The 58,994-nt window shown below is 39.5% G+C and overlaps 2 protein-coding genes across 3 annotated transcripts; both read left to right on the forward strand.

The window, feature by feature from the left end:
- Window positions 1–1,448: 1,448 nt before the first annotated feature.
- On the forward strand, window positions 1,449–7,439 carry cox11 (cytochrome c oxidase assembly homolog 11 (yeast)). 2 transcript variants are annotated; one of them, XM_079845403.1, is made up of 6 exons: window positions 1,471–1,554; window positions 2,873–3,009; window positions 3,653–4,011; window positions 4,091–4,246; window positions 6,183–6,308; window positions 6,464–6,849. In XM_079845403.1, exons 3-6 carry the CDS (start codon window positions 3,700–3,702, stop codon window positions 6,644–6,646), a joined length of 777 nt encoding a protein of 258 aa, XP_079701529.1. In that variant the 5' UTR covers window positions 1,471–1,554; window positions 2,873–3,009; window positions 3,653–3,699; the 3' UTR covers window positions 6,647–6,849. The 2 variants fall into 2 exon arrangements, with proteins under 2 accessions (XP_079701528.1, XP_079701529.1); XM_079845402.1 differs by lacking the exon at window positions 2,873–3,009 and having other exon boundaries at window positions 1,449–1,554; window positions 6,464–7,439.
- A 467-nt stretch (window positions 7,440–7,906) lies between these two features.
- rab40b (RAB40B, member RAS oncogene family) lies at window positions 7,907–25,973 on the forward strand. The gene is made up of 6 exons (XM_079801440.1): window positions 7,907–8,481; window positions 18,537–18,597; window positions 19,280–19,340; window positions 21,930–22,007; window positions 22,418–22,640; window positions 24,915–25,973. Exons 1-6 carry the CDS (start codon window positions 8,316–8,318, stop codon window positions 25,184–25,186), a joined length of 861 nt encoding a protein of 286 aa, XP_079657566.1. The 5' UTR covers window positions 7,907–8,315; the 3' UTR covers window positions 25,187–25,973.
- Window positions 25,974–58,994: the final 33,021 nt, after the last annotated feature.

Genomic DNA, 58,994 nt, shown 5'->3' on the forward strand with positions numbered 1-58,994 from the left:
TGGCAAAAATGCATCACGGACAAATGGTTTAATATTCTCTCTCATATAGAAACGGCTGGTAAAGATAGAATTTGCCAGACATAACGTCTATCAATTATAATTAGTAAGTGTATTTTCTTAATTTCTCCAGTACCGACAGCAGGCAAATTTACTGGTCGCACATGTGCGACTGGATGTAAAATTCAGTCACACACTCTCAAATTTTAGTCGCAAAATGCGACCATTTAGTCGCACTCTGGAGCCCTGCCTTAAGCCTTAAAGCCCCCTCTGTGGTGAAAATCAAGTTTTAAATGTCATTTATATGTCTGCGTGGCGTTTTTAATACGCTTTAAGACAAACGTGCAAATTCAGTTGATCGAGTAGTCCGATAGTCCGAGATGGTATGATTGAGTGGACTAATTTGCATATTCATGGTTCATCGTATACTAAATGAAGCACGGGTGAAGTAGAGTTATATGCAAGGCATTTTGAGGCATGAAGAAATTATTTTTACGGGATTTTTTTTTTAAATGTATGTCATTGTGCTTACCAAAGATTAGTTTTAAGGGATACAAAAGCCCTGTAGGTCCTTGAATGCCATCAAAGGCTAGCCATTCAGCTAGTGACCAGGAGAAGGCGCTTTGTCACAGTCACACTCACAGTGAGACATTGCTGGCAATACTACTAGACCAATTAGACCAATACTACCAAAACTACTAGACCAATCTAAATTTTCTAAGCCGAAAATTTAGAAATTTTACACCAAACAATTTCACAAATGTCAGTGTTACATTCATATTCATCAATATATGTTTTCTACATATGCATACCAGTCAATACAATACACAACATCCTCAAACACTATTCAAAGAATATTTGAAAATGTTAATATACATATATTATGTTTTAATTTATTTTTTATTATTATTAATTCAAATGAAACATTCTAATTGCATCACGATCTAAGCAATATAGTTTACAACCCACATTTAGTGATTTTTGATCCTGTAAGTTAAATTTACACACTAAACATTACCCTCTCATCAAGACACTGCTGGCTGTTATTATTGCCCCAAGGAACTAAGAATTTCTCTACCGGTTCTCTATTGCCCCAAGAAACACATCATTTCTGCTCATTAACGATAAAAAACTTAACTTTTAAATATATGTATTTAGCACTGATCTATATAAATGACATCTATATACTGAGAATATATATAAGTTATCTATATAGAGCACAGTGGTATTTAGTCCATTGTGAGGATAGGATTGCACCTAACCACACCGCTAACAAGACACTTTTTGATAAGACGCTTTTTGAAAATTTACCACAATTAACTGGGGCACTTAAATTGTTATTATAATATGTTTAATGTGATAATCACATTTTCTCTTAGCAACAAGCAAGTACTCCTACCTCAATCAACAGTCTTTCTGCAGAACCCACCGGAACTTTAGCAGACGCGGTCTGTACCCGGGGAACTTGAATCTGTTGCACCAATAGGTTATGTGTTGAATGTTTTGTAACATGCTTTTGAAGGGTGTACATGCACATACCTTCATCATTTGAGTCAGGTAAGGCTTCAGCATCTTCTGTATGAAATACATTTTTATTTAGATATTGTTTTAATTAGATATTTAGTCACGGGGTCATCATATATATACACAGAAATGGAAATGTCTTGATAGCCGGTTTAACAGAATGGATGAGCATGTTAGCATGCTCTATTCGGCATGATTTTAAGTTGTACTGTAACAGTACTTTCTATTCTGAGTTATTGGTTAGCAGTCGGTTTAAATTGGCTTATAATTTAAGAAAATATTTGTGTTGTTTAGATCAATACAGCGTTATGTTTGTCAGTTAATGTAGTAGCAAATACAATGATTATACTGGAATTGTAATTAATATTAATTAATATAATTAATGATATAAATTATTATATTATATTACAACTAATTAATGTAATATAACTAATTAATATAAAATATATTTTATTGTATTTTAAAATGTAATGTATTCATGTGATGAGAGCTGAATTTTCAGCATCATTACTCCAGTCTTCAGTCATTTGTCACATGATCCTTCAGAAATCATTCTAATATGCTGATTTGGTGCTCAGGAAACATTCATTATGATTATCAGTGTTGAAAACAGTTATGCTGCTGCTGCGTTAAACTTCTGTGGAAACTGTGATGTTTTTCAGGATACTTCGATTTAACGAAAAACAAATATACAAGTCTTCACTGTCAGCTTTGTTAAATGTAATGCTTTCTTGTTGTCTGGCTATCACCAGACCAAGCTCAATCTTTTAAGATTGAACATTGGTCTGGGGAGTCTGCTCTGTATTTTCTACTGCACAAGGGGCGTGATCAATGGGCATAGTTCAAATTACTCTGTACACAATTGGATAGTCCTACAACCAATCAAACCAACGGTCCAATCGCTATCGGTCATTGTGTTAAAGGGTTAGTTCACCCAAAAATGAAAATAATGTCATTTATGACTCACCCTCATGCCGTTCCACACCCGTAAGACCTCCGTCCATCTTCGGAACACAAATTAAGATATTTTGGTTGAAATCCGATGGCTCATTGACGAGTATTTTTGGTGCGCCAAAAAAACCAAATTCACGATTTATATAGTGATAACCGATTTCAAAACACTGCTTCGTGAAGCTTCGGAGTGTTATGAATCATCGTGTCGAATCGGATTGCATGTCAAACCGCCCAACTGCTGATTCGATACAGTGATTCATAACGGTTTGAAGCTTCATGAAGCAGTGTTTTGAGTCGTCATTTAGGTTTTTTTGGCGCACCAAAAATATTCTTGTCGCTTTATAATATTAATATTGAACCACTGTACTCACATGAACTGATTTAAATATGTTTTTAGTACATTAATGGATCTTGAGAGAGGAAATATCATTGCTGGCTATGCAGGCCTCGCTGAGCCATCGGATTTCATCAAAAATATCTTAATTTGTGTTCCGAAGATGAACGGAGTTCTTACGGGTGTGGAACGGCATGAGGGTGAGTAATAAATTACATTATTTAAATTTTTGGGTGAACTAACCCTTTAAACCTGCCAGGTGGAAAAGCCGGTTTGTGATTGGTCCCTGCAAATTTGTAACACAAGCTGGTTTACCCAGTTTAGCTTTCTTGCTGAATTAATATTATATATATATATATATTTTTTTTTTATCATTATTTTTTTTATTAAATCTTACAGATTCCAAACTTTGAATGGTAGATGGATTTGCTTTACTTGAAACTAAAGCTAAAGACCATGGGGGAAAGAGCCTTTTCATACAAAGCCCCAAAGCTATGATAGATAGATGGTGCATTAGATATGCACCAACGTTGGGTCATTTTAAAAAGTCGATTAAGACACATTTATTTAAGACTGTTTTTCTCTAATTAATTGTTGTATTGCTTTTGTTGTTTCTGTTCTATTTTTACTGTAGCGTTTTGGGTTTGAGAAAAGCGCATTATAAATAAAATGTATTATTATTAATTGTTAAATACTTAATGTGTCTTATCATTTTCATTAATAGACCATCTAGTCACATCTAGGTACAAGGCCTTCTTTATTTGAGTTATGGACTGACACACATGGTCTGTGTAATGTAATCCATCATTTAGTGATCATATCTGTCCTTGTTTTGTGTTTCAGGTGAAACACACCTGTCTTGAGGGGTTTTCACCTGCAATTCTAGGATTATGCTGTTCCCGTTTCTTCGTGGGTGCACTGCAAAGCACTATATACAGCGAGTGCTTTCTAGCAGGTTATGCATTGATTGCAGCAACATCAGAGGTCTAGCCACATCCAGCGACCAGCTCTTCCTCAGGAGATCCCCACAGCGATTCCTCAACCAGTCACGAGGAGCTAAAACTCACAAGAGGAAACATCAGAGCCAGGAAGATGACTGGAAGAAAAGGAACAAAACCGTCCTGACATACATTGCGGCCGCTGGAGTGGGAATGATTGGCATATCATATGCTGCTGTTCCGCTCTACAGACTGTACTGTCAGGTCAGTATTAGATTGGTAATCTCTAAGCCATTTTGGTGGATTTATAGTATTACAATAACATGTTCCTCTCTAACTTCAGGCAACAGGGCTGGGAGGCGCAGCAGTAGCTGGACATGACACAGAGCAAGTGGAGACCATGAAGCCAGTTAGGGAGCGTATTATTAAAATTACCTTCAATGCGGACACGCACGCCAGCATGCAATGGAACTTCCGCCCACAGCAGTCAGAGATTTACGTAAGATTGTATTTTTTTGTGACCAACTTTTTGCATAAGTATTCATAGCCTGGGAATTCATGTTCTGGGACACTTGAAATTTAGCTCAGGAGCATTCCAGTTTCACTTGTAGATGTTACTACACTCGAGTGGAGTTAACCTGTGCTTATTCAATTGAATGGGCATGGTTTCGAAAGGCACACACCTCTCAATAAAAGGTCAGCTGAAAATACATATCAGAGCAAAAATCAAGCCAGGAGGTCAAAGGAACTGCCTGTAGACCTCAGAGACAGGATTGGATCAAGACACAGATCTAGGGAAGATTGCAAACATATTCTGCTGTATTGAAGGTTCACAGAAGCATGCCATGTAGCCTCCATAATTCTTAATGGAAGAAGTTTGGAACAACCAGAACTAGAGCTGGCCTCCTCCTGGCCAAACTGAGAAATTGATGGAGAAGGGCCTTGGTTAGAGTGGTGATCAAAAAGCTGATGGTCACTCTGGTTGAGCTCCATGATCATATATGGAGATGGGAGTCATTTATAGAAGGACAAACATCACTGTGACACACCACCAATCTGGGCTTTATGGCAGAGTGGCCAGACTCAAACCTCTTCTGAGGTGAAGACGCATGAAAACCCACTTAGAATTAGCAAAAAAAAGCACCTAAAGGGCTCTCAGACTGTAAGAAACAATATTTTCTGTTTTGATGAACCTCAGTTCCAAGAATCATTTATGGAGGAAACTAGGCATTGTGGGGGACTCGTCAGGGTAGAAGGAAAGCTCAACGCAGCATAATATAGAGTTAGCCTTAATGAAAACCTAGTCCAGATCATTCAGAAACTCGGACTGGGTTCACCTTCCAACAGGACAATGGCCCTAAGCACACAGCTAAGACAATGCAAGAGTGGCTTATGAACAACTCTATAGCTGTGTCTCATTTCGAAAGGCTGCATCCTCCGGAGGTCGCATTTGAAGGCTGCATGCGTCTGAAGGCTGTCTCATTTCAAAAAAGTAAGTAGGATACTCCGAATGCGCCCTTCTTTTCAGGAATTCGGAGTGTGCATGAGATGTATCCTTCGTTGCTGCAGATAACCCACAATTCTTTGCGTCGCCATTAACAACCGTCATGTTTTTAAAATATTATTTGAAAAAATGGCGCCGCCGGCAGATATACATGCAAGCGAAGATGTGGTGTTTAAACTTAAGTAGTTTAAAGCGTGTTTTTGTTTTTAAGCTGTATATATACCTCAAATAGATAGTTGTGGTAAACAGGATTACAAGTGTTGTGATTTTTTTTTAAACGTTTAGAACAGTACTTTGCTGTCAAGGCAAAACATTTCATAGTCATTTTCAAGTTATAAATAATTTTCATTCATATAACTGGTGTGAGAGCGCAACTCCACGGTGAACGTGTTGGCATAGCAACGTGATACTTCCTGCCTGTGTGTCCTACGGAGGACGTCTCGTTTAATTCTGATTAAGGACTCTCCGTATACCGCATCCTTCATAGGATGTGTCCTCCAGAGGATGCAGCCTTCAAAATTAAATTAAATGAGACACAGCTTATGAATGTCCTCGAGTAGCCCAGCCAGAGCCTGGGCTTCAACCCACTCGAACATCTCTGGAGAAACCTGACAATGTCTGTCCACCGACGGTCCCCATCCAACCTGACAGAGCTTGAGAGGATCTGAGGAGAAGAATGGCAGAAAATCGGCAAATTCATATGTGCAATGCTTGTCCATCAAACCCAAAAAGTCTTGAGGCTGTAAAGGTGCTTTAACCAAGTAATGAGTTAAGGGTGTGAATACTTATGCAATGTACTTATTTCAGTTTTTACTTTATATTACATTTGCAAAGTTGTCCCAGATCTGTTTTTCGCTTTGTCATTGTGGTGTATGGAATGTGGATTGGTGTGAAAAAGGGGTTTGAATGCATTGTTTGATCGTTTTCCCAGGTCGTACCGGGGGAAACTGCGCTGGCTTTTTATAGGGCACGGAATCCCACAGACAAACCAGTGATAGGCATTTCAACCTACAATGTTGTACCTTTTGATGCTGGACAATATTTTAATAAGATTCAGGTAAATATGTGATGCATTTAAATGAATCGATACTAAAATGACTATAATAATCTGTGCATTTAAAAGTTGACATCTGTATGCAGAAATGTATGGCTATCCATGTATTAACTGAATAGTGTGCTAAATTCTAAAACACTGCTTTGTTTTTCCACCAGTGTTTCTGTTTCGAGGAACAGAGGCTAAACCCACACGAGGAGGTAGACATGCCTGTATTCTTCTACATTGATCCAGAGTTTGATGAAGACCCCAGGATGGCAAGAGTAGACAATATTATACTCTCGTATACCTTTTTTGAAGCCAAGGAAGGACAGCGGATACCAATCCCTGGTTATAGCTAATTATGCATCATTCAGAGACTTTTAATCAGAATTATCTTCAGGAGATTGTATTCTGTTATCATCTTGAGAATGATTACTGCATATGATAATGTCTGAATAGACTGAATCAAATGATTATAACAAAAACGTAACAGTGATCAAGGCTGATCATCTGTCTGTGAATTTTATGGTTAAGACAATAAAATATAAGTTCTTATTTTTATAAACCTTCAGTTACAAGCTATTAACCATTTTGATATGAATCAACTAAACTGTATATGCAACATTTGTGTCAATATAGGACACTAGAGGGCAGCATCTGTGCATGTTTATTTTAGTTTGTGCACAAGACTTTGGAGTGAAAACAATAACGAGTTTTGGTTATGGTGAAATAATTAATATTACAGGACAGGTAATGTTGCAGCATAAAAACGTTAATCTGTGCTAGATATCATACAGCTGTAACAGATACATGGTTTATATAATGCATGTGTTCTCAGTGGAGCTCCAGTGAACAATATTGCGCAAGAACACTATGATGAAACTTTTATTTTTGCAGTATGGATTATACATTATCAAGCAGATACAAGTCATAAAATAAGATCATAGTTGATGCAGGGGGCCATAGAGAGGATATATGAAACATAAAAAAAATACATTTTCTATTTTTCTAAATATTGATCTGTAAAGTATTATATAATATAGTCAAGATAGTGACATAATAGTGTGCTCTGGGGTGTTTGTAAAGGTTGAAAACCTAATAGATCAAAGAAAAAACATAAAGGACAGTGGTGGTGCAAAATAAAATCATGGTAAAAATATACAAAAGAACTAACACGCATTAATGGATTTGCTTTATTCTCAAACTTAAATATAACTTTAGTTATAAAGTACTGCGATTTTAAAAGGAGAAGAGATAAACTACAATAACCTTTTTAGAAACTAGAATAATAATATTACGTCATTAAAACACTACGTAATTATTCGTGCTCCGGAAAACAACAAACCCGAGCACGCGCTTGAAGCGCGCTGGAGCGCAGACGCAGGATCAGCTGAGCCACCGTCCGCGCGACAATTCCTAAATGGGTGAGTTTACAGGGGCTGATCTGAAATCAGTGCGCATGGGATCAAAATAGCAGATTGGCCACACCCTCTCCAACACAAAATGGGCGTGTACGGGATTTAATGGACGCGCTTATTGTCCAATGAAAGAATAGAGTTGCCCTAGCAACTCCACACAGGAACCAATCAAGGAAAATCTAAGGATGAACTTACATTTTTCTGTTCAGGGAGGCTGATAGAAGAGAGGGATCGTGCCAGAGAGCTCAATGGACCAGGTTTGCTCGAAATACAAAGATAAAAAAAAACATTAGGAGTGCTTTATGAAGATTAACATTTATTTTACAAGTATAAACAGCTAATTTTAAGTGTCACTTGCCTTATGTTACAATACTGTAAACATATGAGGGTCTTTATTTACCTACTAATGTGACGCACCAGCATCAGTGGATCCACAACCAGAATCTTTGAACAATAGGACAGCTTTAGTGATGTACTGGTCATGACATTTTAAAAGACTAGTAAAGAATACGCAGGGTTTTTTTTAACGGCTATATTGTTCAGTTCTGGACCTGGTGGTTTGAGATATTTAACACAAGCCCATCAAGGGACAGTTACATGATGTACCAGAATGGGTCATCGGGCTGATGTGAAGATGAACCACAGGAGTAGCCCAGCAAAAGCTTATGATTTCCTCCTAAAATTCCTGCTTGTTGGAGACAGTGATGTGGGGAAAGGGGAAATACTGGCCAGTCTACAGGATGGGTCCAGTGAATCACCCTATGGATACAACATGGGTAAGTTATGATCACTCTACTGTACAAATGAGACTAAAGTTGGACAGTCTGTGCATTTTCAGATGAATCTATTATCATGGACACATTGGATTGTAGGTTTGTTAACATATCATATATCATGATGTTCAGACTACTTATTACATTGTCAAAATAGCTAATTTAAGCAAAACATCATTGTCCACTAAAGTACATCTGTTCTACATTAATTTAAAATGTTTCATTTATTAATACAGTAAATACGCCACATATTTTAAACATTAAAATCACATTGCTCATCTAGCCCCGGCTTGCCCAGCTCTTATCTGCAGCTCAGTAGTGTTGTAGTTATGAGTTACTCCCTGTTTTGGAAAACTCTTCCCAGGGGACAAAATCAACTGTAGTGAACTCCCTTTGGGCTTTCACAGCTAAATAACAAATATTAATGCGTCTTGTTTAAAAGACCAACAACATTTTTTTTATGTGACACAAGCAAGTTGCTGGTATCACATAACTAACAAATCTTTAAACGTATGTAATGACTTGCATATCACTTACTAACTAAATAGCAATCTGCTCTCAGTGTGACAGTCCTTTAGGTTTATTGATTCTTAGTCATTTCCATATCTTCTCCACAATGCTATCACAGGCCCACCCGAAATGGTTTTATTGTTATTTCACCATGCATGCTTGAATAGGAGGAACAATATGCTTCATGTACACAATTTTCATTGTCACAGCAAGCATTTGGTCAAAGTGCTAGGTCTGATGAACAATGACTCTCATTTTAACAGCTTGGGTTACACTGGAGCGATTTAGCGAGTAAATTGACAGCCAACCTCAGGGTTGTCAGGTCAGAGCAACAGATTGCTAATCAAAACTATCCCAATTGCACACCCCAGTATGAACCGTGTTCCTGGGGTTAAAAAGGACGTTACGGGGGGTCGCTCCAACCTGCAGACTACAAAAACAGTGTAAAAGTAGCCCGATTCTGCGGGGGGAAACCGTGGACTTGGCAACACTGGCCAACCTGTTCATTTAGGGTCAGAGGCTGACTGAGATCTGGGTGGCTTGCACAGTTGTGTACTCATTTATCCAAGCAGCTGAGGAAGGAATGCCAGCCACTTTTAGAAGAGGGGCAACAGGTTACAGGAACAAAAAAATACTAAAATCATTAGAACAAGAGCCTTTAAATAATCTTTTAATCACTTGGACAGGAGGACCATTGCTACATGTTCTTTAAGTCAACGTGAATTGCCATTCGCAACCCATTTTACCTCTGTAATGTCACATTTCCAGGCATGCGTAACTTTTGCGGATTGTGAAAAGCTGACTTTCTAAACCTGAATGAACAGCCTAATTGATGTCAACAAATAAGCATTTTCATAAATCATTACAAAAATAAGGTGCATTGATTGCTAATTCACATTAGGGAAATAGTTTTTATGTTGACGTTAAACTCTTTTCTAGTTGCTCATTTCTAGCTCAACAGTGATGAAAATTTAATACCCCACCGCAGGCCTGTGAAAGTGATTTCATACGACATTCATTTACATACTCTCGAGAAAAAATATTACCCCCGTAGGGCCAGTAAACAGCCCGGCCAGGATGCTAATACTTAGAAAACAGATTCCAGGACATTGGGTATGCAAGCAATTAATAGACCAGTGCTGGAGCTTTTTGCTCTTTAGGTTGCGAACCAGATTCAGAACATTTTCTACATCCTATTCTGTCATATTCTATAACTTTTGTGTTTATTTAGTATCATAACCTTGGGAGCAACTCACGAAATTCCTTATAAGTGCATACATGTACACGGTCAATAAACTGCATTATGATTCGACAGGGAGAGCTCTGTTGGAAGTCTCTGTTGGAATTTCTGTTTATAGAGATTATTACTACTAGCCAAAGCTCTTACGTAACTCTGCTCTCTGACTGCTAAGCGAAATGCGGCTGAGGGGAAGGAGGATGCAGCCAGGCTTTGCTGGCGATAAAGGAGTGGAACATTCTGATGTTTATCTAAACACTTGCATGAACCTCTCAAGCCATTTGTTTGTTTGAACGATGAAAGGGGATCGTTGACTCTTGGTTTTAAAGGAACAGTGACAATTGAAGCCTTGCAGCTGTTCTTCACCAGGAGAGAAATCAGTTCTGTGCCACTGAAACATTTATCCCATGTCTTATAAATATGTCTTATAAATAACGTACAGGCTGATGTCTTGCTCAATGTGTTTTAGGTTATGTAACGCCTGCGGAGTTTAATCAGGGTTGACGACATATTTAATTTTGCAGAAATTAAAAACGGGCTGTGAGGGGAAGAAGAACAGTCGATTCTATGTGTTGTATTGTCTTAGATCACATCTAATTTTAAAGCCACAATATGTAATTTTTCACCGCTAGAGGTCGCTTATTCAAAACATAGGCGTAGCTTTATGCGTGGATTTCGCAGAGCTTTTATTATTCCGCAGACGACCGCTTCCGCTTTTTATGGTCATTAAATTATATCTCTGGAACACTTTACAGCTGTTCTTACTGCTTGCTTCTCCCATTTGCAGTTATTAGATTATAAGTGGTGTTTGTTGGGGCAAAGATACATTATTTTAGTGTGTTGAAAGTTATATTATAAAGCTACTCTGTGCATTCGCTCGGCGGCTACTATGAGACACTTGTTGCACACTGCAGTAAGTTAGATCGATATTAGGCATGGTAAAACACGGTACTCGCGGTAAATCATGAAAACGAGATTTAAACAATAAGACTAGCTGTTTTGAGATATATAACAATGATTAGTTTTCTGTCGATGAATGTATCCAAACAGTTGCTCACCTGTCTAATAAAACACATAATATATTAAAGAGTCTTTATCGAGGGTAACATGGGTATGATGTCATTGATAGGCGATGCACGGACACGGTCCGTGTCCTGGTTAAAATTGCTTATTTCTCCTGATTTAAACATTCTTGGAAACATTTATGATAATCTAAGTACACAAGTTAACAAAATATATAACATTGTTCTAGTGGTTTTTGGATATTTTAATGAAAAAATCTTACATATTGTGCCTTTAAATGATCACCAAAGATGTTTTTATGTAGTTTATGTTGCATTACCTTTTTGGATTTATACTGACACAGTGTGCAGTGCAGCATCACACAAGAGCGACTGTTTTCAGATACCAATAGGGATTTATGGGTACCATATTGTTCAGCATCAGTTTTTTGTAATTTATTGGTATTGGTCAATATTTTGGAAATTAGTGTTTATTGTTGCGTGCTCATTTGGCCTATTTTTACATTTGGATTATGTTTGCCGTCACCTAACACTCGATTTCATATTTCAAAACACTGTTAACTGTTATCTTTAGCAAATCTGAAAGGTACATTGATTTTTTTCATACGGTATGTTATACTGTTGTGATGCATATATTCACTTTATAGCATTTACAATGACTGAGTTTTTAGTATTTTATTTTTTAACATTTTAATATCAACCAATTATTGGTACTGGTATGACATTACCTCATGCGGATCTATTTTGTAAATATAGATTGTTGAAATGTACAGTTTTTTTTAGTGCACCTTTAAATGTGATGTCTACCCTGACAGGTCTATAAGAGTTTAATTATGCTTTTAAATTCTGGCCGATCTGTTTGATGTTATTTTCAGGTCAGCCACAACGTTTCGCTCCACACTCCACAGGCCACAAAGCAGCTCACAGTATTTCTGGTTTGTGTATAATTTCATGACTTTAGATTTCATGGGGATGGATCAGTAAGTCTTAGCATAACTGTTTCTTCCTGAGCTCTAGATTTTGAACACCATTATCCACGGAGGCCTCATCCTCATCCTCTTACTCCCCGTTGATCGGGCGTATGTGTCATCCTGTCAGAAAAGGTCTGTGGCACGCTGCTGGTTGTTGTGAGGGAGGTGAGGAGAGGTGCAGAGCAGGGTAATTGCGCGGGGAGACAGAAAGAGTTAGTGTGAAAAAATCTGTCAGGATGAATCAGAGCTTGCCCACACAAACAGGAAGACTGCATCCTACAGGCAGACATTTTTATAAAGAAAAAAAAATAGTACTAGCTGGTGTTATACAATATTTGTCTAACTGTATCACATTGAATTAAATAATTCACAATATGCCTTTTTTATCAAAAGCTTGATAAAAGATTTATTTAGTGGTGGAAAATATGATGAAAGCGCTGATCATGTTTATTCGATGGTATTTTTGTACTTTAGTTGAAGTAAGAATCAGCTAACTAATACTTTTATTCAGCAAGGACACATTAAATTAAAGGAACACTCCACTCCACCTAGAGTTAAACAGTTGAGTTTTACCGTTTTCGAATCCATTCAGCAATCTCTGGATTTGGCTGTAGAACTTAAATCATTGATCATTTAATCTAATTAGACCGTTAGCTTCTTGTTTAAGGGGTGAAGAATTGAGAAATCAACTTTCCTTTGAGCCTTTGATGTATAAAAGTTCATCGTGATATAAGAATATCCTGTAAGTTTCAGAGCTGAAAACGTCCTTGTTAGTCAAAGAAAAGCTTTTATTGACACCAGGCCCAGAAAACGAGAGATCTCAGAATATGTCGACCACTGACATCATAGAATGCAGAAGCGCCGCCTCAAGCCCGCCCACCGACTTGTGGAGCTAAACGGGTTGCGTTACCGAGCAATAAACATGCCGGTTCCAGCTCGCGTGCGTAAGACATTGCGCGTTTGTTCGCTTCATTTCACCGCAGAATCGTTTCTAAACAAGATACAGGTTGAGACTGGATTTGTAGACATATTGACATTAATACACAATGTTGTGCCTTCTATATTGGATCCGACAGGAACGGTGCAACACACTTATGTGAGTAAAACATGTTTTTTAATATGTGTTAGTATTGCATTGTTACAGATCGTTTGATATCTATTGATTACATACCTTAGCACGCTGTCACAGGCTGGAGAAGGTGTTATTGGTTCATTCGTGATCAGACTCGGACTTGTAACGCCAGTGCTCGCAAAGCCAACATCCCGGGGCTATGTGTTTTTCAGACAGGGTATCACCGGCCTGCCGACGGGATATAGTGAAATAACATTCCTTTCTTGCGCGCGTGTGTATGTGTACGGTTCGCGGTTATATTCACTGATGATCGGGGGGGCCAAGTAATACAGAAATAACATTCCAATCAATCGCGGGTGGATGAGAGATGAATCATTGTGTTTGTTTGATAAAGACATTTTTCGAGCCCTGTGAGCGTTTCTCCAGACGCTTTCAAAACAAACTACTCTTCTGTAGTTACATCGTGACCAACGGAAAATTAAAAGTTGCGATTTTCTTGGCCAATATGGCTAGGAACTATGATATAACGTAACGCCAGAAAATAGGTTAACTTCCGTCAACATAACCGACTTGACAACCTTCTTGCAAAGGGAGCGTGCTGGGGACTATTTTCAGGCGCTGCGTAGTATCATTGCACCTCTGCACCCATGGTACGGCAGCAAAGTTCCTTGATTATTACGCCGGAATGAGAGTATAGTTCCTAGCCATATCCTATAGCCAACTTTTCATTTTCCGTCGGTCTTAGTACACAATGTAACTACAGAAGAGTCAAGTTTTATATAGGAAAAATATCGAAACTCTTTGGTCAAATTTTTTCTTTTTGCGAGATGCTAACGGTCTAATCAGATTCAATTATCTATGCTAAGCTATGCTAAAAGTGCTACCGCCAGACCGAGAGATCAGCTAAATGGATTAGAAAACGGTAAAACTCAACTCTTTAAATGAGCCTATTTTCAACAATAGTGGTGTGTTCCTTCAACAGTTAATGGGTTTCCCCGTGCCCTGATACTGACAGCACTAGAGTTGTTCCGATTCCGAGTATCGGAAATATCACCGATACCACAACAAATTCTGGCATCAGTATCGGCGAGTACTTGAACCCATGTACCGATCCGATACCATTTTCTTAAACAAGACCTAGTTATGACCGCAAGCTTTGCCTAACCACTGCGCGGTTCTTCTTCGCTGCTCAGAAGGCATTGCAAACACAGGAAGTTGTGCTGTGTTTCCACAAGCAACCCCTGTTTAGAGCAGCGAAGAAGAAATGAAAACGCGTTAGCAGTATGTCTGCTGTTTGGCAGTATTTCGTCTGTGTGGATTGCGGGCGCCCGTGCGCACACACGCTCGCTGTCTTTGTAATCTCTGCCTTGTGTCACTATCAAGCGGCAACCTCCCCCAGTTTCTCTACGTTCATATATTTATTTTTTTCAGTCTATGGTCACTATATGAGGACATAAACTGTTACTTCATGAGAATTTACCGTTTCATTTGAGAAAACTGTCATATAAGGAACACAGACACTAAATATCTTCACGGCAACCCGTCAAAATAAAAGTTTGGTTTAAAAAAAAATGTAATTGACAGAATATATTAGGCTACTGTTGTACAGTAGATTTAGCTATGTCTCTACTAATAATAATAATGCCTAGATGGTTGCTTATTTTTCACTTGTTTTGTTGTAAAGACATTTTTTTCTGATTAATATATAATTTTTTATATTCCTACATTTATTTGTTGCACAGTTTTTTATACAGTTATATTGTAAAACTAAAATACCTTTTTCAGTTTGCAGTGTTAGATTTGTGCCTAGTATTATACAGATACACACCCAGGTATCGGATCAGTACTCGGTATCGGCCGATACCCTGAGCCCAGGTATCGGGAAGGGAAATAGGGTATCGGAACATCTCTAGACAGCACTAGTCAAGGCATTTGTCAGTTGTGTCTTGCTCCGTGTTGACAACAAATTTTAGTCCTTTCAATATAAAAGTAAAGAAAGACCATCTTTGCTGCCATTTAATAGCATAATAAGGTAACTTCTGTTGCTGGTCGCGGTCAAGGACAATTTTTTGCACAGTCTCTCGTACCTTATTGGTTACGTAAAGCGAAAGAAATTATCAGTTTTTGCGTTTCCCCTTTGCTTGATCTGAGTTGGCGACAACAGTGATCTGTCACGGCGCATTAAAGAGCGAACGGTATTATTTGAATTTCTTAATTAAATTGACATAACTTTTAATCTGAAACTTTGTTTCATATCAAAAGTAACAAAGCAAAAAGCATATAGCTTTTTATTGGATGGGATGTGCGCTACAATGTTCTGTTTATTCATCAACAACTGAAAACGGGACTCAGACAGCAACGTCGGCCCAGATCCAGGCCACATCTGGTACATATGGATAGACTAAAAGATTGATTCTCGGTTCATAACAATAGCCTTTGAACAATGTAGTCCCTTTGACTCCAAACAGAACTAATGCATCAGTTTTCATGGAGGACCTGACACTTTATTTTTAATGTACAGAACATGAGGGTTATACCTCACCATTTTGATATGCTCTAATTCCCTAAGAGTGACCTCACAGTTCACAGGGTGACTTGGAATTGTGTTTGGTTCATTTGATTCCATTCTTTAGTGACAGTCATGGTGCTTTTAAATCCTCTTTCTGTCACCTTAATGGAATCTCCCAGTTGTTCCGTGTATATTTTCACAGTGTTGGATTTCATTCTCATCGCAGTGGAATGTGTGATAGGCTTTGAAATTCCCTTGGAGAAAGAGCATTCCGAATGCCAGTGTGTATGTGTGTAGAACCTGGAACCCCTGTGGAGGTGACACTAAAGCTTTCCATTCTCAGCCCAGACATCCTCCTCAAGTGTTATGTTCATAACAACAGACATCATTTAATCATAGTTGCTGTCACCCAAATTCATGATCAGAAGAGGGGCATAGTAACTGAAATATTGCCGAAGACTAAAAGAATGCAGTCTTTATTTGAACATAAAATGCAAACTCTCTCTGGAACACTCTATAGCTGTTCTCACCGCTTGCTTTTCCCATTTGCAGCTATTAGATTGTTAGTGGTGTTTGCTAGTATTACTATTGCTCATACTTTTACTCATACTAGGAATTTGAATAAACCCCTACTTTGTTTTATAACCCGCCCTGCTTTGTTTATGTTATCAACCTGAAGGATACATCAAATTGCATGGCTTGTTTAAGAGAGATGGTTTTAAACTTTACTATCAGGCTTAGTATGTAGGCACCAACATTTTATTTAGATGGGATCTTTGTGGGATCTTTGTGGGATCTTTTAGCTTCGACAACTAAGTAACTGCCCAGAACTCTTTAAAGGAACACGCTGACTTTTTGGGACTTTATCTTATTCACCGTATCCCCCAGAGTTAGATAAGTCCATACATACCATTCTCATCTCCGTGCCATGACTCTAGCTTAGCACAAAGACTGGAGGTAAACGGCTCCAGCAAGCCTACTGCTCAATAAGTGACAAAATAAAGCCAACATTTTCCTATTTACATGTTGTGATGTGTATAGTTACATCGTTTACTAAGAAAATGAAAAGAACATTTTCTAGGCCGATATGGCTAGGAACTATACTCTCATTCCTGCAGAATAATCATCGAACTTTGCTGCCGTACCATGGGTGCAGCGGCGCAATGATATTACGCAGTGCCTGAAAATAGTCCCCAGCACACTCTGTGCAAGCAGGTTGTCACTTTGGTTATGTTGACGGAAGTTAGCCTATTTCCAGGTGCTGTGTAATTTCAATGTGCCGCTGCAGTCTTGGTACACAATGTAATTATACACATCACAGCATGTAAATAGGAAAATGTTGGTGTTATTTTGTCACTAATTGAGCAGTAGGCTAGCTGGAGCCGTTTTCCTCCAGTCTTTGTGCTAAGCTAGGCTAGCGGTGGATGCGTCAGACAGAGTTATGGCCCGCACGGAGATGAGAATGGTATGTATGACTTATCTAACTCTGGGGGATATGGTGAATAAGATAAAGTCCCAAAAAGTTGGCGTGTTCCTTTAACTACCACATAACAACATGCTAAAAACCAATCATAAGACACTAGTTGTTATTTAGCAACACCCTGGCAACCAGTCACAACGAATTGGCATCTTGACAGTAGGTACTACACTTGTTTTGATAGTGAAGTGTCCATCGAATATGCACTTCAAAAATCTTGGCAGAAGTAGTAGGTTTTCTGTACTTTACACCTATTGTTTTTCATATAGGCCTACATACAATGTATTCTGACATACTCTGTTGGCAATGGCATACTGTTTTTCACACACTATATTGCAGGGAAGTATTTGATTTCAGACGCAGCAAATGAGCTTTTGCATGGACTGAAAATGTCATCATCATTGTTTTTTTTTTTTCTTCAGAAAATGTCACTATTTGTTTTTTATTATAACTATAAATACTGGTAGCTAATTAACTTGGTGTTACTTTCGTTTCATTTTTGCAGTTGAGTGTACACTACCGTTCAAAAGTTTGCAGCTGGTTAGATTTTGTTGTTTTGTTTTTGAAGGAAGACTTTTATGCACAAAGCCATATTTACAATATGTTGTTGTTTTGTTTTTGAAGGAAGACTCTATGCACAAAGCCATATTTACAATAATATAGCCTACAGTAAAAACAGTACTGAACAGTACAGAAATATTATTTTATATTAATTTAAAATAGCTGTTTTCAATTGTAATATATTTTAAAATATAATTGTATTCTTGTAAATGTATTCCTTTTCAGTAGCCAGTCTTCAGTTTGCAAACCATTTGAAACCTGTTGAAACCACTCTAATTTGCTGATTTCACAACATTTATTATTATCAATATCAATGTTGAAAACAGTTGTGCTGCTTAATATTTTCTGAAAACCTTTTATCAGGATTCTTTGATAAATAGAATATTGATATTAACATTATTAATGTCTTTCCTGTCACTTTTGATAATTGTTTCCTGTCTTATTAAAAGTATTAATTTCTTTTAAAAACAAAATAACTCTTGGCTTTTGAATGGTAGTGTAAAATGAATAATTGAATATGAATTCATCTGAAAGTTTAAGGTGAAATCTGAGTTTTTTTTTTCTAGAATTCTTGTTTAATGTTTAGCTCTTTTTGGGAAGGAAGAAAACAGTCATTTTTGCAATTACACTTGGTGACGCTAGTGCTGCATAAATGACACACTTCACCTTTAAGTAATTGTATTTCTTTTTCACATGTAGGCATTGACTACAAGACAACCACCATACTTCTCGATGGACGCAGAGTCAAGCTCCAGCTTTGGTAAGTAGCTTTACGTCACAGTTATTTTTCCTGGTAAACTGGAAACCCATGACTGCAGCACCTGACGCCTCCTAGAAATACATGAACTTTTAGGTTTCAGCGTGATTTCTTCCTGTTATCTTCTTCCTGAACTCAAACAGAGCATGTAGAGAGATTAAAGTTTTCCCTTTCCATTCCATAATGCCTGTGTACTCTCAATAAGGTCCTTTTGGTTTCCAAAATATGAAGTGAACATGCCAAATGTCTGGCTATGTTAATTACAGTGCTCCTCAATAAACTTCCAGTGAAAAATTCAGCCAAGTCAATCCCACTAGCCATGCCTAAAAGTTGTTTATAAATTCATTTCAAGACAACTGAGCTTTTTGCAAGAGTCTGGAATCAATTATTGATAATCTGGCCTTGACAGACGAAGCATTTTAGAGCGGAGTGTTTGTGATACACCATTCCTACCCACTGCAACATGACTGGCACATCTTGGTGCTGCGCTCAGCCCTGGATGGTGCATGGTGAATGATTCATTCACTGCTCCTACTCAAAGTCTGCTGCCCTGGCACCAACCACAGAAAGCTCCTCATGTCACCAGGCGAAGGGAAAGACAATAGCTACAGACGTATTGATGAACAGAAGTAAGATGAATGCGTTCTTTGTGATGCAGACGCTCTGTGTTGTGTTGTTTTTGCAGGGACACCTCAGGACAAGGCAGATTCTGCACCATATTCCGCTCATATTCCAGAGGAGCACAGGTATAACAGCAAAACAAATTGTTAAAAAACACTTTGGAAAATGTGTAAATAAAAAAATCCTTTTTTAATTATTCATAATTATTCATTTTAAAATAAAATATAAAAAATAATATTTTAAATAGTTTATCGATAATTTGAAATATGTACCATATATTATTTTTTTTGTCACCATTTTATCAGACACCATTCGCAAGGTTATATGTGAGCCCATTGTATATAATGGACAAATATACTTATTTATTGAACCATCGGAAAAAAATATTTATCCTTTATTTTTCCAGGAAGGTCCCATTGAGATTAAAAGAAATCTCCAAGATGGCCGTAACCAAATTTAACATAAACATATAACACTCATGATGAATTCTAAACAGTCAAAGCTAAAACATTCATCATAAATCAACAAATTAATTAAAACGGCAATATGATTCATTAATTTTAAACTTCAATACATTTTTGAACATATTCAAAGGAGGAATTGTTTCTAGTGGAGTAGTAGCTTGAAATCCATTCCACAGACATGTAGCATAATAAGAGAAAGATGATTTCCATGCTCTGAATGTACCTTAAGAACTACTAATTTAATCCCATTTGATGATCTGGTGCTATAGTTCTTTCGACATAAGCATAAAAGACTAGTAATGTAATTTGGAAGCATACCTAACAATGTCTACACAAAATATATTAACATATGTGATTTCCTTCTTTGATATAAAGAGGACCAACCTACATAGTTGTACAGCAAACAGTGATGAGTACGTGAACAAGCATTTGTTATAAAACGCAGTGCAGCATGATAAACACCATCCAGCCTTTTCAATAAATATGTAGAAGCATGCATATAAATAACATCACAAAGGAAATGGGCTTTTGAACATCTCTGAGATCCCAGTGTACACAGACAGTTGTTAAACACCACACCCAAAGATCAGCAGTTCCTGTTGAAAGTGTGGTATGCTATAAATTGGAGTGGACTTGTATTGTTGACATGACATTTCCTTTTTCTGGCAAACACAGATATCCTAATAACAACAACTCTTGTTGGAACTATGCCATACTCTTTATTGACATTACATAATACACTTATTTGCCAACACAGGGCTCCAGACTGCGACTAAATGGTCGCATTTTGCAACCTTTTTTCCTGCTGCGACTAAATTTGGTTGGAGCGGTGCCCAACTGATAAGAGCTGCCATTTCTGTTACATATGAGAAACTTCGGACTGCAAACGAAACAAAAGCGGAACGGAACCGCGCTACTCGTTTGAGCTGTGCTAAGCCGAGTCCGTGGACCCTTTATCAGCTCGGAGCAATAATAGACATCGCAGGGAGAGCTCATACATGGGCCGATCTCGATCATGCGACACCGTTACTAAACAACGCTGGGAGATCCAGTGAGAACGCATTTCAATTCACCTCAGTATTAATAACATCACTACTGCGAGGCCTAGTGGGAAGCATTTGCTGCAGAATTCTCTGTTATAAACCACAGATATCAGAGCAAACAGAGCTGATGTGGAGACCAGGAGAAACATTTTGAAACATTCAGGGGTTTCAGTCCACATATCATAAACATTCACCATGGATTTAATGTAGTAACACCCCATGGTATTGTGGAAGAAATAGTCACATGTTTTTTTATTTATTTTTGTATTACATTATTTATCTCAGGGTTCGTACAACCTTTTGAGATTGAAATTCAAGCACTTTTCAAGTCCCCCCCCCCAAATATAACCAGTAGGTGGTGGCATAGGAGCCCTTATTTGATTTATTAGACATTTCCACTCCTAGGAAGAAAAAAAGTAGGAAGTCACAAAGTCTCATGAAAAACTAAAGCTTTTCTTCAAATTGTGACTGGATTACACAGAAAACAAGTAAAGTGTTCCTTTTAGTTCAGTATGATACTATAGAAGAAGAATAGTACATTTAATAAGAGTGGAATATTAAAATTGCCTTATAAAAATGAGTTTTTTGCACATTACTGTTGTTAATAAAAGTGATTTTTTTTCTGCATAACAATTCAAGCTCAGCGCTTCACTGTTAAATTCCCAATAAACAAACATGAACTATTATTAGTTACTGCACTTATTAACAAAACAATGCAAAAAAATTAAGTTTATGATTAAATTAACCTTATGATACATTTTCCTCCAGCGCCATCCATCTGTAGAACTTAGTGGCGCTGGTGCCACTGCTCTCAAATTTTAGTCTGGAGCCCTGTTATTATCAAAGTATTTATTTGTAATTAAATGGAAATTAGTAGATTTGGTTAGCATGTTGATTTACGTTGTGCGCCCCTAAATTTTCTGGTTGTGCCCCTAACATTTTCATTTGGGGGGCCACTGTGCTCCTAGTGAAAAAAGTTTGTCTGGAGCCCTGCAACAATTTTAGTCACATACAATATCAGTTGGTAATTAATACTACTTCCAGTACCATATTGTCTTTGAAAAACGTTTTTTCTTATCATCTGAGATGAGGATGTTTATTTAATTCAAACTCAAAAGTCTAGTTTTTCTTACATTTTGAATTGAGAGTGCATTTAAGTTTAATTAACTGTATGTTGTATATAACTAATACATTTTGTTTCTCACAGGGTGTTATCCTTGTATATGACATCTCAAACCGGTGGTCTTTTGATGGCATCGACAGATGGATTAAAGAGATTGATGAGGTAAAATCTGATCAATCAAATCTGAAAACTACTATAGTAATAAGCATGCTAAACCTGAAGTGCAGTATGGGTATAAACAGACGTGAGGTCATACTAGTGGTTTTTGAGTTACATTGACGATCTGAATAAAACATAAGCTAATCATCTTGAGAAGGTGCTAAGATATTTCAGGAAATGTGCTGTTTTATGCAACTTAGTTATGATTATAATTGGTTGTGCAATTATAACTGATAATAACAGAGGCTTTGTAACTAATCTGTGTTGATAGCAGGGGGCTGATGATGTGCACTGCCTACTGTTTCAAAATTGCTTTATTATAAATATACATAAATATAAAACGCATCAGGAAACCAGTAATGTCCTGAAGAGATCGTTTATAACCATTGATGTACTGTTTTATTTTTACCCAGCATGCACCAGGTGTTCCCAAGATCCTGGTGGGAAACAGACTTCACCTGGCCTATAAGCGGCAGGTGACCACTGAGCACGCCCAGGCCTTTGCAGAGCGACTTGGCGTCACATTCTTCGAGGTCAGCCCTCTCTGTAACTTCAACATTACTGAGTCCTTCACTGAGCTGGCCCGAATTGTGCTCATGAGGCATGGTATGGAGCGCCTTTGGAAACCCAATAAAGGTAACAAGCCTCTATTGTCAGGCTTCATACAAACAAAATAGATCCTCTGTTTATAATAGGGCTTTCATTTACATTCAGACATATATGAAATCACTTTTGTCATTGTATGACATTTGTTTTATGTGAAATTCTCACCGTTAAGTCCTGGTGCATGCTCAAAGGGATATCCCAGGATTTATATATATATTATATATATACACACCGATCAGGACATTATGACAGGTGAAGTGAATAACACTGATAATCTCTTCATCACGGCACCTTTTAGTGGGTGGGATATATTAAGCAGCAAGTGAACATTTTGTCCAAATTGATGTGTGAAAAATGAGCAAGCGTGAGGATTTGAGCGAGTTTGACAAGGGCCAAATTGTAACGACTACTAGACAAAGGCAGACAGAGTACACAGCTTCATTACTTGAGTAAAAGTACAGATACCCCTTGCTAAATTTTACTCAAGTACAAGTAAAAGTACTACAGTCAGATGTCTACTTAAGTAAAAGCACTGAAGTGCTTGTTTTTAAAAGTACTTGAGTATCAAGAGTACAAGAGTAAATTTTCTAATTATCGCAGCTAGCCAATCATTTAACGCACTTTTCTTTAGCTAGAATCTAGCTTAGAAGAAATGTAAGGAAGTTTATTTCAATGTAAGTACCATGACATGCTTCCGCAAGTTGGAGGATGAATTTTTGTAGGCGGTGATGAAGTTCTGTTTGGGTAAACACAGCAAACACTTGAAGCGAAAACTATCATTAACTTGTTCAGAAAATTGAAATAGTCTGGCGAGGTGGGGCCACGGGTTGGCACATACCCAGGATGGACCTGCTGCATCTTCATCCATTGTTTCGTCCATGGTTTCGTCTCTTATCTAAATCTGACCATGGAGTTGACTTTGGCGGAAAGCTGATAGACTGTCCCAATCAGTGGCGCCTGCACAATCCAATCACGTTTGAGAGGGAAACAACAAATTGAGGGTTTCGGAGATTTTTCTTTTTTCCTTTTTTTTAGAAGAAGTAACGGGTACTTCCGGTTATGGATAGAAATGTAGTGAAGTAAAGAGTACAATATTTGCCTCTCAAATGTACTTGGGTAAAGTCATGAGTACTCCCCAAAAATTATACTTGAGTAAAGTACAGATCCCTCAAAATTGTACTTAAGTACTGTACTCAAGTCAATTTACTCCGTTACTTTTCGGCTCTGCGACTAGACGACTGGGTCAGAGCATCTCCAAAACTGCGGCTCTTGTGGGATGTTCCCGATCTGCAGTGGTCAGTATCTATCAGAAGTGGTCCAAGAAAGGAACAGTGGTGAACCGGTGACAGGGTCATGGGCGGCCGAGGCTCATTGATGCACAGGGGGAGCGAAGGCTGGCCCGTGTGGTCTGATCAAACAGACAAACTGCTGAAGCTCAAATTGCTCAAGAAGTTAATGCAGGTTCTGACAGAAATGTGTCAGAATACACACTGCATCGCAGTTTGTTGCGTATGGGGCTGCATAGCTGCCGACCAGCTAGGGTGCCCATGCTGACCCTTGTCCACCGCCAAAAGCACCAACAGCGCACGTAACAATACCATCGTTTCTTCACTGCACTTCCATCAACATTTCCCTCCTCATTATGTTGCTGAGGTTGGAAATGTTCTCTTTGGGAATTCCTTCACCATAAATACTTTTGACATGAGATGATGCATTAAGGAACGCTGTCTTAGAGTAACGCAGACCTTTTAGTAGAGCCTTTTCTGAGAATGACCACATAAGAAACAGCCATATATGTTGGGTTTTTCTCCTCAGACCAATGCTGCAATTATGTATAGGCCAAATGAACGCTTAAGAAACCTGAAGTATGCAAAGCTTTGAGACTTTATACAGCTCACAGCAGAGACACTCAATGTTCAAATATCAGTGTAACGGCCTGCCGCCCCCACAGCACATTTCTTTTTAATAATCATAGCTTTGGTCTATGCTAGAAAAATGCTTGTAGGAACAAGGTCAAGTGATATGAAAACATTTACTGAATAAAAGCATCATATGTTTATTTTGACTGGAGATGATTTAAAGGCCAAGGAATATGATAAAACAGTTTCTTGTTTCTATTACATTACTTCATCCTTGTAAGACAAACAGACTGTTTTAAACCATATGATGATAGATTGCTTGCTAATCTAAATACACATTTTTAAATTGAGCAGTATTTTATTCATCCTTCAGCCTTGCATTTTTCTATGCCTGTAAACTGGGGATGTTTTACGGCTCTTAATATGTTGCTTTTGTTCTGTCCAGTGTTGAGTCTGCAGGACCTGTGCTGTCGTTCTATTGTTTCCTGCACTCCAGTGCACCTTGTGGACAAACTTCCACTTCCTGTTGCCTTAAAGAGCCATCTGAAGTCCTTCTCCATGGCCAACGGCCTCAACGCCAGGATGATGCATGGACGTTCCTACTCGGTCATAGCAAGCAGCGCTAAAAAAAGGACCGGAACCAAAAAATCCAAAATCATCTATCCGCCACTGAGCCCATCCCAGAACTGCGCGCGGACGAGCTGCAAGATTTCATAGATCAATGCAGTTACTGTACTTACAACACACACTCACAATGCAATGTAAACAAGGAGCTAGTGTTCAAAGCCACCACAGTCTTAAAATAAACTAGAACAAGCTAGAGAACTGTGGCTCATGAAGTCTTTGATATATTATGTGTTTGACCAAACTTGTTCACCATGTTGGTTTGTTTAAAACACATCCTCCTGTCCTGGCCATATCTAATTGTGATTGCTGGACAGAAGTACTAGAGAGGTTTCTAAGTGTTGCCAAGCCTTTATAATGCTCTGCATTGTTTAAATATATGTACAAGTTCTTCTGTCTTGTAAATGTATTGATGGTACTGCATTTTCCCGTGGAGGACTCTTTTTGCTACTGAACTTGGACCAAGCCAGCAGGAGAAACAGACAGCTTTCCTGTTTTCTGATCAATTTCAAAATGAACTTTACTGATAAGTAATACCAGCTTAATTTTCTTTAATACTTTTATTCAGACACTTTTCAGGGGGCTAAGAGAGAAAAGTCAAGGTTGAGACACACAGCTCTTTGTATTGTGTATATAATTTGTTTAGTTTGATACTACATTGTTCGAATTCTTAATTATTGTGATACACTTGATCTGTGACCAATATTGTTATTAAACTACGTTTATATGGGAAAAACACCAAAGACATGGGAGATTAAAATGTGGCTTCATTTGTCACATTGAAAATAATGCTACTATTTCAGATTTACACTGCAAGCAAACAGAAATTTCTAACATGCTGTCACATCAGGTTTTAAATAAAGATCAATGAGAAAATCAAGAGGTTATGTTTTCTTTTATCAACCATAATGTCCACTAGAGGGCAATGTTTGTTTTCTTTTAGGTCTCTCAAACTGAGGTTTGCTATGATTTGTGGACGAGATAGCAGGCTGTAAAGAAAATTATTTTCTTTTTTCCAAAATAAGGAAAAATAAAAAGTTTAAAGTTTAAATAAATCAGGTTTGTGACATACATCAGTAAAATAGTGTTATGCAATACAAGGGGCAAGTCTAGCAGAATATTTTAAAGTAGGCCTGTTAAAACAGAGAAGCTCTTATTTTTTGTGTTATAATATCAACTCTTCCATAGAAATGTGTGTTATTTGAGCGATAGTTGTCTAAACCGTAGCTTTGTGGAACTACTACAACTTAGGAGGTTGAAATTCTGGCGTGTCTTTTTGTAAAATGGTCCCTCCGATATCCTTCCGCGTATTTCGCGAAAGTTGTCGCGTTAACGCCGTCCCGTGAAGACACATTTGATGTAACTTTGCAAGGACAAGGTAAGTAACACATTTTATGACACTTTTGTCAACATGTATAAGTTTTAGGTTTTGTGACAATAATCTGGGAACCGTGTGTATTTAATTTTTCCCGCCTTAAAATATCACCTGTCAAAACATGCGACAGTGTAGTGTAAAAATTTGCGTGTATTGGGCAGAGAAAAAAAAAAGAAAAAAAAAATTATTTACCCCTCCACTCGAAATTTTAATCTTGAGCAGAAGGAAATTGAAATTATTTGTTGCTGTCCAAGATGAGTTAATTCATTTTAATTTTGTTCTGGTTTTTCAAAATTGGATTGGATCACCTGATCCAAACTTTTCCAGAATAAACTAAATCTGGGTTATAATTTATCTAATGGGACTTCATATCACAATGCAGGCTATACTAGCTATGTAAAGAACAAGTAGGCCTACAGTCGCATTTGGGTCACCTTAAATGTTTTTAAATAAAACAATATAAACACATCTTCCATTTACAACAGCCAGAGCCCTCATTTGACCACAAACAATAAAGATATACAGTAGGGATACAGTTGTTAGTTTGACTGGTTCATCTTTGATGATTCTGTCTTGTAATTATTATACAGTGATATATATATTGACAGCTGTTTAGGGGGATTCTTTTATTGGGATTTTTTTACTGTACTGAAAGGCTTAATAGAAGCCTACTTTTAGGAATTCCAATCCTCCTAAAATGTTTTGAACAACACATACCGAACCAAGACTGGATTACGTGATCTAATTTGATTTCAGAATTTTTTTATTTATTTTTGAACATGTAATTTTTAAGATTTGGTCCAATCCAATATCTGAAATCTGCTAAAATGTATTTTGAACTGGGCCCTGTACTTGATTTGGAAAGAAGCCAAACTTTGATGATACACTCAGTATTTTTATTTTGAGCCTTCCAGCATCCGAGAAAAACAAGAAAAAGATAAATTAAAATGTAAAAAAAAAAAAATGTAATTAGTAAAAAAAATGACTCACTAATAACAAATATAAACATTTAACTATTTGTAAGTGTACACTTTATTTATTTTTTTTAAATGTCATTTTTTTGTGGTACATCTTTTCCTTTAATGTTAATCAATAATCTTGGCTTAAAATTAGTGTGTGGGAAGACACTAAAAATTATTTCAAATGTCTGATTTACAATTTAATTTCCAAAGAATGCAACTGAACATGAACTGCAGAGGGCATACTTCACACATCTATGTGCTTGGAACAATATAAAATAACAGCTTTTCAAACCTGCTGGATACCTGGTATCAGTTCCATATAGTATACATATCCAGTTTTATCCACTATGTTAAGACTGTGTCTTAAGATTAGTTTGACCAACTAGCAGCTAACCAAAGGGTAATCATTCTTATGCTTAATGATTAAAGGGGCTATATGCAACTTTTCCCCCAAAATAAACGTAACAATAGCCTTTTTATTTTACCATTTATGACTCAAACATCTCCCGATGAGCATACTGACACCTTGTCCGCTCACAGTGGGTGCACCTATAAGCCTGTATCCTATTTTTCCTATTTTCTGGCGGGTAGGTTTTTCCCACGCTGTCTGCGGATGTGACGTCACCACCGCTGCGAGAGCGAGCAGAAAATAAGAGCAGTTTTTTTGGCCACAGGTGTCAGTCGCGAGTTTAAATTTCAGAAAAACGCATATAGCCCCTTTAAATGTAAATGTAGTCTGCAGTTTATGCAACTGGCCACTGGATCCTGCATGCAACCTGCCAGCAATATTTGACAATTCTGTAAAAATGTGGACAGTCTGTCCATTTCCGGTCTTGCCTTGCGGTTATTTTACATTCAGTGTCGCCTATTTCAAATGAATTATTAACTTAAAGTACATTTTGGCCATCGTCACATAGATGCAATGTAATATTCTTCCATTTTTCTTATCCATTTGTCAAAATGTTGTCATACAATATGGTGGGGGATGGATATGGTGTCTTCTGGTGACACTGTCAGACCTGCACATGTATTCAGGGTTTTTCCTACATTGAAAATTTTTTGGCGGCCGCCAAAACAAATTTTTGTCCCGCCAAAGCTTTATTTGATGAGTTATTGTGATTTATGAATGATGTAGAATAGATGCTGCGCATAACCGACTGTCAGAGAGAACGATCAGAGAGCTCCTCCCCCGCTCGCACGCTCTCTGTATTCAAAATAAGCATTCTTAGCTTTCTAATATTTCACATATTACGTTAATCAAAATCAAAAGGTCGGAAGACCGAATCCATGTTGCACGTGGCGCTATCAGACAATATGTTTTCCTTTAATAACCGCTGGGTGTGAAATGCGCTCAAAAAACATTGACTGATTCTCTGACCAGCTGACATAAACCATACTTTCAATAAACGGGAAACAAATCCTATCCGGTTATGAAGTGTTTTCTGTGTGTTTACAAATCTTTCGCGATGTTCTAACAGACGGGATTCACACACAACGCGTCTGCTAATGTCCGATTCGCCACCTAATGACTCATTTGAACCGAATCATTTCAACGACTGGTTAGAACAACTGATCTGTCCAACACTGAACTCACAAATCAGTTTATTAATTTACTCAGAACAATCTGAAATGAGAACACAAGTGTGCTTACCCAATTTAGCAAGAGTGTAAGAGTTAGTTTTAATTATCCACAGTCTTACAGCTTATTTATGTTCATAATGTGTAGTAAAATAAATAGCCTATAAATCACTTAGTTTAGACTGGAGTGAGGTGAACCCAGAACAAAGTTGTTGTTAGCTAGCTGATAATTTTATGAAATTGTATATGGCAGAAAATTAGGCTATTTGTTCATTTTTTAAATACTACTTTTTAATATTGATATGATTATATACCAAAACAATTATCAGTAAATAGTGTAAAAATGAGGAACAAAAACAAACATCAAGGTATCCCACATGGAAAAATACTATAGTAAAATTACTATAGTGTTTTTGAACCATACTATAGTAAAGATACTACAGTAAATTGTAGTATATTATAGTATTTACTACACTTTGTTAATTTACTGTAGTATATTTACTATAGTACGGTTCAAAAACACTATAGTATTTACTAGAGTAATTTTACTATAATATACTCTAGTATTTTTTCATGTGGGATCAAAATAAGATAAGCAAAAGTTACAAACTTTCTTTGAATTTATATAAAATGTATTGTCAGTATTGTGCTTGCAGATCACGTGGGTAGGGTACTTTTTTACTGTGTGTGCGTGCGTGTGTGTGTATGGATGACCATGTCTGTCAGCCACCACCGAAGACCATTTTTGACCCAGGAAAAACCCTGGTATTGGTCATATAACATCATTCTGATATGGAATGATAAGGACACACCTTTCTTCAAGGCACAGGGTGAATGACCCTGTCACTGTAAGACAAATGGCTGACCCTTGCAGCTAATAGAAGGTCGAGAACAGGCTTGTGCACATGCATATGCTCTTATATAGTGACACGTTGGATTAGTGGACCTGTCAGACAAGAGTTATGTTATGAGTTATTATTATAAATTATTATTTTTTTTGATGCCTGAATCAGATGCAACCTTCTGATGCAACCCTCTGGACTGGTCAGTTGGCCTTCAGTTGTGTTCTGCCTCATAGGCTTAATCTGCCTCAATAAGCTTAAACAGTGTCAGCTGTCAAAAAGGTAAAACATTTATTAAAGTGCCCCTATATGTTTTTTGTTTTGTTTTGAATATTCCCTTTCATGCTGTGTATATGTGTAATATAGGCTAGATAGTTTTTGAATGTAAATGTTCTGCAAAGTTGTAAAGTTATTGTCTCCCAAAAGAAAGAATCGACTAAACAAGTCGCCTGTATTTCGAATCTCACTGCGTGACGGTTTTATGTCTCTAGAAATGACATTTGCGTAATGCCCGCCTGTGTTGTACGTGGTCCGCCCACAAACACGTCATTTTACTGACGAATGCATCTCAAAATCTCTGACTTCAACACGGAATTCTCCTCAGAATCACATCCTCTAAGTATGATTATTTATTGATGTATATATTTTCTACTGGGTGTTCAAAATACGTAGTTTTGTGTTTTATATTGTGTAAGTTTCCGGCTAACTCACTAACACATGTTATTACTGTCTTACTGAAATACTACCGCAAATCAGCTGTGGGCCCACTATAACCTAAAACTGTGTCTATTAATACAGATTGTCTGTCATTCTTACTACTTTGAGTAAAGATAAAGGATGGAGCAAGATTTGTTTTACAAATGTTTATGTTACATTAGTCCGTCATGTTAGTGCCTGGCTAACGTGTGCAGATGCACTGTTATTGATCCAGTTCCTGCATGTGCACCGCAATAAATTAGAAATATACACATCGGTTTGTTGATGGAAATACACTTGTTAATGCTGATGGTGAGGAATTACAGCTGCAACATCTCATAATGTACCTCAAAATGAGTAGTGTATCACTGAGAAATGTCAAGCTCAAGTCATCCTTGCAGGAGGTTCGGGTTGAATAACTAGTTCTGCCAGAAAGACTCGGGAGAATAAATACTGTGACAATTATCCATTTATTAACAACCCAGCAAGCAATAAAGTATATTGGCATAGGCCCCGTCCGTAGCTCGCAATCTGAGGGTCCGGACTCTGCATATCCTGCCTGAAGACGAAGGCAGAGGCGCAGCCGACCCCCCCCGTGAGGTATGGAAGGGACCATCCTGGTGGTGGTGGGGTGGATGTAGGGAAGGATTTGACTTGGAGGTGGTGGGGAGGATGGCGGTGAATTGGAGCGTCAGCATCTGCGAACTCAGACGAGCGTAAGTACCGATCTTTTATACCCAGTATTAGAATGTGATTGGATAGATACATTTAAAGTGACATGACAATTAAGTCTTCCCGGCAGAACTTATGCTAAAGCTTCCATTTCTGCCAGAAAGACTCGGGAGAATAAATACTGTGACAATTATCCATTTATTAACAACCCAGCAAGCAATAAAGTATATTGGCATAGGCCCCGTCCGTAGCTCGCAATCTGAGGGTCCGGACTCTGCATATCCTGCCTGAAGACGAAGGCAGAGGCGCAGCCGACCCCCAAAAATGAGGTGGAAGAATTCTTCCACCTGGACGGAGCCTATCCTATCCCCCAAAAATGGTAAACAAAATAGACCCACCGGTCTTGTATCCTGGAGTTCCTACAAAGAAGAAGAGCAAGAGTTAACATGTTAAGCGTGAACATGGAATGCCGCCTGCTGATGGCTAAAAAGGCCACTTCATGATTAACAGAACTTGAAGTTATCATTTGTAGAGAGTACTACGCATGAGCAAATCATATCTGCTGCATAAATGTAAACATTTGGCTGTTGTTGTTTTTTTTTGTTTGTTTTTTTTTTTTTGTTTTTTTTTTGTTTTTTATATATAAACGCATGTATAAACCATCGAGACAGCCGCAGGGCCACACGGTCTGCTAAACCACGGAGACAAGGCCGCAGGGCCGCACGGACTGCTAAACCACGGAGACAAGGCCGCAGGGCCGCACGGACTGCTAAACCACGGAGACAAGGCCGCAGGGCCACAAAGATAAGGCCGCAGGGCCACACGGTCTGCTAGACCACAGAGACAAGGCCGCAGGGCCGCGCGGTCTGCTAGACCACGGAGACAAGGCCGCAGGGCCGCACGGACTGCTAAACCACGGAGACAAGGCCGCAGGGCCACATAGACGAGGCCGCAGGGCCACACGGTCTGCTAGACCACGGAGACAAGGCCGCAGGGCCACATAGACGAGGCCGCAGGGCCACACGGTCTGCTAGACCACGGAGACAAGGCCGCAGGGCCGCACGGACTGCTAAACCACGGAGACAAGGCCGCAGGGCCACAAAGACGAGGCCGCAGGGCCGCGCGGTCTGCTAGACCACGGAGACAAGGCCGCAGGGCCGCACGGACTGCTAAACCACGGAGACAAGGCCGCAGGGCCACAAAGATAAGGCCGCAGGGCCACACGGTCTGCTAGACCACAGAAACAAGGCCGCAGGGCCGCACGGACTGCTAGACCACAGAAACAAGGCCGCAGGGCCGCGCGGTCTGCTAGACCACAGAGACAAGACAAGGCCGCAGGGCCACACGGTCTGCTAGACCACAGAAACAAGGCCGCAGGGCCGCGCGGTCTGCTAGTCCACAGAGACAAGACAAGGCCGCAGGGCCACAAGGTCTGCTAGACCACATAGACAAGGCCGCAGGGCCACACGGTCTGTTAGACCACATAGACAAGGCCGCAGGGCCACACGGTCTGTTAGACCACATAGACAAGGCCGCAGGGCCACACGGTCTGTTAGACCACATAGACAAGGCCGCATGGCCACACGGTCTGTTAGACCACATAGACAAGGCCGCAGGGCCACATACACCACCACCAGTAGTTGCATAGGGATTTACTTAGATTTTAGACCATGTACGATTTGGGTTAAGATGCGAACCCACCGGCCATCGTAGTTCCTGACGCGAGATTCACAGCTACCATGACGTACAGATATATGGGCCACAGCCATCTTTTGATATAGTAGAAAGACCATGCAATCATAACGTACCGAGCCGAATTGGCCGGAACACCACCACCAGTAGTTGCATAGGGATTTACCTGAACCATTACTGGAGAGCTTGCTGAGCTTCAAGTTGATTTTAGAATCGGTCTTGTATAAGACTTGAATGCAGAAAAACACCATCTCCCCAGTAGCTAAATGCTGGCCTGGAATTTCCGCGGTCGTAGCTGTAGGAAAGTCTGATACGAAGAGAAGGAGGTAAACTGCAGCTTTTAATGTCAGTATAAAAGTGGGTCGGAAACCAGGCCTTAGAGAGAGGTGCTCCATTAGATAAAATATCGGTGTAAGTGGAAGAGCGACTTTTACGATTTAAGTGTTAGGAGTTAAATTAAAAGCTTTGAACTTTCCAGATGTTTGTTAAGACAAGTAGGTAATCTTAGTTTTACCTTTGGAATTATGGGAGAGTTTACTGAACATGCCTGATGGTTTGAGCATTGCTGAAGAAAACCATCTTGACCATCATGGAATCCCGCATTCAGATGCTTCTTGATAGGGGAGACCTTGGCAAAGGATGCCAACTCCGCGGGTTGAGCTATGTTCGTAGCAACTCCAATCTGAAAGAATGGCCCATGCACAGGTGAGTTGGAGTTCGCATTTCTTTCCATCTGCAGTTAGGAGGATTCTAAACCCCTGGGCGTAGCTCCTGCTCACATCTTGATAGAACACCATCTAACCGTCAACCTGCTGAGAGAACCCCCAAAAGAAAATTAACCAGAACAGCATGACAAATACATAACATGCGCATGTGGTTGAGAACACCGGACGATGCCCTTGCAAAAAGAAAATAAGTGTTATATGGTTTAGCTTTACTAGCTAATAAAACCATAACTAGCTATATAGGACCCGACACAGCTACCGAACCTATGAAAGGGATCAAAGCGAGATTCATAATTTGATAACCCAAGCCAGGATAATACTGTGATTTTTGCCACGTTTGGCAGTATGACAATATCGCAATCCTAAAAATTCCTTTGACCCTAGAATAAAATCTGATTTCTTTAGTAGTTAGTTGACATGTTCACCCACACCATGATAAAAGTTTTGGCCTGAATGATTTCGCTAAGTGAATGGGTTGATGTAAAACTCCAGACAAGTCCTCGTGCATCTGATTAACATACAGCCTGCCGTAAATGCCCTGAGATCCCACAGGGTGGCATCGGGATCGCAGTCTGAAAAGCAACAAATCACAATGTCTAAGCGCACCGTGTGTGCCAGCTTTAGTGAAGAGAAAAAAAAATAACTTACTGCGAGAGACCTATCAGTTTGCGGTGCAGCCAGGCATCAATACGCATATGCAGACTGTGTCAACAGTCAAAGTTATATTTATCCCCCTGTATATTGTGTTAGTCACGATAGAATTCAATGCGAGTGTAACCGGTCACAGACATGCATTTTCTGTAGCTCAAACAGTAGAGCGTGGCACCAGCAACGCCAAGCCACAGGCTCGATTCCCAGGGAAAGCAAGACCCGAAAAATGTGCACCCCGAATGCAACTCAAGGTGCCCTAGACAAAAGCGTCTACTGCCAAAAGCGTTACTGCCAATTCTGCCTTCTAGTGCATACTATGGTGTACTATGGTGCAGACCAACGAATAGTAGAATATGCAATCGATCATGATCCGGTGCAGTCAGATTGACCACAGCAGTTTCCACTGGAGTTTATCTGAAATGAAGCATTGACAGTTTCATGCGTTTATAAAGGAGTGCACTCTGTTCACTGTATTCATAAAAGATTTGAATAATTGTATTCCCGTGCTGCGATTTAGATGCTGAACGATCCAATCTTTATGTATACGGGTCGGATTGAGTACGGAATTAAATTATTGCTGCTATCGAATATCAAGTCAAACCTTGTTTTGTATGCAAACCTTACCCGACATATGGTGCTGAGAGTACAAGCGAGATACAAATGTGTTTTATTCATAAATGTAGCCATGGCGTCCTAGCACAGAAGGACCAAGTGAGACATAACACCAAATTCTAAGTTTCTAGAAATATAAGGGTGATTCTTCAATTGGGGGCTATTTTGCCATCTTACATTTTGATGTATGAAATTTGGTTGAATTTTGTTAAAATTATGTCAAGACAATGTTTACATGCTTTGATGTAAAGATATAATAATGGCCACGACTGAGCTTAAATGTAATTTGAGCATTTTATATCTATTTGCCAACTGGCACTGCAAAACGTTATTACCATTACAACATCAAAAAGTATCATAATGCAAAGAATGTATCAAGGAGATAATTTAAACTCATTTATCTTGCAAACATTGTTAACCTTCAACAATACGTATAAAAAACTAAATGTTTCCATTCAGCGAATTACATATATTTTCTTGTTCTCACCATCAAAATGTGTTTTCTGTGTTCATCAAAGCACACTTTTGTTTAATTTCTGGAAAATTAATTTTAGATGTTTTTCTTTGAATAGGTGGATGAGTATTTCATTAGGCTTTCCATGTAGCACCTGAAGATTGAACATAAAACAGCACCTTTATATGAGCACAGAACGCTACAGATCTTCCTCATAGGGAAGGAAGCCATATCGAATCATTAAAAGGAAGCCAGTCCAACGCTTGGTGCCCCGTATGTTTGAGCAAAATATGTACTCTGCTGAATGACAGCCAGCACTTCAAGCTTGAAACTTTGTTGTGACAGTTAAATTGCATATGTGACGAACTCACAACACTTGGAAGATGAATCTAACGCCATTGAATCAGACCGGATCAAAGCAATGATGTCGGTGCTGTACCTAAATATGCTTATTTGCTCAGCATAGTTTTTAAATTCAATTTTAGTGATCTGATAACACTGAACCCAATCGCGATTTCAGCTTAACTTCAGTTCAACATGAAGCCCCGATTAAATGGGTGCATGTTGCTTTAAAACCCGTGTTAATTTTCCTTGCATTCGTAGGGAGAATGATAGAGTCAAAATATGCTGTGCATATCTGTTCTGTTTCAGTTTTATAGCAAAATACTATCTATAGCGGTAACCGGTGTCATGCGAATCATTTACGAGCACTATGGCCACAAACGAGTCACAACGAGAGATCACGTTGCACGAGCAGACCGGCAAACACCTGTGCGCGTCTCACACGATGCATGTGTGTGCGCTATAAAGACATGCTTGCGACAAAGTTGAAAAACAGTAATATACTACACCCAATCGGCATCGGAATGCATAACCATATGCATATCACTGTGATAAATGCTGATGTAGTGATGTCGCCAGAATGGTGATGAAAACCACAGCCGTGTCTTTGATAACATGCCCAGATAGTCCTCCATGAAGCGATTGATCTGAGTCTGCCGTGAGACTTGCTCTTGTTAGTGAAGCACTCGCGTCTGTTACTGCGGTAACCCATTGAACAGAATGAAAGGCTGACATGGACTTAGAACGCCACTGTAAACACATTGTTAGTTATCGTAGGACCAGCGATCGACCACTACGGAACGCCCGGATCGTCAAGTGAATTGGAGCGTCAGCATCTGCGAACTCAGACGAGCGTAAGTACCGATCTTTTATACCCAGTATTAGAATGTGATTGGATAGATACATTTAAAGTGACATGACAATTAAGTCTTCCCGGCAGAACTTATGCTAAAGCTTCCATTTCTTCCAATGTTTCAATGTTTCGACGTCATCGTTACTGTCTTTACAGTGTGTACAATCGCTGAGCTTTAGGAAGCCTCCTGAGCTGAAGTACAGTTATTGTAATGGGAGTTTAGCTTCCGAAAAGCGCTGTAATTGGTAGACCAATCACAACAGACTGGGCCATCTGACCAATCAGAGCAGGCTTGCGGAAAGGAGGGATTACAAGTTCACACTTGTAGTTTGGTTCGTTTGGTCTGGACCAAAAAACAAAAACAAAACATATTGTCCTGGTCCGCTTAGCGTTCACACTGGCATTTTTAACAGCAAACCTAAAGTTACCGAACCAAAGGCATAGGGATACGGTCACAACCTGATTGGTCTGCTTTTGTGACGTATATTTCGCGATGGTGCTTGCTTACGAACATTCAAAACAATGCTGTGTGCTGGATTAAACGCGATCATTTTATGCGTGTACATATGGTTTTATTTTTACCAGCTGAGAACTCACGAAGAGCTCATAACATGTTCAAAACATTCAAAACAGCACCAGGATTTCCTCCGTTGAATGCACAAACGAAGATCTGCATATTGATCAGGCACTTTACCTTCTCGTTGCTCCACATTTGCCCTCTACTCATTTTGGATACACCGATCTTTCCGCGTCTTCAAATCAGCTGGCTTGTAGCGGCACGTCCTGTTTTTGGTTTGTTTACATGTTTTTGGTCCGTGTTGCATTCATATATCAATCGAACCGTACCAGAGTTCGTTTGGTAGCGGACCGAGACCCATCTTTTTAGCGGTCTCGGTCCGCTTGTTTGGTGCGCACCAGGGTTCGTATGGCAGCGTTTACATATGTTCAAATGAACCGCACTAACCGAGCAATCGCACCAGGGTTCGTTTTAATCGAATCAAACATGACAAGTGTGAACGCACCCTAAGAGAGACTGGTTCACCTGACGAGTCGTTTGAGAAACCTTGAAAAATGTGGTGATGTGCAATGTATATATTATGAGAAAAATTTAGTTTTTTTGACCTTTTGTTGCAGGAGACATTATTTTGTAAGAGACCTCCAAAACAAAATTAGGAAACTTTGAAATACGATAATAGGGGTACGTTAAATGTATTTGCTCTCACACACATTAGGGATGGGTAATGATGGTTGACTAGACATCCAACATCCGAGTACAGTGCTGACAGTGTGCTGTGCTTTAGCTATAAAACAGTTTCCACAGTAAAACCCTATTAGAGAAGATGTCTCTTTATATTCTTCTTTTTAAAAGCACAGCCGTTTTACAGCACCATTGAGGCGTATTTACAAGTGGCATCATGACCTTTGCAGATTTTAAATGGGTAGTTCACCCAAAAATGAAACTTCTGTCATTAATTACTCACCCTCATGTAGTTTGTTAGAGTAGTAAGTCCTTCGTTCATCTTTGGAACACAAATTAAGATCTTTTTTTATGAAATCCGAGAGCTCTCTGAGCCCTCCATAGACAGCAATGTAATTAACACTTTAAGGCCCAGAAAGGTAGTAAAGACATTGTTAAAATAGTCCATGTGACTCCAGTGGTTCAAACTTAATTTTATGAAGCGACGAGAATACTTTTTGTGCGCAAAAACTAAAATAATGACTTTATTCAACAATTTTGTTCTAGCCTGTGTCAGTCTCCTATGCAGTTTCCATTGTAAGCAATGCAGCAATTTCGAGTTCTACGGTAGCCGGTGCTGTTCACATGTTACAACGTAAACTGCGTAGGAGACTGACACAGGCTAGAATGAAATTGTTGAATAAAATCTTTATTTTTGTTTTTGCGCACAAAAAGTATTCTCATAGCTTCATAAAATTCGTCACATGGACTATAGTAACAATGTCTTTACTACCTTTCTGGGCCTTGAAAGTGTTAATTAAATAGCTGTCTATGGAGGGGTCAGAGAGCTCTCAAATTTCATCAAAAATATCCTAATTTTGTGATCTAATCTGATTTCAGAATCCTTTTTTTTCTTCTTTTGAGTAACCCATTTTCAAGATATGATCCAATCTGTTAGCCGAAATCCATTCAGATTTTGAACAACTGGCCCTAAAAGTGACTTTTGGGATTTTATGAAATAATTGAGAAAATCTATATTTTTACCCAGTCCTAAGACAAGAATGAGTAGAATATATAAAAATATAATCATAAAAATATATATTACTTTATTTTTAATGTTTATTTTTCAGAGACCATTTTTTTTGGAAAATGTTTAAGTGTAAGCACATTTACATGTTTTGTTACATGTATTTACATGTAATGTTTTTATAGCAAAATTGGCTCAACCAATGGCATAAGTCTTGGGCGGGACTATTTATTTGTTCAACCAATGGCAGATGAGGAGCAGTGATTGGGAAACTTGTTTAAAACATGATAATGCTGCAGAAATAACATTTAGTTTAAGGTTTGTCAAATATAGTCATTCAGGCTACCTTCTGACAATTTAATTTTGTGAATGTATAGTTTTACACACAATATTGGCAAGGGCAACAACAAAAAAGGCCAAGACAAGTTAACTTTTATTCATGGACTGCAGTGTTCCATGCATCCATGTATTTCTGCTTATCTCGTAACTGCCATGAAAGCTGGAAATGGCCATTATTTTTTTAGCTGTATTCTCATGTTTATTTTCATAGATAATATTTACACCCCAATGAAATATTCATGATGAGTCTCTCTCTTTACTTTAAATAGTGCTACAGTATAGCTCATGTCAAAAACATAAATTGCCTCCTTTGATAAATATTAAACCTATCAGACAAATTTGCATATCCCTTCACATCAAGCTACATTGTCCCAACGGTTCGATAAGACATGTCACACCAAGCCATGGTGTTTGGATACTATATCTCTGGCTGAGAGTGTGGTGAGCCAAAAAACAGACAGATAGTCCACAGGTGTGGCTGCGCATATGGAGTCAAACTCATCCCACCTTGCAGACAGCCATCTGGCCAGCACAGAAAGATCTACTTCAAACGTTATGGTCATTAAGCTTATTCAGTTGTCCATCCCTCTGTCTTTCCAATCCCTGTGAAAACCTCTGTCTATGTTAAAGTCAGAGTATCAACTCTGTTACAGTTGGCTGTTAATAATTAATTGGCAATTAATTCAGCTGTGTTTTAATGGACTTGTCAAACCACGTTAAGGGCCTATTTTTGGAAACTAGACCACCAGGTAGTGCGTGTGTACAGAGTGCAGAACAGTCATGACTATGAAATATTTATAAGGACAAAAGATACATTCATGCTTCTTTTTCCTGTTCAGATCAACCCTACATGTTATTTCATCCCGCTGGGGATTTTTGTTTCCTTACTTTGAAGACCACTTGAAGATGTCGATTTTCCTTTTATCTCCCAGGTGAATACTGCTCTTTCTTCTCCTGTATGTCATCTCAGAGCGGCAATACAGTGTGTGCAAATTCTTTCAGACAGGATGATCATGAAATATGTGCTTCAGTCTCTAAGGAAGCTGGTTGAATCTGAATTGAGGACTCAAATGAATTTCTCTCTCACAGACAGAAGAGCACTTGTGTTGACATGTAAACCTTTTTTTTTTTTTAGAGTGGATATAAAAATATAAAAAGTTCCCTGCAAATCTGGAGTGTCCTTCAAAAACTGCAAAGAACAAAATGAAGACACATCTATAATAATTATGCATCTATTAGTAAGCTGTTTCCTACTAATGATGAGAATTAGATAGGACTGGGAAAAAGAGGTTTGAGGTGCTGTTGTCTGATGTGTGGGTAAGATGTGTGGGTAATGACTATCATGAATCTCTTGATAGTGATGAGGCTCTATAGCTATATGCAATCACATCAAGAATAGTACATTTAAGTCACTCATTGTCATTCATTGTCCTTTATGATTTTCATAAAGGACAAAGCCTAGGGGGCAGCAAGATGATTCCACTGAGGATCAGCAGTTTTTCCTGAGGTTATTTGATTGATGCCAGGTGCAATTGTTAGGATTTCAGTTTTAGGGAGGATCAACTTCCTAAAAGAGCATGAGCCGATGTGGCTCAGGAGAATATATTTTGCCCTGCATGTGATCTTAATTCTTCCTCGAAATTTTTTTGGGTAAAAGGAGGTAAACAAAGGATTTTGAGTGAAGTATCTTCAGATAGCTACTACAGATGCCATTTTCAGCAAACACGAAGAAAGATCACATAACAAATGTAAGTTCTGTCTGACAAACAAATTTAAGTTCTGTCTTTAAAGGCCCACTGAAGTGCTTTAAAACACGCAGCATTATTCAACGTGTTGACGTAATTTCCCTAGCCTGACAAGCCAGACCCACATCAAGATGTTGGGTCTGGGAACTCACCATTGGCAAGGCTCATTCCAAGGGGCAGGATAAACGGTTGTCTTTCAAATCTCTGCACGCAATACACTGTAAAGAAATTCAGGTCTCCAATTGAAAATTTTCTAGTGACCGATCACATCAAAATTTTTCAGCTGGCCAAATTTAATTTCTGTGAATTGATGAAATTTAATTCACAAAAATTCAATTTGACCAACTAAAAATTTTGATGTGATCGGTCACTAGAAAATTTTCAATTGGAGATTTTTTTTTTACAGTGTAGGATAGCGATACAACCAACCAGGGCCGGGTTTCCCAATAACGATGTATCTTAGCTCTAAAGAGCGTGTTCTACGAGCGAAGATACGATCACTCGTAGCAATTCCACGTGCGTTTCCCAAAAATGTACTTAACATGAACGCGCGAGAACGCGCTCTAAGTGCTACTTAAGAGTCGCTGTCCATTTGCGAAGTGCTGAAATATAACCTTATATGGAATCGTTTCCTCTGAACGTTTCACCTAATAATTATCATCTGATGTGGATTAGCAATCAAAACACGTCTAGGCTATATAAAGCAACTACCTACAGACTGAGGCACTGACAAAATGGCTGAACAAAAAAAACCCACGAAAAGATACATTTCAAAAAGACGAAATAAATATCCTCATTTAATTCAGATGTGTTATTATACTTTTTTAGTTTGTTACCTGCCCTCATAATAAAAAAATTAAAAAAATCCAGTGATCATAAAGTCAGTTTCCACAAAAATATTAAGCAGCAGAACAGTTTTTTTTATCAACATTGATAATAATGAGAATATTAAAATAAAAATAATAATAAAAAAGTGTACAATAAAGTACGATCAAAACCTTATAGTATTATCACAATGCACTTGAATAAAGTTAAAGGTGTAATCTGCCGGTTGTCCTGTAGGTGACCTCATAACTCTGTCTTCTTACGATACACTTAGAGCTTTACGATTACTCCAGAGCACTCGTAGATCTAAGATAATTTTCAAGTGCTACTTAAGTTACGATGCTTTTGGGAAACAGACCTTAATATTAAGATCACTCGTACGATCGTTTTTACGATCAATTTAGGCTTACGATGCTTTTGGGAAACGCAGCCCAGAGCAACGAAGAAGGTGAAGCGGAGCTAGTTGATAGATTAAACTTTCGCCGTATCCGGTCGGCAAAACTCCGAACACATTTTCCTTTCTTAAGAATGACTTCAGTGCCATTCTTTGTTCTTTCCTCAAAGAAAAGCTTAACTCCAAGTCTTCCAGAGTCGCGGCCAAAGCCAATTCAAAAGACTGTTGTTCGCCAGCTTCTTTGTGTACAAGTGTACTTCTGTGTACTTTGTGTACTTCTTTGTGTACGCGGAACCGCCGCAACTCTGCCGTCATTATGTTAAGCCCGCCCACCGACTCTATACACGATGTGATTGGCCTGACCAGAGTTTGGTTTTTCCAGCTCGCAAGATTTCTAGGCTATAATTTCCCCTGGAACAGGAAGACAGTAGCCTAGAAATAGACACACCCTAGCGGCAGCAAATCTAATTTGCAGCCAGGGTAGTCTAGCAACTCTTCGTTGGCGTGCGGGCGAAAGTTTAATCTATCAACGAGCTCCGCTTCACCTTCTTCTTTGCTCTGGTTGGTTGTAGCGCTATCCTATTGTATGCAGAGGGAATTTGAAAGACAACCGTTTATCCCGCCCCTCGGATTGAGCAATGCCAATGGTGAGTTCCCCGACCCAACATCTTGATTTGGGTCTGGCTTGTCAGGCTAGGAAGACAGGGCAGGACTATCGAACAGCTCCTCCTTTTTCAAAACAGTGTTTAGTTTATATCACAGTTGGACTAAAGCCTTTCAGCTTGGTAAAGCTGCGTGTCCTCCTAATCTCTAACCGTTTCTCATCATAATCTCCTCCGTATCGTTTTGAAATGCGGTGGTGCGCGTGACACTAACACGAAACCAGACTTCATTCACCTCAACTGAAAGCATATTTACACTGTCTGAATCGTTCATTATCCCATATATAGTGCACTATGTGCCATTCACCATGTAGAAAATAATAAATGTGTGAACAACTGACCGATTTCATGCTTCATTTTAGGGGACGGGAAGCTGCAGCGTGAAATCAAAATTGTTGATCCATATTGGCGGAAGTGAGAGACTGTAAGTCTTGAATGCTTATATCTTCTAAATGCGAATTTTGTCATTGTTTTGGAGCACAATAGCTTATAGATAACAGTAAGACTATTCATGTTAAAAGCCAAAACACTTCAAGTTTAATTTCAGGGGGACTTTAAGGTGTCTGGAATGAAGACGGGAGGTTGAAGCCCCCCTAAGTAGGGTCTAACAGTTGCCTATATTGATAGCACTGTTTCGAAAAGGCATGTATAACAGCGCATGCAATAAGTCAGTTTTTTTCATTCAAAACCAAAATGCGTTCTCCTGAAGCTGTAGTGCTCATATGTTCATGCATCAAATTCAGTGCTCTGCTCAAGTTGTATCCTATTTTTATGGCGCTTTTTTGGAGGTTAAAGTGATACTTCACCCAAAAATTAAAATAATTTACTCAAGTCCAAACCTGTGTGAGTATGGTTGGAAACCAAAAAAACATTGGATCCCATTGACTTCCACTGTGTGGACAAAAAAACACTTAAGACATTTCTCATGATATCTTCTTTTATGTGCCACAAAAGAAAGAAAGTAATAGTTTTGAAACAACATGAGTTTGAGTAAATGATGATAGAATTTTCATTTTTTGGTGACCTATACCTTTACCATAATTTCTAACCATCATACAAAACATGTTTTATAATTTCAGACCTGGACTAGTTTATCAGATCTATTCATGTCCTTTGTGTGTCATTTTTGTCAAATCACACTTTTGACTTACTTGGTAAACAATTGCATATTATTTACATACTATAAATAACTTTTCTGGATTTCTGGTTGTCAAATATTATGCTGTCATGTGGAACATTTGAGACTTGAGAGGACCATGATGAGATCATATCCAAATGTATGCCCTATTAAAACCTGTCTAATCTGTTAATATTGTTTATAAGATGTCATATGTTAAACTCTTAAAGCAAAGTTAAGGTCAGAATCAAGGCTCTTTTGATTTCTTTCAGTTGCTTCTCAGGGGAGTAGTACAACAAAGTTAACCCTGCTGCACGTTTCATTCCTGTTTTTTGGGAGTCTATCTAAAAATAGCAAGCAGCGCAGCAAAAAAAAATCAGATATGTCACATTTCATAGATGAAAGACGAAAGATTGGATTTATTTATATGCAAGACAATATTTATATATTTCCACAATGTTGCTATTTTCCACTTTCAGTCCATCTGATGCAGTGTAAATCTGGCAGTTTTCTGCCTTTGGCACGTTAGCTGCTGATGCCAAGACACCTGATGGACAGGCAGCCTCCACCTGAGCCCTAAGGGGACACTTGACCGCACAACATTTTCTTCCCAGGATCTGGCACGGCTACCAGCTGAACCTGGGGCCCCTAAAGCATCTGCATTTCAATTTACTCCTCAGAGAAAAACCTCTATTTTGACAAGTGACTGAACAAGAGATTTTGTGTTGTTACACACATGATCCATTGGAATTCACAAAACAACTCAATAACCCATTTCACCACAATTACAGTTCAGGCAGTTATTCTACAAGTGTAGGGACTTTGATGAAGCAATTCACTTTATCTCATATAGCTGATTAAATTGCTTTGTACTGAAGCCCTTTATTGTGATAAGAACAGCATAACAGTATAACTCACCTGAGTTTAATTTCCCTCAGACGCTGTCAGGATGCATTATAGGTGAACAATCAACAGTATTGGCATTCAAGAAAAACTTTCTAGTGCAGATGAAATTTACAACACACATTTTGCTGTTCCAGTTACAACTCAATGCCACACACTTACACAATCCATGTATTTCTTTACTGTGTTGCAATAGGTTATACATATCTGAGCACAATAAAGATAAACAGAATTTATGAATTTGAGATTGATATAACTAATAAGTCAGGACTGAAAATATTGTCTTAAAATGTAAAGATAATTAGATCATCTCATGTTTCACATTAAAGAAAAAATAGATGTTCAAAGATAGATGGAATAGATGTGTGTGTGTGTGTGTGGGGGGGGGGGGGGGGGGGGGTTGTCTCTTTTAGTTGATTTGTGTTAGAATTGTGACCTGCTGTCTGTTATCTTCTTTGTCTCTTGTTGGTTGTCACTTTGACAAACTAGGAAAAATTCTCTTTTTGGAATGGACAATCAGGAGCTTAGTTCAGAAAAGTCTCGTAAAAAAGTCATTTTTGGGAGAGCATTGTTTGTTTTATGTCGTGTAATGAAAAAAGGCCAATTTTTTCCCGCCATTTTTCAGCCTCACAAACGTTATATCTCACAAAATGACTTTAAATCTCACAGTGGGACTTTATATCTTGCAATTGCAATTTTATTTCTTGGGATAGCAATTTTATTACCCAAAGTGTGACTTTACTATAAATCTTACAATGTAAATATGTCACAATGTAACTTTATTTCTTTATGTAACTTTATCTAACAATTACTGTTTTACTTTTTACTCCCAGGCAGAAATGGGCTTCCAAAAGAACTACTGCTGTCATACACTGTCAGAAAACATTATACACCAGGTACTATTTTTAACTAAAATGTTCTCTCTTTTTTGTCAAGTGTTTAAATCCATTTGCTTCCCATAAAGACAGGTCATCATGCATTGTAAGTGGCATGCGTTTGCCACTTGCAATGTTTTGCACAGTTTAGCTGGAGCATGTTTAAAGAGTCACACTGGTTTCTCCTCCTGTCAGTATGCCTCGTCACCTGGCCTGGTCTAAAATAGCACCACGGTATTTATAGTTTCTTAAAAGCTGCCATGTGCACAAAGTGATTTAGACAATTTAGAGAGTTCCTTTTGAGCAGACGGATAATGAGAGGAGACAGGAGATCTTTAAAGCTGGGACAAAAAAGGGAGGGGAAAAAAACATTCTAGTGGTGAAAATAAAAACACATTTGTGCATGTGCGTCAGTTTGGTTTGAAATGTGCTGGGGACAGAGACGCATTCAGAAGTGCATTTTCAGAAGTGCTGGGTAAATTTTTTTTCCCTTTCGCGCAGGTCATGTTTTGAAAGACTATGTCCTGCAGCTTACTAATGTAAATAAATAAAAATGTCAGATGAGAGACATATTGCGGGTCTTATAGCCTATCTTACTCATGCCGACGAAAGCGCCCCGCGAATTCTTTAATATTTTTCATTTTTGCAATTTTTTTTACCACTTCATTATCAGAGTCCCACTGGAGCCCGTGTTTTTTTTTATCCTCCCTATTACACATTAGTTACAGCCATTAAAATAGTTCAGTTTTGTTTTAATGTCAAAGTAGATATATTTCGTTTTGTTTCTTTATTAAGTTAATTTAGAAAAATGTTTAAAGCATTTAATGTTTGTTAAACTAAAGTTTTTGCTTTTTAAAGTGACGACCAAGCGGCCAGCGGCCGACAGTGAGTTAACCCAACACTTTAGCCTCTGAAATCAACACTTGACTTGTCTTGCTTATTAAATCCATAAAAAACACTTAAAGCATCGTTTAAACGTTTAGCCTATTATCACCACCATCACAGTAAAAAGGCATTTTTGACAAGATGAGGTAGGCAGATCGCAACGGCGCGCGCAAACAAAACGGGCTACACAATCTAAACAAATAATTAAAAATAAAAAACATGCTGGTTGTCTTACCTTAGGCTACACCTCTCCGCGAAATGAATATATATCCAATCTTCAATTCCCGTGCTATATGCACATTTAACGGAGTTCATGTCAACGAAATCAACCGATATGAGTATTTTATTCATCAGCTCTTTTCAACATCAAAGACCGCATTATGAGAACGAGCGACCTAAACACTGGTAAGAGCATTTAGTCTCATTAATTTTAATGAAGATGATTGTGCTTTTGAGCATCTAAAACTTAGCTTATTTTCAGTTTCACTTGTGGCAGTTTGCGTGTTGGCTTGCTTTACTCATTTGCGGCGATGCGTGTTGAATAGCGCCGTCCTATAGCCTAAAAAAGCCCGAAGCCCAGTCCCGCGTCTGAGGTAGGCTATGACTGGAAAATTGGCCCGAAGCCCGGCCCTAGGGCGTAAAAAAGTCGGGGCCCGTCGGGCTCGGGCAGAAATGTAGGGCTCTACTTTGAGTAAGGCTGAAAGCGTCTTTCTTTTTAATACATTTCTTGAATGTCTCAATTACAGTAGGCCTAGCCTATAGATAATTATGATATTTGTGGCTGCACCGGGGTCCGTCATTACGCTAAATCATGAGCGGTCCATGGCACCTGCTACCCATGGCTGTTAAGAACTGTATAGGCTACATCAATCCATTACAACAATTTCGTGTTATGGGCACTGCCACTGATACAGGCAGCGGAAGAGCCTATTTTACGGAGCTTGCTTCTGCTTTTCAAACGTTTTTACAACAAAAGATGTCGTTAAAACGACATAAGATCTCGTTATTATGAGAAAAGATGTAGTTAAAACGACATAAGATATCGTTATTACGACACAATTGAGTGGAAAAAATAATATGTGTGTGTCAGCAATGCTTCACCGCAAAATTGAACTCGAGGTTTAAAAAAAAAAAAAAAAAAAAAAAAGTGGTGGGTACAAAAGGACTCATGACGAAATCTGGTGGGTACGCGTCCCCCCGTCCCCCCGAAATCGACGCCTATGCATTTGTGTTACATGACAGCATCCCGGCTGATCTTTTTTAAACAGAGTAATATATATTTAGTTTTGCGCATGGTGTACAGGTGCAAAAGCCATCATGTTTAAAATATGTCAGAAATCAAAGAACGAGAGGTTGTTTGTTTATAGCACTGATTTAACACGTATATTATTAGTAGACTACTTGTCACAACACAGAAGGGAACAGACAGGCAGGTAAGTGTAAACAATGTTTATTTAAGCAGATTGATGGTGAAACAGCGGGAACCAGGCGATGGGAAGTGGATGGTGACTAACTGAATGAAGGTGATGACTTAGGTGGTGAAGACTTAGGTGGTATATCTGTGCAGGTGACGATGAACACGAAGACTGGAGATCGGGAACCAGGAAGACGGACTGAAAACAGGAGATGAGACTATCGCAGGTAGGTTGAGAAGTAAGGAGTCTGACGTAGAGCAGTGTATACTGCGACGAGACCAGACGAGTGCTGCGTCCGAAACCTGCAAAATGCTGCCTTCGGAGGGTGCATTTCAAGGCAGGAAGGCATCAAGGCACGTCTAATGTTAGCTTCACTTCCTGTCTCCTGAGATACCGTCATCTGATCGATTTTCGAAGGCAGCATATTTGTATTCGTCGCTGACTTTCCTATCCCACAATCCTGTGCTTTCCATTCTGTGACAGTTGAGCTGGGAAAAAAAGATGGTGTCCGAAAGTTCACCAGTCAGTTTGTGTGTAAATGTACATTTTGTACCGACATTTTCCACTTCTGATGTCATTTCTAGTGAGAAATTACTAATGTAGTAATTAAATATTATATTAGTTCTTACCAAAGCTCTCTCTATTTTGCTGTAGATCATTAAATGGTTACACTGCCTAAGAAGTCTGTCCGAAATTAGTTTCGTGAGGTGCCTTCATGCACAAACGCTGCCTTACAAGCCATTGTCTGATAAGGCAGCGAGGCAACGAGTCGGCTGCCTAGGTTTTTGGACGCAGCCAAGGAGTGAATGTTGACTATAAAGGGTGAGTATATGATGAGGTGCAGGTGAAGCGAGTCAGTAATCTGGTGATTGCGAAGGAATGGGCGGTTCCTAGTGATTATGTGATGATTGTGGATGTGACTGTGTAGCTGACTCTGTGACAGTACCCCTCCTCCACAGCCGGCTCCTGACGGCTGATGGGGCCGGCTCCGACCTCGAGGGGCTGGATGGTCTGGATGATCTTTGTGGAACTGGGTGAGTAGTGACGGATCCAGGACGTCATCTCGAGATACCCATGAGTGTTCTTCGGGACCATACCCTTCCCGGTCAATTAAATACTCAACGTTGCTGCCGCGTCGCTGTGAGTCTAGGATGTTGTGGACTCTGTACACTAGGTCCTCATCAGCGACGTCTGGAGGAGGAAGTACTTCGTCCGTGGTGGGTTCTGTGGGACAAGAGAACAGAGGTTCAGTGAAGGGTTTCAGAAGGGAGACATGAAATGAAGGTGAGATTCGATAGTGCGCTGGAAGGTTGAGTCGGTAGGTGACTTCGTTGACCTGCCTCTGCACAGTGAGGGGACCTATGTAGCGGGGACTCAGCTTACGGCAGGGCAGGCAAAAACAGATGTCAAGGGTGGAGAGCTACACCCTTTGTCCTGGCTAGTATTGTATGGCTTCAGCTCTTCAGGCATCCGCTTGGTGTTGGTGTTTCCGCACTGCCCGCTGGAGATGCACGTGTATGGAGTCCCTTACCCTCCCGCTCTCCTCGAACCAGTGATTGACGGCTGAAACCTCAAACGGTTCTCCGGACCAGGGGAAAAGAGGAGGTTGGTAGCAGAGGATACACTGGAACGGAGTAAGATATAATTGCCATATGGAATTCTGGGCATACTCTGCTCCCAGGGGAGCTCCAGCCATCTTGGTGCTGGTGGCAGTATGACTGCAGGTATCTCCCAATCTCCGGGATCTTGCGTTCAGTCTGGCCGTTGGTTTGCGGATGGTACCCGGAAGATAAACTCATTGAGACACCCAGGAGTTGGAAGAAGGCCTTCCACACTTGGGAGATGAACTGGGGACCTCTGTCGAAGACTATGTTCTCTGGTAAGCTAAAATGGTGGAATAAGAGTTCTGCAGCTTCAAATGCGATGGGTAGGCCCTTGATATGAATCAGTTTACAGGCCTTGGAGAACCCGGTCGACGATGACAAATATGCAAGTGTGATGGTTTGATGGAGGAATGTCGGTCATGAAATCCACTCCCAGATGAGACCAGGGGCATCGGGGTAATCAGCAGAGGTACCAGTTTACCTTACGGCAGCTTCCTAGGAGTGTTGGAGATGGCACACACTGAGCAGCCCTTGATGTACCGGGAGACATCCTGGGTCATGTTGGGCCCCCAGTAGCGATCTTGTAGGAGCGAGAGGGTTCGCTGGCTGCCTGGATGTCCAGAGCCCGTAGAGGTATGTGCTGAGGGCATGAGGGACAGACGGCAGGCGGATGGTACGTATAACCGTCCCTTAGGACCTCCCGGCGGAGTAGGTTTGGTGAGGGTTTCCTGGAAGATTTGATCGTCAAGGGACCATTGAATAGGGCTAACCACCATGGCTGGAGGGAGAACAGGTTCAGGAGGACTGGAGTCAGGTTCAGGATGATACAGACGGGACAGAACATCTGCTTTGCAATTCTTAGTACCGGGTCGGTAAGTAACGGTGAAATCAAACCAGGTGAAAAAGAGTGCCCAACAGGCTAGTCAAGGATTGAGCCGCTTGGCTTCTCTGAGATACTCCAGATTCCGGTGATCAGTGATTACCTCGAAATGATGCAGAGCTCCTTCCAGCCAATGTCTCCACTCCTCCAAGGCGAGCAACTCACGATTTCTGATGTCGTAGTTCTGCTCCGCCGGGGACAGCTTCTTGGAATAAAAGGCGCATGGATGGAGTCGAGGAGGCTCACCCTGCCGCTGGGATAGCACCACTCCAACCCCGGTAGTAGAGGAGTCGATTTCGATCACAAATGGGAGTTCAGGATTGGGTTGGACCAGGATTGGAGTGATTGTGAAGGCATCCTTGAGATGTTGAAAGACTTCAGTGGCCAAAGGGTTCCAGGACAGAGACTTGGACTGGTTCCTGTGGAGTGAGGTGAGAGGTGAGCTGAGGTGACTGTTATTCTGGATGAACCTGCAGTAAAAGTTGGCAAATCCTAGGAAACGTTGGAGTTCCTTGATGGTGACAGGTTGGGGCCAGTTGTGGATGGTGTCCACCTTCCTCTGGTCCATTTGGATACCTCGTTGGTCGATGATGTACCCAAAGAACTGGACGGATGGTGTGTGGAACTCGCACTTCTCCAACTTAAGGTAAAGGTGGTGTTCTCTCAGCTTCTTGAGGACCTGCGTCACATGTTGGTGATGTTCGGCCAGGTTCCGGGAGTAGATCAGGAGGTCATCGATGAAGACGATGACGAAGTGTTGGAAGTACTCCCGGAAAACCTCATTCATATACCCCTAGAATACGAAGGGTGTGTTGGACAAGCCATACGGCATCACCTGGTACTCTTAGTGGCCTGCCAGGGTGATGAATGACGTATTCCATTTGTCACCATCACGTATCCAAATGAGATTGTAGGCGCTCTGTAGGTCCAGCTTGGAGAAGATGCGAGCCCCATGGAGCTGTTCCAACGCAGCAGGGACCAGAGGAAGAAGATAACTGTACTTTACAGTCTATGAATTAAGGGCCCGGTAATCGCTACACGGCCGCAAGCCTCCGTCCTTTTGGGCCATGAAGAAGAAGCTAGATGCGGCAGGGGATGTTGACGGACGGATGAAGCGTTGTTTGAGAGCCTTCCTGAATGTACTCCTCCATGACCTTCTGTTCCGGGATAGACAGAGGGTAAATCTTACCCTTAGGTGGAGAGGCTTCAGGCAGCAGGTCGATGGCGCAGTCCCATGGCCGATGACGTGGAAGACAGGTCGCCAGTTCCCTGCGGAGCCGGAGTTGATGAGCGCTTGTGCTGGAATGAGAAGTTTAGGGGTTAGAATTTGGACTGGGGTTCGAGTGAGAGGTGTAATCTTCGGAAGGAACTGAATGGTACTCACCGCTGGGCGTGGTGGTCATAACGGGCATTTTGTGATGATGTGGCCTTCTCCCCCACAATAGAGACACAACCGGTGAAGCAATCTTCTTTTTGCATGGGACAGATGATAGGAGTCTACCTGCATGGTTCAGGTGCTGGAAGGGTGACAGATTGAGTGGTGGGCGGAGGATGCGGAGTGGGCAGATCCAGCCACTATATGCAGCTAAGGTGCGGAACTGTAGGGAATGAGCACTGATCGAAGAGTTACCTTGACAAAGGTTGAACAGTTGATCATGGACGGATAATACTGAGGTGGTTTGGCCGAAGACTTCCTTGAAGTGACTGGTAAAGGTGGCGAATGAGCTTGTGACAGGGCCGTCTGATTGCCAGATGGATTGTGCCCATTGGAGGGCTCGTCCTGACAGCAGGGAAATCATGAAGGTGACGCGCCCGTTCGGTGGAGAAAAGCTGTGGTTGAATCTCAAAATAGAATGAACATTGCTAAGCGCCTCACCGGTGTATGTCGCTGGTCGGGCCAAGAAGAAGCGGTAGGTGCAGAGAGGAGATGTTGACGAACTGGTTGCATGAGTTCCTCGCTGGTTTCAGCCGGACTCTGCATTGTGGTCTTGTCTTCTGTCACAACACAGAAGGGAACAGACTGGCAGGTAAGTGTAAACAATGTTTATTTAAGCAGAGTGATGGTGAAACAGCGGGAACCAGGCGATGGGAAGTGGATGGTGACTTGCTGAATGAAGTTGGTAACTTAGCTGGTGAAGACTCAGGTGGTATATCTGTGCAGGTGACGATGAACATGAAGACTGGAGATCGGGAAACAGGAAGATGGACTGAAGACAGGAGATGAGATATGATGAGATGAGATGAGATGAGATGGTACACAGGTAGTTTGATAGGTAAGGAGTCTGACGTAGAGCAGTGTGTACTGCAACAAGACCAGACAAGGAGTGCATATGAATGATGAATATAAATATAAAGGGTGAGTATATGATGAGGTGCAGGTGAAGCGAGTCAGTACTCCAGTGATTGTGAATGAGTGGGCGGGTCCTGGTGATTATGTGTTGATTGGGGCTGTGAGGGTGTAGCTGACTCTGTGACAACTTCAACTGAAACACCAGGGTTCTACCATTTAAGGCTCTCATGAATGGGAAAACCAGTAGATTATGGGTTACAGTAGAGATGAGATATGTGGAATTGTCTCCTGATGGGTGGAAAGTTAAATTTGCAGTGTCAGATGAGCAAAACTATTTTTTTTGAAAATGAAATGTTACCAAATCAAATCTTAAAATGAACTTTCCGCTTTCATCTTTCAACTAATTTAAAATTTACAATGATCATTTTCCGTTTGGGCATTATGTTCTTTAGACAGACACAGGTTTTTCATTGCTACCTACCCAAGCAGCAAGTCCCTTGCAGTTATATTTCTAAAGATATATCTCTTCCGTGACCAATAGATTGAATCTTTTTAATATGCTAACTCTTAAGAAAGAAAGGAAAGTTTATTTAACTATTTCTCACTTTCATCTCTGTTCATTTCTCCTCGGGGTGAATCACTTATGTTTTATTCCTCATCTGTAAGTCTTTTGTCTGCTAAAGAAATCACTGTTAATATCCACATACATGTATCCAAACACACACACTCACACACACACACACACACACACACACACACACACACACACACACACACACACACACACACACACACACACACACACACACACACACACACACACACACACACACACACACACACACACACACACACACACACACACACATTTCCATGTTTTATGGGGACATTCATAGACATAATTATTTTATATAGAACAAACTTTCCATAGACATAATGATTTTTATACTGTACAAACTTTAAATTAACATAATGATTTTTATACTGTACAAACTGTGTATTCTATCCCCTTACCCTAACCCTACCCCTACCCCTACCCACATTTATAAGCTTTTTTCCTCATGGGGACCAAAACATGTCCCCACAGGGTCACAAATTACCGGTATTACTATCTTTGTGGGGACATTTGGTCCCCACAACAGGGTCTACCAGGACCACACACACACACACACATTGGGGTCGGTACGATTTTAAATGTTTTTGAACATTATGTTTATTAGCACATTTTATTTGATTTAAAATATAGTGAAAACAGTAATATTTTAAACATTATTGCAATTTAAAATAACTCTTTTCTATTTAAATATATTTTAAAATGTAATTTACTGTGACGCTGTGAAGTTGAATTTTCAGCATCATTTATTGAGCACCAATGCTGATTTGGTACTCAAGAAACATTTCTTATTGTTATCAATGTTAAAACTGTGCTGCTTAAAATTTTTGTAGAAACTGTGATATAATTTTTGCATTTTGCAATTAAATTTTTTTATTTATTTAAAATAATATTTAATATATATTTTTGTAACAATGTAAACATTTTTACTGTCACGTTTGATCAATATAATGCGTCCTTGCTGAATAAAAACATTCATTTCTTTAAATAAATGTAAAAAAATCTTATTGACCCCAAACTTTTGAATGGTAGTGTGTATGTATGAATATATAAAATGCATGAAACGTATATTTTGACTCATTCCCCGCCATTGATGGATTTTTCCATTGTGTATGAAACAACATTTTACTGCCAGTGATGGAATTTTCGGCTTTCCTTGTTTTCACATGGTAGGGGCGCTATGACACATTTTCTGAAAGAGTACAGAATCTCTGGATCAAAACACAGGAGAAAAAGAAGCCAAAACAAGTGATAGCATATGTATGCAAATGAATATGTAAAATTACACGATCATCGACATTAAACAGCACATAAAACAAAACTGCCTAACATTACATAATGGTTTGGGGGGTGTTTATGGCGTTTATCTACTCCATTTATTTTTGATCATCGTTCTGAATCCAATCCAGACGTAGTCTTTGACAAAAATTTGATTTTCTCAGCTTTTTGCTCAAAATGTTGCAAAAAAAGCAGAGGGTCTTTCTTTTGATATATTGCATGTTCCTACAACAAAATATTCTCAGTGCCATGACATATTTGTGAAAATGATCAAAAATGCTGGCACTGGCTGCCAACTTTTTTATAAAAGGCTGGTGGGGAAAGAGTTAATATAAAATCCACACTGTCCCCATGAGAAAAAAATCTTGATAAACATATAAATAATGTCTTTATAAAAAGGTTTGTATAAAGGTATGTTTAGGATTAGGGGATAGAACATGGCATTTGCTTTGCATTAAAACAAATGATATTGAAAAACAAACATTTGTGTGGAGAACGTGGATAGATTTGGTAATAGCTGTCTGACAAAAAAGGAAAGCTCAGATCTGAAGGACAGACAAGGTTGAAGGATGTGGAGGGACAACTAGAAGTGTCAGAGAGAGAGAATCAACAGGACAAGGAAACTTGCCTGTTGGACCTGCTCATCTCTAAACGACAGGAAAGCTTGAAAGAAAGAGCATTTAAATTGCGACAGGAGGATAATGGCAAAACTGAAGGAAAGACAGACAGAAGCAAGAGTAATAGAGGTAGAGAGAACAAACAGGACAGGGAAGTAAAGAACAGACATGGTGAAAAGGGACTCAGGATGGAGAGAGAAAGAGAGAGAGAGAGAGAATAAAAGCATGAGAGAATGAGGAGGGGGGAGGCAGGATAAATCTGTACAGCATCATGATTAGGTATCAGAAGCTTGTTCTGTGGTCTGGAGAGCAGAAGGCAGATCACATCAAACAGATGAGACGCTCAGCACATCTGCTCTACAAACTGGACAAACATTATTTGTGAATTTGTATTTATTCATGTATTTATTCTGGATTGCTTTCATGCTTTTTTCAGCCAACGCTACATAAGCTGCAAACTTTTTGGAAACCGGACTAAATCCAAAAGTGGCACCTGCGGATATAAAAGATTCTAAAGATAGACAAGAGATTTTGACTAATTAAGAAGCATCTTCATGGACTTCCTTCACAAAATCAGCAGACTACAACTCCAGAGACGGGAAAGGTCACATACACAGCTCCAATCTTTCATTCGAATCTATTTTAATCAGCCGTGCTCTCTTCCCAGCATCCTTCTCATTTCATCATGATTATTCCCCAAGGTTGGAGAACTAGGTTGGTCGCAATGGAGCGGACGGAGGCTATGGATGAGCGGTTTGATTGAGGATGAAGGGTTAGTCCATGCCAAAAACTCCCCCTTTTTTTTTGACTGACGCACTTTTAAACTTACTTTTTTCAGCTTCCAGTTCACATTCTACAGGCATATCACAACTTTAAGCATAGGTAAACAAGATCCACGTGAGATTTATTCAAGATTTATAGAGTAAGACACCAACTTTCGCATTTGCACACCAATCCGTGAGCACAGGGAGTCACCGCCACGCGGCTCCCCACCTGCTCTAACACCTTTCCTCAGTTAGAGATCACAACTGCAACTCTCCAGCTGTCTCTCATCGGCGTCACGAGCCGGCGAAGCTGCTAACAGCTGTTTCTCCTCTTTTTTTGGACACTTGTCTCTCTATATCTTGCTAATTTCCTCCATCTCTTTCCTCACCGTGTCACTGACACCATCTTCAGTTTGACCCTCTTTGCCAGGAAGAGCGAGGGAGAGGGAGAGAAATGCCATCACCACAGCAGGGTCTTCAGCTGCCACACAAGTAGACTCACACAAGTGTTGAGAGAAGGAGAGAGAGACGGTGCGAAAGATAGAAAAGGCCAAAAGGAGGTGAGAGGAAGCAAAGGCGAGAAGAGGAAACAAGAGGAGGCGGAGACGCACAGCTGAAAAATGTACAGCTTGGGGTCGGGCTCGGATGCATCCAGACGGCACAGGTAAGGAAACTCCCTTTCATTCAATCCAATGTTGACAGCTAATGTACAGCGTAGCTCGACCTTTGTGCATGAAGAGCGGCTCTCCGTCTCTGGGTCTTGTGTGCGTGGCGGGGGGAATGCCTGCGGGGCTAAAGCTGCCACAGTTAACAGGTGGAGCGCAGCTCTTTCTTGTGGCTGCTCGCTCGCCGAGTGCATAAACAGTCCTCGAAAGCGTACCCAGCAGAGTGAATGAGGTTTTGGAGACCTGAATGCTTTCTGACACACACACCTGCACTGGCTTTGGGAATGTCAGAGGCGTGCATATATCAGCTCGCAGTCTGTGTCAGTGACGCTGGACTTATTAACGCACAATTAAAACGGGAGAAACTGGGTCATTCATGACGAATTGGGTTAAAAACACCTGTTTTTAATCTTAAACTCTTTACATTTGTAGTAAAATTATAGCAAAGGTGGGTTGAAGGCTTTTTTCAAAACTCAGTATCATGCTTACATTGGAAATATATATAGATGTGAAAGGATAATGTATTTAAAAATGTTCCATCATTAATGAATAACTATACAGGAACACATGAGTAACACAAAATTAGCATTCTAGTAACTACTATTAACTAACACGAAACTCTGATTAATGAATTAGTAAGTAATACTCAGTTTGCTATTAGCTAATCAATAACTACTATTTTTTCATACCTCCCAGATAACTACTAATAACTACTATATACATGGTCATAATTAAGGTGAATAATGCCTAATGTATAATTAATTCTAAAGTAAAGATCATTTTAACCTTCTAGTAATGACTCAAGTGTTACTACATTTTTCTAAACAAAAGGAATTACTAATTATTTGGATTATTCAGTATTTTAAAGTGAAAAGCTTGATAACTTCCTAGTAATGACTTAAATCGTTGTAAGCTTTTAAGGTTTTTGTAAGGTTTTGGGTAGTAATTACTCAAGTGTTACTACATCCTTCTGAAATAATTACCAATGATTTGGAACAGTATTCTAAAGTGAAGATCATGGTAACCCACTAATAATGACTCTAATGTTATTATATCCTTCTACAGGAATTACACATTTTTTGGAACAGTATTCTAAAGTGAAGACCGTGCTAACTCACTAGTAATGGCTCAAGTGTTACCAAATCCATCAGAAGTAATTGCAATCCAATACCTTACAAAAAGCTTACAGTCATTACTAGTGGGTTACCATCATTTTCACTTTAGAATTATTTATACATTATGCATTATTCACATTAATTATGAACCTGTATAATAGTTCTTAGTAGTACTCTGTGAGGTATGGAAAAAATAGAAGTTATTGACTAGCTAATAGTGAACTACCTCATTCAACTGAGCGCTATTACTTACTAATTCATTAATCAGAGTGTCTTGTTGGTTAATAGCGGTTACTAGAATGTTAATATTGCATCACTCATTTGCTCCTGTGTAGTTATATATTAATAATGGAAAAGTATTCTAAAGTTTTGCCAAATATACATATTGGAGACAGGAGCTTGGCCAAGGTCAAAGAAGGGAAATTGATTTTCTGTCTGTCTTGATGTTTTTCCTATGATTTATTTTCCTCACAAATGGAATGTGACGTCCTGTAAAGTATGTGTATGACAGTGACAAAATGAGGCTTACCATTGACATATGTACAGTATGTGTGTATTTATTTATTCATACATTTAAATTTGTTGTCATAATGCAAAATAGATTAGAAATGATAGAAAGTGAGAGATAGAGTCAAAGTATGTACATTCATAAACATTGCGAGTCATTTATCACTCAAGTATCATCTGTTGGTGTGTGTGGTTTTGTCTCAAGAGAAAACCAGAGCCTACTCGAAAGGTCTGACATGTTATTGTGATTTATTTATTACAGGCACTCCGGCCCCTCTTAGCATTCATAAGACTGAACTAGTGATTGCTGCCGAAAAGCACATCGGTTAATGTCCAATCACAACTGTTTGGAGTGTGACTAATACATCACTATTAACATTCGATTCTGTCTGCGCCGCCACACAGGTTACAAATGCTGGCAATGATGATACTACCATCTGTATTTCAGTGTCAGAATCTGTTTTTGTTTTATAGCAGGCTCACTGAAACCTGTATGATTATGCACAGGTGAGATCACAGAGTTTTGGAAAAGTCAGCTGATATGCGATACATGCAGATTTGGGAAAACACTAATGTGTGCTCCGACCGTGACATTTCGAGCTCTCACCTTGGATCACTGCTAAAAATGTATGCATGCGGTGGATTTGTGTGGAATACTAAATAAGCATGTGATCTTTTTTTAGTCGCTATACGCTTCACTGTAAAAATAATAAATTCAGTTGCGGTGTACCTGTGTAGGTTATAATGAGC

The sequence above is a fragment of the Gobio gobio genome, assembly GCF_949357685.1.
Source record: "Gobio gobio genome assembly, chromosome: 20".
Classification (NCBI taxonomy): domain Eukaryota; kingdom Metazoa; phylum Chordata; class Actinopteri; order Cypriniformes; family Gobionidae; genus Gobio; species Gobio gobio.

What these genes read in the sequence shown, in the direction of transcription:
- cox11 (XM_079845402.1), top strand. Translation starts at nt 3,700, where the DNA reads ATGCTGTTCCCGTTTCTTCGTGGGTGCACTGCAAAGCACTATATACAG. An exon ending in TCTACAGACTGTACTGTCAG is followed by an intron (nt 4,012 to 4,090) that starts GTCAGTATTAGA and finishes CTCTAACTTCAG; the next exon opens with GCAACAGGGCTGGGAGGCGC. An exon ending in AATATTTTAATAAGATTCAG is followed by an intron (nt 6,309 to 6,463) that starts GTAAATATGTGA and finishes TTTTTCCACCAG; the next exon opens with TGTTTCTGTTTCGAGGAACA.
- rab40b (XM_079801440.1), top strand. Translation starts at nt 8,316, where the DNA reads ATGGGTCATCGGGCTGATGTGAAGATGAACCACAGGAGTAGCCCAGCA. An exon ending in AGAGTCAAGCTCCAGCTTTG is followed by an intron (nt 18,598 to 19,279) that starts GTAAGTAGCTTT and finishes TTGTTTTTGCAG; the next exon opens with GGACACCTCAGGACAAGGCA. An exon ending in CCTTTGGAAACCCAATAAAG is followed by an intron (nt 22,641 to 24,914) that starts GTAACAAGCCTC and finishes TGTTCTGTCCAG; the next exon opens with TGTTGAGTCTGCAGGACCTG.